The sequence below is a fragment of the Protopterus annectens genome, chromosome 2.part1 (assembly GCF_019279795.1).
Source record: "Protopterus annectens isolate FY-2018-M chromosome 2.part1, PAN1.0, whole genome shotgun sequence".
NCBI classification, from domain to species: Eukaryota; Metazoa; Chordata; order Ceratodontiformes; family Protopteridae; genus Protopterus; species Protopterus annectens.
This window is the reverse complement of record NC_056729.1, coordinates 1,730,577,816-1,730,649,904: the sequence shown is the minus strand read 5'-3', so window position 1 is coordinate 1,730,649,904 and position 72,089 is coordinate 1,730,577,816.

The following is a 72,089-nucleotide window of genomic DNA, read 5'->3' as shown; positions in this document are numbered from 1 at the left end:
TTAATTTTTAATTTTTAAGTTCTATAATTGCTGGAGCTTTTCTCCCCGGGCCTCTACTGAAAATGGAAATATATCCAGTTAGACTAGCCCGGTTAACAAATGTAAAATAAATAAAACAATAAATAAATATTTGATTTTGACTGGCATTCCAGTAATGTATTTAAAAAGTAATTGATTTTTCATGCCTCACAACCTTTTTGTTTCCATCTAGATATTAAGTAAGCTGTCATGTAGCCAATGCATTGAAAGATTGTTTTTCTTCTACAATTCATTTTGTCTTGATTGGACTGTATAATGATGGTTTGGCAGTGGCACCCAGGGCAGCATATTTAAAAGTCCCAGTTTTTGTGGTTTTTAGCATAGCCCCACCCCTTTCTAGTTAGCCCCACCCATTCATCTGTCTCCTGCAGCCCCTCTTTGATTTGAAGTCACCAGCCGCCACTGATGATTATATTAGATCAGATATGTATGACACTATTTCCTGTGGTAAAATATTTATGTAGGATTTTGTGACTTAGGGTGTTCATAAGTTTTACTGATTCTGTTTTGAAAGGAAATCAGGTGATGAATGGAAAATGAACTGAAAGGTACTGTACTTTAAAACTTTGGCTTGTTTATGTATCAAGGAAGGAGCTGATGTGTGAGATGTAACATCTTAGTAGTCCTTGTTGTGTACTTTGCATTTCTTTGTAGGTTTGCCGGCATCCAGTGTACAGATTGTGTTTTCCTGTGATTTTTTTCTTGTTAGCAAAACGTTTTGTTTCTGTATATGCTCTTCAGCGTAGGCAAATGTAGTTGTATTTCATTTTTATTTGCACTGTTAGGGAAGTTATCACCTGTTTATACTTGTTTTCATTTTTTTTAAACCAGTAATCAGAGAGTCGTGTGCTTGACGACACGGAAAACACAGTTAATGAATGTAGTGCCATCAAAGAAGTCAGTCAAGGTAGCGCTATCACTGAAGTCAGCATTTCAAGAGATAACATAGAAGTCAGTCAAGGTAGTACTACATACCTCTCAACCTGGAAACATCAAAAATCTGGACAAGGCCCATGAAAAATAGGTACAAATCTGTACGCTGATTAACATCAAATTTGCATACATAATTACATAACCCTGCCCACTCCAATGGAATTGTGGGCTACCAGCTTTCAAACGCAAGCTTTAGAACAGACAACCAAAATATGGCACCAGACTCCCCCTGCAGCCATTCCAGTGTCCCATTACCTGTCTATTTTGCCCCATTTACCATAAACACTAATGTGCACATACTGCTTTACTTCTATAATGGTTATTGGATTTTATTTTTACATTTTATAGCACAATGCACAAACACTAATACACATATGCTAAACAACAAAGCTGCTAAACAAAGCAATGCAGTCTCACTATGAAAATAGACTTAATTGGCATTAAAACTTCTCTGCCCTTGAAAGTCACATTCATTGAAACAGCATTGAAACCCACACCACATACAAAGAAAGTGCATCTCGCCAGTGGTGGATAATGATTACATTCAAGAGATTATTGCTTCCATATTTGTGAAAGGTGAAGGAACTAAAATTCTAAATAATAAATGGACAATATATAAGGAAAATGTAAATGGGAGAAAATAAAGTTTAAAAATGATCTAACAAAAAGAAGAAAGGAAAGCAGAATATGTTAAGACTGCATCTCCTTACTGCTTGCTACCCACTTTGTCTTTACTCCTTCATTGTCATTTTTAAATTGAGTTCTTTTAAGTTTCTTTTTCATACAATATACTTAGAATCAAATTATAAACTTGTATCCTATAAATGCATGTCTGTGATTGCATTCAGCCTTCAGTCTTCTACCAGCTTCTGTAACATGCAAATACTGTATATGACATACATCTTCTATTTTTATCTTTATATGGCAATCAAATCTCCTGAATTTATCTGCAAATAGGCCCCCTGACAAGTTCATTGTGACACCACTTCCCATAGAAATAAATAGATGGTAAAATAATGCACCAATAAGGGACTTTTGTATAAAGTGTGCTTATCTGTATACACCAGCAGCAGCAGCTGCGTAAACTGACAACACCAGACAACCTTACTCTGATTTTATATAAATAAGAAGCAATAGTCATCTTGCATACAAACGCATGGCTAGGCCATTATTGTGGATTTTTCCACTGTCTAAATGATTGCATTTCCTTTAAATAACAGAATAAATAATGTTATTGTCTATATGCTAGAAATTATTGTTATTTAAATAGTGAAAAGTAACTTTTTACAGAATGAATGCATGCATGCACACTCCTTTAAGAAAACACATGGTTGTTTTTTGCCAAGATCTTTTCTTATCTTCAAGAAGTGTCAGGTTTGACAGAGAAGTTGGGTACAGCCCCTATACACAGTCAACTTATTTTACTATCTTTCTTCCTGGGTTTAAAATTAAAGATTTGTGGCCTTCCCATGTTCAATATCAATATAATACATTTTTTTTTCAAAACGTGCATTAGTAAAAGTATCATAAATGTAGCATTTTGATAAATTTCCCACTATACTCTGCCTTCTCACATTTCAGTAAAGAGTGGGATGCAGGTAGACACATTTGGCTTACATTTGCAGCACTATACTGCTACAATTCTGAATTAAAATAATCTCAACACTTAAAAACGCAAGCCTGTGACTCTTTACTAAGACTTGAACTCTTGTTTGTAAGATGTTGAGATGTAGAGTTGTGTATTCCCATTCTGGTGCCTGAGCCACAGCAGACTGCACCGTAAGCAGATCTAGCCCAGAACCCTCACTATCAGAGGCTGTTAATCAAACATGCAATAGGCTGCAGAATGATGTATTGTCCAAGTGCACAAACCATCATTCTGGATGAAATGTCACTTTCACTAATTGACAAGTAACCACCGCCGAATGCATCACTGAAACAGGAAATAACACCTAAAAGCTTCCCAAACAGAAATAGTAAACATGTTACTACTGCTACTGTTCAATGTCTGCTATTTAGAACTGCATACTGCAAAATGTACAGAGCAGCATGCTTTACTTTTTATTTAGTTACTCTTTGTTGACCAGGTTTGTCCCACTAACCTCTTTACTTGGTGTGTTTGTTGTACATCTGTAAACGAACGTGGCCAAACATTCTGAAGTGTGGGCACACATGCATCCTTGAGAAGTATATCTCCTAACGACCTCCTTGGATGGTGCAGTGGTGCAGTGGTAGTGTTGTCACCTCACAGCAAGAGGTTTTCTGGTTCGATTCTCAGCTGGGGTGTCTTCTGTGCGGAGTCTGCATGTCCTCCCTGCATTCGTGTGGGTTTCCTCCCACATTACAAAGACATGCATCTGAAGAATTTCTCCCTGGGCCTCTGCTGAAAATTGGCTTTGTTCCAAGTCGGACTTTCCCGGTTAACAAATGTTAAATAAAAAAATAAATAAAACCAATTTAGGCAAGGTCTTGTGCCGGACCCATCTCCAGCAGACAGCGTGACAAAATTACTGACTTTTATCAACCCAAGCAATCTGTCACCACCAGTATTACTTCTGATATTTGTGCATCTGTCTTGTTTGTACATTAGCCATCATCATGGGAAACAGACATGGCCACAGCACAGGCATACTAATAACTGGCCACTGGATTCTGCTTCTACTGTACTCTGTGCGGACACAAGGAGCAAGCATGCCAAACTGAAAGAAATCAACATTAAAAAAACTTTCAAAACTGCAGCCACCCTTAACGGATATAATAGTCTACTTTACCTAGTCATTTCAGCTCAACATCATCTTCTCCATGGACTTAGCAAGTGTTCAGGACACAAGGCTAACACCCCCTCCCAAATAACTGTTTACAAATCCCTTGGAGAAGAAGCAACAGCAGTTAGTCCTTTAACGGAATACTAAATGGGAAACAAAGTCAGCACCGCACACACATATGTACACTAACAAAGTTAGCCGTCGTGCCACCTTCTTCTAACATTCTTACTGTCCAGGCCCCCGCTCTATGATGGCAATGCATGGTGTTTACTAACAGCTAAACTGAACAAGAAATAGCACTCATTGTGAAAAGCAGGGGATACAAAAGCACCTCAGAGCCAAGCTGAGCAAAAATATAAAGTTCTCACGGAGGAAGAAGACGCAGGAATACATGCGATCCAAGCAGAGTTTTATTCCACATGATATTTCATCCGTGGGTACTGTATATATAAAAATGTGTTTTATAGCTATAGATTACCCTGCCATACAAAGGGGGTACGATATATATAAAAATGTGTTTTATAGCGATAGATTACCCTGCCTTACAAAGGGGGTACGGTATATATAAAAATGTTTTATAGCTATAGATTACCCTGCCATACAAAGGGGGTACGGTATATATAAAAATGTGTTTTATAGCGATAGATTACCCTGCCATACAAAGGGGGTATGGTATATATAAAAATGCGTTTTATAGCTATAGATTACCCTGCCATACAAAGGGGGTACGGTATATATAAAAATGTTTTATAGCTATAGATTACCCTGCCATACAAAGGGGGTACGGTGTATATAAAAATGTGTTTTATAGCTATAGATTACCCTGCCATACAAAGGGAGTACGGTATATATAGAAATGTGTTTTATAGCTATAGATTACCCTGCCATACAAAGGGGGTATGGTATATATAAAAATGTGTTTTATAGCGATAGATTACCCTGTCATACAAAGGGGGTACAATATATATAAAAATGTGTTTTATAGCGATAGAGTACCCTGCCATACAAAGGGGGTACGGTATATATAAAAATGTGTTTTATAGCTATAGATTACCTTACCATACAAAGGGGGTAAGGTATATATATAAAATGTGTTTTATAGCTATAGATTACCTTACCATACAAAGGGGGTACGGTATATATAAAAATGTGTTTTATAGCTATAGATTACCCTACCATATAAAGGGGGTACGGTATATATAAAAATGTTAACCAAATAATGAAAAAAACCAAGCGGAGTGAATGCTCTACTTGAACAACAATAGAATCAGTCACTGTTAAAATCTAGGAGGCTCAAGATTTATGAATGAATTGCCTTCTATTAAGTTCTGCTTTAGATGTTTGTATAGTTACATATGTTTCAATGTTGTCCAGTGTCAGTTGTTTTTAGGTTCATAGGTTCATAGGTTCATAGGTTCATACTAGGCTATCTGCCCGAGGGCATTTACAAGCCTAGCCCATCGTTTTGTGGCTTATGCCACCCCTTTAGTATGGGGAACTATACCCATTATTTTGCTGTGCCTCTGTCGAGCAGTGACACTGAGGTAATCCCTGGGGTATATCTGCGATCTCCCATCCATTGGTCAAGATTTCTCTTGAACAAGGCCAGCGAGGTGCTCTGCCTCACATGTACCGGGATTTTGTTCCACAGCATAGGGAGTCTTTGGGTGATGAATCTATCCCTCCAGCACGTCCTATTAATAGCCGTGTCAAGGTTTAAGTCTCCCGCCCTTGTGGCTCTGATGGATCTAGATTTTTGAGGTGAAGCATATTCATCAAATCTGGGTTTGACATGGCCTTGTATGTTAGGCAAAGGTCACCTCTGAGCAAGCGGTGCGACTGAATAGAGCTGGAGTTCTTTCAGTCGGGCAGCATAGGACAGATTTTTGAGACCCTTTATCCTTTTGGTGAGGAACTTTGTGGCCTCTCCAGCTGCTGCAAGTGTCGGGTCAGATACATTCCGAATGGGGCATTGTACTCAATCATTGGTCTGATGAGTGATGAGTAAAAGGAGACTATGACCTCCCTTGATCTAGATGAGAATCCCTTCATGATAAGGTGGGCAATGTAGAAGGTCTTCCTAACTACTTTAGCTACATGGGTGTCGAATGACAGACTACTATCAACCTGGGTCCCCAGGTCCCTGATAACTTCTTCTGTGCTCAGTGGATTGCCACCTATTTGGTAGCTAGGGGTAACCTTGTTTTTCCCGAAGGGTATGACTATGCATTTTTGGCATTTAACTTTAGGCCGTGGCTCTGGCACCAGTTATCCGCTTCTGTGAGACCCTTCTGAAGGATATCTGTGTCAGATGTGTTTTCTACTATGGCGCCCAGTTTGCAGTCATCTGCAAACTTTGTCAGCCATAACCCTCCTGTGTTTGCTTGTACTTCGGAAAAGTAGATGCCAAACAAGAGTGGGCCCAGGACTGAGCCCTGTGGGACACCACTTGTGACAGGCTTTGAGTCTGACATGGCGCCAGCAACTCTGACCCTGTGGGTTCTGTCACTCAGCCAGTTTGCAACCCATCTTGTGATGTATGGGTTGACATTTAAGCTGATGAGTTTTTCAATGATACCCGAGTGGGGTATTGTATCAAGGCCTTAGCCAGATCGAGGTAGGCTGTATGGACTGCCTTTCCTCATCAATGGCTTTGGTGACTGTTTCAAAAGTCAACCAAGTTTAAAAGGCATGATCTGCCTTTGACAAAGCCAAACTGGGTTGGATCCAAAGTCTGCAAATTCCCTATGTCTTTATTTATGAGGTCCATTATGATCCTCTCCATGGCTTTGCAGATAAGGCTTGTCAAGCTAATGGGCCGGTAATTTCCAGGGTCGGTGGAGGCACCGCCTTTGTGAAGTGGTACCACAGTTGCAGTGCGCCACTCCTGGGTACGTATCCAGAGGTAAGACTTTGATTAAACAGCTGTCCTAGCTGTGGGTTTAATTCCTCATTGAGTTCATGGAGCACACAGCGGGGACACCATCAGGTCCCATGGATGCTGTGTTTTTTGCTTTGGAGAGAGCAGTTCTCACTTGGGCGCTGGAGATGTTTGGGGGCTGCAATCATTTGGTATAGATATCTCTCCTTTTGGGGGGGGGGAGTTTGCACTGAACCTGTCAGCCAGTATGTTGGCAATGTCTGTAGGATCAGTAATCTTCACATCATTTTGAACTAGCTCTGAGCATATCTGGGAGTTTCCTCCCAGGTTTCTAACATAGCTAAAGAAGGCCTTATGATTGTCTTTTGAGTCTTTAGCTATTTTTCTCTCGAAATTTGCTTTGGATGATTTTATGAGAGCTCTTAGTTTTTACTTATAGTGATCAAGGGTGTCTTACCTTTTAAGGATTTTGCTCTATCTTGTAGTAGCTTCCTCCTTTTGTTGTAGAGTTTGTTTATGGCTGGGGTCCACCAGACTGGACGCTTGCCTTTGGTACAAAAAGTCTTTGTTTTGCTTGGGATTGCCTTATCCATGCAGTCCTGCAGGTGCTGGTAGAAGGCATTTGTAAGTGATTCAGCGGCTTGAGTACTGTTTTCCGCTGGCTCGGCGGCCTTAAAGGAGACCACACTTGTCTTTAGCAGTGTGTAGTCGGCTTTTGAGAAGTTCTTTACTGTGGTCTTTTTATTTCAGGTGGGGGTGGGATGAGGACCTCCAGCGAGATTAGTTTGTGGTCTGATCTCACCAGTGAGGGGTACACCTCCGGTGTTGAACATTGTGCTCCCATGTTCGTGATGATGAGATCAAGTATGTTATCTCCTCTTGTGGCGATGGTGACTAGTTGTTCCATGGCATTTGAGTTTATGAATTCCAGGAACTTTTGGGCTAGGGTGTTTGGGCTTGAGTAGTGTTCCCAGTCTATATTAGGGTAATTGAAGTCATCTAGTATGATGGTGTTTGGTGATACATTTATCCCCTCTAGTGTTTTCAGGAAGGCCATGTGAGGTTCCTGAGTTTGTGAGGGTGGCCTGTAACATGCTACAATTTGCAGAGCAGTCTTGCCTATGGTTAATTGCACCTGGATGGTCTCCGATGCATCGTGCGTTGCCACCAGTCTTGAGGTGTGGGTGTCCTTGATGAATATGGATACCCCCCTCCTTTCTTGGTATTGTCCGGATTTTGGGGCCGGAACGCATGATATGAGGTAAAACCTGATAGTGCTGGGGTGCTCTCAGGAGCCTTGAACCAGGTTTCTGTCACAGCACAGACATCGATGTTCTCCATACTGAGAAGGGCCGAAAGTGCGTGCATTTTGAGAGTTAGACTTCTGGCATTGAGCAGCATTACCCTTAGTTTTTTCCTTTTTGTGTTCTAGGGTGGTAGGTTTAGAATTTGAGCCTTGCCTAAAAAGGCACTATGGGGTGGCAAGAGCCTTTGCCAATATCCGGAATCCCAGGGTGACAGGTGCAAGCCGTCCCTTGCGGCAGCGTGGCTTGTCCAGCATGTCATCCCAGGCAGACAGACACTGGATCCCCTTTGAATGACACCAGTGTTTAAGCCAATTGTTAAAGCTGATCATCTTATCTCTGTATTGTGGCATCATTCTTGGTGAAGGTAGGATACTGCTCAAGGTCAGGGTCATACCTGCCTGGGCTACATAATCAGAGAGCTCCTCAATGTCTCTTTTCATGTAGTCCAAGGAGGTGCGTCTCAGGTCGTTTACACCAGCGTGGACAATGACTGAGTCATATTTGTACCTGCTGTTGAGAGACCTGAGTGCTTGCGTTATGTGGCGGATTCTAGCGCCCGACAGGCAGCTTACTGTGACCTTCTCCTTACTCAGTCTGGTGAGCGGACGTCAGTGTGTCTGACTATGGAGTCACCAATGACTAGTGTGTCTGGCATTGTGTTTGGCCTTAAGGGCTGTGACTGTTTGACACTCTGACTGTGAGGTCTATGTGTTGCAGGTGTTGTGTTCTGAGGTGGTGGTTGTTTGGGTGTCTGCTTTGGTGGCCTCTGCTGTTTTGGTAGATTTTTGATCAGAGCCTCCGAGTATGTCTTTGTGTGTTTATGTGTATGATTTGAGGTTGTAATGGTACTATGTGAGACTGGGTCTATAGTGTGTGTGGTAACCTTCTCCTCCTGACTGGTCATGCCAGTCCTATGTTGAGAGAGCTCAGCCTCCAGTTTGGCTGTATAGTTGCATCTCTCGCATGTATTTGTGTTTTGTGGGAGGAGGAGAGGATTGTCTGTGTACATGAGGCAATTGTAACATTGCCTCAATATTCCCAGGTTCACCAGCTGAGCAGGAGAGGACACTAGCAACTGATCCCTCGACATGCTAGAAGGAATAGACAAAAAAAACTTTAAAAAAGATTCCGGGGGACGTGGGTGACCAAGAAATGGGGGGTTGCCTTTTTTGGGGAATATTCCTTTAAGTTGAGCCATGTTTGGCGCCTTTTTTAATATATAAACTGTTTGCCTCATTGAATGAATTGTAATCTGGTCTGATGAAGCTATTTTAGTGAAAGCGCTCACCACGTTCTATCTGAATAAACCTGTTTTTTTACCATACAGAAGATTTTGGATTTTTGACTCGTTTGCCGTTTGGTCAGTGTTTACCTTGGGATTATTGGTACCCCTCCATTGTTTTGCTCTACGAACTCTTATTGTTTTATATATAAAAATGTGTTTTATAGCTATAGATTACCCTGCCATACAAAGGGGGTACGGTATATATATAAAAATGTGTTTTATAGCTATAGATTACCCTGCCATACAAAGGGGGTACGGTATATATACAAATGTGTTTTATAGCTATAGATTATCCTGCCATACAAAGGGGGTACGGTATCTATAAAAATGTGTTTTATAGCTATAGATTACCCTGCCATACAAAGGGGGTATGTTATATATAAAAATGTGTTTTATAGCTATAGATTACCCTGCCATACAAAGGGGGGTACGGTATATATAAAAATGTGTTTTATAGCTATAGATTACCCTGCCATACAAAGGGGGTACGGTATATATAAAAATGTGTTTTATAGCTATAGATTACCCTGCCATACAAAGGAGGTACGGTATATATAAAAATGTGTTTTATAGCGATAGATTACCTTGCCATACAAAGGGGTTACGGTGTATATATAAAAATGTGTTTTATAGCGATAGATTACCTTGCCATACAAAGGGGGTACAGTATATATAAAAATGTGTTTTATAGCGATAGATTACCTTACCATACAAAGGGGGTACGGTATATATAAAAATGTGTTTTATAGTGATAGATTACCTTGCCATACAAAGGGGATACGGTATATATAAAAATGTGTTTTATAGCGATAGATTACCCTGCCATACAAAGGGGGTACGGTATACATAAAAATGTGTTTTATAGTGATAGATTACCCTGCCATACAAAGGGAAGGAGCTGAAGGTGACACCATGCGCCGAGTGCAATAAGCAAAGAAGTACACGATTGACTGCGCCAGCTGGATCCATATAACTGTTTCCCCACTCCCGTGAATCCTTTCAAAGTCCGGAAATGGCACAATGGCGTAAATGTGTGAACTGAGCCCTTGAGCTCGATTCCGACAGGCTGGTAGCCCTGAAGGAGCAGACATCATCTTGCATGTGATGATGTCAGCTCAAAACTGGGAAAAAATGAAAAATAAGAAAAGACGCTGGGGAAAAAGTCGGAAATGAAAGGGGGCCACTCGGGCATTGTGGCACCCCATTATTTGGACCCCAAAACTCGGTAAAAAATGAGTAATTCAATACGGTTGGCAGGTATGTAGTACTATCACTAAAGTCAGTAGCTCAAGAGATAACCTAGAAAGTGAGAGAAGTACCGTAAGTGTAGTCAGTTATGTCAGTAAGAAGTCTTCTTCTTTTCCTGGTTAGGGGTCGCCACAGCAGATCCCCTGTCCACTCATGATTGGCAGTGGAGTTTTACAGTGTCAAGTTGCCAGACCAGCACTCAACCTTCCACTGAAGACACACACACACACACACACACACACACACACACACACACACACACACTCACACCTACGGCCAATTTGGAGTGTCCAATCCACCTACAGCATGTCTTTGGGATGTGGGAGGAAACCGGAGCACCCGGAGGAAACCCACGCGACCACAGGGAGGACATGCAGACTCCGCACAGAAGGCACCCCAGCCGAGGATCAAACCAGAGAACCTCTTGCTGTGAGGTGACAATGCTAACCACTGAACCACCGTGGCCGCGTGGCACTATCTGTTCACTGACAGATATTAGGGAGTACATCGCCTGTACTAATACTACAGATAAGGAGAAAGTCATTGTCATAAATCATCACAAACCATGTGACAGTTTCCATTTTCCACTCAAAGCCTTCACAGACAAAAGAAGATAATCAGGAAGTTCCCTTTGCCAATGTCAACTCTCGCGGCTAGATCAGTTTAATTTTCTGGTATATTTAGTGAAACAGGATGGGCTGTATTGTTTAGCCTGCATGTTATTTCCAACATCAGCACAGACAGAATGGGAAAAGTTATTCATTGAGCAGCCATACTGCAATTGGAAGCATGCTAAAGCTGATATTCAGCGACACTTGTAATTAGAGTACCACAAGAAATCTAAGGGAAAATTACATGCTTTCCGAATCACAAGTGACAATCCAAGTCAAAGAGTGGACTTTGCAATTTCAAATGCTACACAGCTGCAGGTGGCCAAAAACAGAGCTCTACTAACCTCTATTATAAAGTGTCTGGAGTACTGTGGAAGGCAAGGGATAGCACTTCATGGACATAGAGATGACTGCACATCTAACTGTACTACCAACAACAAGGGAAACTTCAGATCTCTAATTGATTTCTGAATTGACACTGGTGACAGAGACTTACAGACCCACTTGCAGACATGTCAAAAGAATGCAACATATATTTCAAAAACAATGCAGAATTAATTGCTAGAGTGTAGTAAAGAATACATTCAACAGCAGATAATAAAGGATATTAAACAACAGCCTCTTGGACTCTTTTATTCCATCCAGGCAGATGAAATTGCAGATATAAGCAACTGGGAACAACTTGGAGTTGTACTGTGATATGTGAAGAATGGCCATCCTGTGGAGAGATTCATAGAGTTTATTGTCTGTGAATCTATGACTGTAGAGGAGATCTGCAATAATTTGGTTGCATGCCTGACAAAGTTAACATTGAATCTTGACCACTGCAGAGCTCAAAGGTACAATGGCATTGGAAACATGGCTGGAGTACAGAAAGGCTGTGCAACTTTGTTTTAAGAAAAAGTACCACATGCTATTTTTTCCATTGTGCTAGTCACCAGCTGAACTTTGTACTTTCAAAGGCTTGCCAAGTTCCAGAAGTATGAATTATGTTAAATGAAATGAAGGAAGTTGGTTTGTTTTTCAAGTACTCCCAAAAAAGACAAAGATGCATAGTGGAATCAGTGCAGTGCATGAATTTACAGAGAAAGGCAAGTGGCCAAAACCTTATCGAGAAACAGAAGCTTAAGTTGCTTTGTGAGACTAGATGTGTAGAGAGACATATAGCCTTTGATGACTTCTATCATCTCTATGAAGCACTTTTTCACTGTTTAGACAATATTATGAATAACAGAGGATCACATTGGGATGGAAAAACTTTGACAGTTGCCAGTGGACGCGTCTATATCATATTATCGTACGATGTAAATAGCGAACACTATTTCATCGTACTGATAATATCGAAACAACAAAATATCGTACAAACGGAACAGTGAATTTCCCAGTGGAAAAATGTGCTACTCCGTAAAAAAAAAAAAAAAACTTAAACACAAATTTAAGTGGGTGGCATCGCCCCCCACACCACCCCATGTAAGGGGGCTGTGCATTTGCTATTTAGTCCATTTGATACTGTCATATAGACCCCCAGTGGACTTTACAGTTCAGTTACTAAGTCATGATGTATTGTTTCCTTCCAGTCAGCAAGGTTCTTGTTTGGCTTTACTAACCCCTTAGCAAACCTTTGCAAGGATTGTCACAAGACATACTCTGTGCATATGAGTAAGTCAGCTGTGTGCTTGCTGAGCTGCAGGCTATTCATGCAAACATTGAGCATGAGTTTAGGAATATCATAGAAGTTAGAGTACTACCATCACAGACGTCATCTACTCCACAGGCACCATACAAAGTAAGAGAAGCACCAGTAGTCAGTCAGAGCAGTACTATAATAGAAGTTGTATACAGCACAAGCAACATAGAAAGCCCTAGAAGTACCATCAGAAAACTCAGTCAGACTACTGCCATCACAGAAGTCATCTCCTCCACAGGCAACACAGAAAGTAATAGAAGTGCTAGTAGTCAGAGCACTGCCATCACAGAAGCCATATACTCCACAGGCAACATAGAAAGTCCTACAAGTACCATCACAGAGCACTACCATCACATAAGTCATCTACTCCACAGGCAACACAGAAAGTCCTACAAGTACCATCACAGAGCACTACCAGCACAGAGGTCATCTACTCCACAGGCAACATAGAAAGTCCTACAAGTACCATCACAGAGCACTACCAGCACAGAGGTCATCTACTCCCCAGGCAACATAGAAAGTCCTACAAGTACCATCACAGAGCACTACCAGCACAGAGGTCATCTACTCCACAGGCAACATAGAAAGTCCTACAAGTACCATCACAGAGCACTACCAGCACAGAGGTCATCTACTCCACAGGCAACATAGAAAGTCCTACAAGTACCATCACAGAGCACTACCATCACATAAGTCATCTACTCCACAGGCAACACAGAAAGTCCTACAAGTACCATCACAGAGCACTACCAGCACAGAGGTCATCTACTCCACAGGCAACATAGAAAGTCCTACAAGTACCATCACAGAGCACTACCAGCACAGAGGTCATCTACTCCCCAGGCAACATAGAAAGTCCTACAAGTACCATCACAGAGCACTACCAGCACAGAGGTCATCTACTCCACAGGCAACATAGAAAGTCCTACAAGTACCATCACAGAGCACTACCAGCACAGAGGTCATCTACTCCACAGGCAACATAGAAAGTCCTACAAGTACCATCACAGAGCACTACCATCACATAAGTCATCTACTCCACAGGCAACATAGAAAGTCCTACAAGTACCATCACAGAGCACTACCAGCACAGAGGTCATCTACTCCACAGGCAACATAGAAAGTCCTACAAGTACCATCACAGAGCACTACCATCACAGAAGTCATCTACTCCACAGGCAACATAGAAAGTAAAAGAAGTGCCAGTAGTCAGAGCACTACCATCACAGAAGTCATCTGCTCCACAGGCAACATAGAAAGTTCTAGAAGTGCCATCAGAGAAGCCAGTCAGAGTACTACCATCACAGAAGTCATCTCCTTCACAGGCAACATAGAAAGTAAAAGAAGTGCCAGTAGTCAGAGCACTATCATCACAGAAGTCATCTACTTCACAGGCAACATAGAAAGAAATAGAAGTACTAGTAGTCAGAGCACTACCATCACAGAATTCATCTAGTCGACAGGCAACATAGAATGTCCTAAAAGTACCATCAGAGAAGTCAGAGTACTACCATCACAAGAAGTCATCCACCCCACAGGCAACATAGAAAGAAAGAGAAGCACCAGTAGTCAGTCAGAGCACTACCATCATAGAGGTCATCTACTCCATAAGCAACATAGAAAGTCCTAGAAGTACCATCGGAGAAGGCAGAGTACCACCATCACAAGAATTCATCTACTCCACAGGCAACATAGAAAGAAAGAGAAGCACCAGTAGTCAGTCAGAGCACTACCATCACAGAAGTCATCTACTTCACAAGTAACATAGAAAGTCCTAGAAGTACCATCAGAGAAGGCAGAGTACCACCATCACAAGAATTCATCTACTCCACAGGCAACATAGAAAGAAAGAGAAGCACCAGTAGTCAGTCAGGGCACTACCATCACAGAAGTCATCTACTTCACAAGTAACATAGAAAGTCCTAGAAGTACCATCACAGAAGTCAGTCAGAGCACTACCATCACAAAACACGTATACTCCACAGGCAACATAGAAAGTAAGAGAAGTGCCAGAAGTCAGTCAGGGCAGTATCATCACAGAAATTGTATACACCGCACGCAATATAGAAAGTTCTAGAAGTATCATCAGGGAAGTCAGTGAGAGTACTACCATCACAGATGTACTCTCCTCCACAGGCAACATAGAAAGTAAGAGAAGTTCCAGTAGTCAGTCAGAGCACTACCATCACAGAAGTCAAGTAGTCCACAGGCAACATAGAAAGTCCTACAAGTACCATCACGGAGTACTATCATCACAGAAGTCATCCAGTCCACGGGCAACATAGAATGTCCTAGAAGTACCATCAGAGAAGTCAGACAGTGTACTGCCATCAGAGTACTCATCTACTCCACAGGCAACATAGACAGCCAGAGAAGTACTGTTAGTGAAGTCAGTCATGGCAGTTCAGTCAGTATAAAGCATGCAATTGAAATCACTGAAGCTAATTGTTCATTGAAGGATATTAGTGAATAAATCACATTTACCAGTATTACAGACAAGTATAAAGTTGTCATACATCATTGAAAACCAAACAGTTTCTATTTTCACACAAAGTGTTTACAGAAAAGTTAAGTGAATCTGAAAGTTCCCTATGACAATGTCAGCACTTATTGGTAGACCAGTTGAATTTTGTGGTATACTATCTCGAAGAGGATGGATAGCCTGTATGGTTTAGACGATGTGTTGTTTGTAACACCACCAAAAGAATGGACAAACTCAGATGCATCCACCTTTTGGGGGGGGGGGGACAGAAGATATTGCATTCGCTGTAGGTCACTGAAATGCTGGAATACCAGGCAGGTTTGGCAATGGTATATAAAATGAAGTAGACGTAAGACTGTTTTACTGCCAAGGTAATTCAGAAGTCACAGCAAACAGTATCTTGTAATAACCTAAGAGATGGCTTTACATTGGGATATCATCAGATAGACATTACAATAAGATCAACAATATTCTCGTCAATCAGAAATGAAAGAATTCTATACAGTCAGCAAAATTAAGATCCAGAGTTAACTGTGGCAGAGACGTTCCAAGTCTTACTGTAAAGTTTAAACTTACAGAAAACTAGAAAAATGACTAGGCCAGTCAAGTTTCAGTTGAGCAATACTGCAAATAAACTACTACTGCAGATGGAGAGTAGATATAAGGGATTAGGCATGATGGACAGAGTACATGAACTATGGACATACATTTGAAATATTAACCAGGAAGTGGCAAAAAGACTGCAAAATGGAAGATTAATATGGCAAAATGACTGTCTGTGAAGGCTTTATAAATGGCTGAGGAAAGAAGAATATCTAAAGACAATGAGGAGCAAACATCCTGAAGAGTGAAGTTAAATGGACACTAGAAAGCTTTGCTAATATGGCTGAACCATCACTGAATTGTTTAAAATCCTGCAAAATGACAGTGTAACAGTGCTGGATTTAAGTTGCCAGCAGCCGTGGAAAACAAGACAGCAGCAATTGTATTGGAACATGTCAGTTTATATTCAAGTCTCCAAAATGGTCATTGCTACAGAAACTGTTCCAATTCTAAATCACACTTGTAGAAAGTACTGCATTCCCCAAATTAGAATAACTATTTCCCCAGTGCTGTAGCTAGGGTGACTGCAATCCAAGCTGGATGAAAGTTCGACATGACATAAGTTCAGTGTCAAAGAAGACATGTGTTGGAAGAGAAAATGACTCAAATTCAGATGACCATGAACTTGGAAAACATTGAAGTCAAAGAAAAAAAAATTCAATGGACTTTGACTGGAGAAAGAAGACAAACAACATTGTATTTTTGAACTCCTGGAAACCAGCATTGCCTCCCCCTCCCACACCCACTCTAGAATTTGTTGAAAGGGGAGAAAAGGTACAGTAGGACTTTTGTTATGAAAACACTAATAAAAGATAATTAATTGTGCTTAAAACCATAGAAAGAACAGTAAACAATGCAAAAACTGTATGGCCTGCTTAGGAAAGTTTTATGAGTTTAGTTATTTGGTACATCCATTGAATGAAGCTTTTACTAATTTATCCAAATATCTGTGCCTGCGGTATATATTTTATGTCACATAACAATAAAATACATTTCACTGTAGTTATTTGTACCTTCAGAGGGTTTATTTCCAAGTTTATAACAGTGCATATGCCTGGTATGACATGGAAGGAGAATGATGTGACTTGGTATGGGCAATCAATCATCTTTTCCAGGCATGCATTGAAAATACTTGTACTATCTGTACATGTGCTGTGTGCTGCACAGGCATTATCTATTTCTACTATCATATCCACAACAAAAGCATGTGCAATTGAATTTAAATTGATGTCTTTCCACAAGTAATATCAGAGCTTCTTAAGGTAATCTTTTCAGAACCACCAAACCCAGTGTCCTACTTTCCTGCTTTCACCCAGTAGTCAACTGACCAGACTGCACCCCCCCCCCACTTTTGCAAATTCCTGGATCTGCCACTGTTTAATTATATTTGAAAATCCTTTTTTATTAGGGTCTGTGTTCCTACTGGCATTGTAACTGTTTATGAGTCTTTTTCTACATTGCTCTAGTTTCTGCTTGCTTCTGGTATTTCACGAATTTGTGTCTCTTAGTATGTAGGGCACTATAACCACTGGGAAATTTGTTTTAAAGGCTAATGATGCTTCATCCTTTTTTCATTGACTACAATGCCTGGTTTTCCTGCTTGTGTTTTTATAATTGTTGTTGTTGGCTAATGTAGTGCATTATGATTCGTGTTTCCAATGCATCTCCACTACTTGTATGTTGTAGTGTTTGCACAATCCCTGAAGAAACAGTCTTGTTACATTGTTCAGTATATGGAGCCTCAGCCATGAGTATATCGTAACAAGCAACAAGCAACAAGATGCACAGCTGCTTTCAGTTCTGTATTACAGAACTGTGTTTGTCTGTTTCTCCCACTTGTTCTATTGGCTTTTTAGAGTAACATTTACATACCCACTGTCTTGGGCAGCCATTATAAGGCTTTCATCTTTTGGTTTGACTTCACCTCTCCATCCCCATTAATGAATTGTGTCATTATAAATAAGTGGTTGCTTTTTCAGAAGTTCTCTAAAGATGACATTATGACTGCGAGCTTTCTCCTATTTTCTTTCATATTCTAATGTTTCTTTTTGTTTTTTTGCTTATTCTTTTGTTGTTCTTGTTGTTGTTTTTGGCACTTTTGTTTGCTGCCTGATTCTTATCTAATTCTGATTTAATATCCGTTGCTGCTCTTTTCCAAAATGCTTCCACTATATTAAGCAAATATGCCATCTTGGACTTTTTTTAATCTGTGTTCTAGAACCTTCACCATGTTTGAATTTGATGATATCAACAGATGAGTAATGAGTTAAAGATTCAACTATTTGCAGACGATATTTTGTTGACTATAAAAGATAATAACACACTAAAAGAACTATGGAAAGCAACAAAACAGTTTAAGAAGATTTCTGGACTATCATTTAATGAAAATAAAACCAATATGTTACTAATAAATATGAACAAAGAAGCATTACATAAAAAATATCATAAATATATATCTTGAAATGATACAATCAAATACTTAGGAGTGAAAATTACAAATGACATGGATACAACAGTGCAATTAAACTATAAAGTGATTTTGGATAATATCAAAGGACTCGTACAAAAATGGAATAAGCGGTTTTACCATTGAGGAAAGACTATGGGCTGGATTCACGAAGGCTTGCATGGAGTGTGAGTGTAAGAATAGTATAAGACGGCAGACAGGCAATATGTCTGCCGAGCGATTCAGCAATAGCCGGCAGGGGTGTGCACAGGGCCGGCCTTAGCTGAAATGGCGCCCTAGGCGAAGTAGTGCTTTGGCGCTCCTTGAGCCACACCCACTCCATACTCATGTTACACCCCTATTTGTGCCACACCCACAGATATATCACTCCCCATAAAAGCCACTTCAGTTATTTCCTTCAATTTTTTTAAATGTATGAAAATGTTTCTACTGTAATGGGTTTTTCATTACCAAGCATTTTCCGAAAGTTACGAAGTCAAAAATTAATACCAGAGTTCATCTGACAAGTAATAACATCAAAAATCAGAACCAGCTGAGACAGACACACACACACACACACACACACATACACACACACACAATGCAGTCCCAGCAGGTGCTCAAAGCTGTGCCATCAGCTGGCAGGTACCATTCACCCAGGCATATGAAGCTTTGTCCTTCTGATTACAGGACATTTATTGAAGAATGTTTTGATAGTTACATTTCACAGGCCCCCTGCCTTGAACATAACTTTTGGTCTGTCTGTGTCAGGACTGGAATGACAAAAAACAAAGGGAGACCCGCTTCCATTTTTCTACTCACTTTGCATGCTATTTCTTTAAATTAATCACTAGTTTTTCTGCAAAACACTTATGCTTCTATCTACCTGTTTATGCTTCTTGATTGTATTGCCTTAATAATTTATTAAATGTAAGTTGCCAGTTTTAGGAGGGATTAAGAGGGACAGAGCAAAATTTGGAGTCAAAATAAGACAGTTGAGAAAGAGGTAAACTGCCACAACCAAAGATCTGCAAGCAGCACTGTCATGATCACATCACCCATTTATAACTAAACCTGGTGAGAGGACAAATGAAACATTCACAGATAACAGCCGAACAAGACACAGGTACATTCACTGAACGCAAGAGAAGTAAACACTCCAGATGCTATCTTCTCTGCAACCTTTGTACCACCACAAGTGCACAGGACTGGACAGTTTTTGCTGTCCTTACTATTCTATACTGCTGTTTAAATCCAAAAGCACTACCAACAGAAACTAACCCTACACACAGCTGTGCCACATTTCACAGAAGACACACAAACATTTTTTCCAGTAAGCAATGAAACAAACTATATGAACCAGTGGCAAAACCGTCCAAATCAGAACATTTCAACCATAAAGGCCACTCAACCTTGTGTCATTACAATCCACCAATACCAGTCAATATGCGCAATCTCTGCAGAAGTAAAAGTCATCTGAATAATTCCACATTAAAGAGATCTGTAGCTAATGAAAAGGTTGCTGCAAGCAAACAACTTTATATTTCAGTGTTTCATCTACCAATTCAATGTCTACTGTCACAGAAGAATAAATTGCCTATTTACATTAAAAAATGGTAAGCTGGTAATATTGCACTAGGGAATGGATGGCAAACTGAAAACAGGTTCATAGTTACTAGGCATCTCATCCAAAGGAGTGCATACTCAGGATTGCAGCACCCCACCCCCTTAAAATACAACACAGTATCAAGGATGAACAGAATTACCTCTTGCCTCAATGTATGGACGAAATTTAAAGAACTGCTTGACAAGCAAAAATACACAAAAAAAATTCTGGAATTGAACAGGCATGCAACAACAGGAATGACTAGAAGGCAGATAGACACTCTTGTAAATAGTTATTTATTTGTTTCTGTATTAAGGTTCTTAGGTTCTTAGGATCATAGGATGATACTAGGCTATTGGCCTGGAGGCCCTTATAAGCCTAGCCAAGAATTTCACCCATGTTCCCTATAAGATTAGTTTTTTTCTTACTTTTAAATATGTATATACATTTCTGATTACAAATTTTGTACTGATTATGTTTTATAAAATTTTAATAAAAACATTTTCAAAAAAAAAGAAATTCTGATCAGTTATTAATTTTTTTATGAAGGTAAGAATAAAGAACATACTGGGACAAAATAGACTGTCTCCAAATGATTGTCTCACTCTATTACCATTTGTTACATCCAACAGAATTATGCAATTCCATGCAGGGACAATGTTCACTCTACCAGGACATTGGCCTCATCTGTGGCTTTTTAGAAAGGGATGGATTCTAGAAGTAATCAGCAACTTGGTCATCAGTACATACGTTTACAAGACACTGAAACTCAACTGCTTCTATAGGTTTAGATCAGACTTGCTCAGACCATTCTCCAGCGGCATCTGCGCCCTCATCCTTCCTCCACCCAGTTAGTATATACTATGGTAAACGACCCTTACAGCTAAGGCTACTATAGCAGTGATCCAATGATGGACAGAGTACATTTATTTAAGTAAACTTAATTTAACAGTACCTGTTTGAATGATCATTGCTGCAGTAGCCACTCTGATTATTTATTTATTTATTTACATTTGTTGACCGGGAGTGTCCGACTGGACATAGGTCCATTTTCAGCGGAGGCCCAGGGAGAAAAGCTCCACAGTTAAAATAAACAGACAGTAGTTACATTGGATTACATAGCGATTAACAATTTAACATAGCAATTAATTACAAACATATTTACAGATGAAGAACATAGTACATCAGTAGACAACTAGAATCTTTATCTGCGAAGTACATAACAGACATTAACAAATGTTACAAAAAGAAGTTCCTGCTGTATAAGTACTAGGCTTATGAGCATCTGAGCTTGCTATAATCAAGGTATAGTTATTGACTATTGTTACAGTTTATGTACGGTAAATCTGTCATGAAAACTTTGTGGGTTTGTTTCCTTTGAAGTGTTATTTGCTCTGTTATATTGCAATCAGCCTGCACATATGAGAAATGCTTCTGATTATGTTCTTATGAAGTTTGCACTATAACATGTACATTGTCTCCAATAGACATTACAGTGTGTTGGCATGTTGACTGCAGTGCTACATTGACTCACTTTGAGAAAAACACATCTTCTATCCCTACTCACCTTATGGGATATTATGAGTGCATGGCTCACACTCCATTTCTGTTAGGTATGTACATCTTGTTACGTCACAAGTTTAATGGCATATCCCTCATCTCTCATGCACGCAGTTCTCACCCGTTATGATTTTCATAGTTTATCCACTTTATGCATTATAAAAAGATATATTCTTTTCTATCTGAAATTTCTGATTGTTGAACATATCCTTGAGGGTTGCAGGCACTAATGACAGAATTTTCTGTCTAATAATTTATACCTTTAAGGACATGCATGTTATATTGCCCCTTTAATTACTCAAAAATCTTTGAAATACAATGGTGCTAGTATTTTTGGAATTAACACTTGTGCATGTTTACATATGACCAATAATGTAAAGAAAGCCAACATACACTGCATTGTGCATTGGATCAAATCCTCCTTTTCAGCAGTACTATTTCTTTGCATATCACACACGAATAGCCTTTGGTACATTGCCTCTTCAATTAGTGGCCGCGGTGCTAAAGTGGTTAGCATCGTTGCTTCATAACGAGACTTTGTTTGGTTTGATTCTCAGCTAGAGTGCCTTCTGTGCAGAGTCTGCATGTCCTCCCTGCAAATGGGTGAGTTTTAAAGATATGCAGGTATGTGTGTGTGTGTTTGCATGTGCCTTCTGTGAAGGCCGGGTGCTGGGCTGGCAACTCAACACCATAAAAACACCACTACCAATCAATCTCTGGACTGGTGATTTGCTGTGGTGACCCCTAACCGGGAAAAGCTGAAAGATGTTTCTTTTTATATTGCCTCTTAAATTACACCTGAAGATTGCAGAGTAGCTCAGTGTAAGACTTTTCAGAATCCCTCCCACAGTAACCTACTTGCCTCATGTTTATTTATCATGCAGTTTTACTAAATCTTAAGTTATGTGTGATTGCAAGGAGCAAGTCTTTTAGCATTTGAACAGCAGCAAACGCTTGATGATTGAAATAGGTTACTTGTAAAATCCTTTGTGTCCATGCACACAAAACACAATTTGTATTAAACATAGAAATTATTAATAATGCACTACCACTAAATTACTTCTTTGCAATAATAAGTTAATTGGGCATGCTAAGCTTCAGTGTTATGGTAATACAGGTACCTCCTACCCTTATAAAGGCATGTATAAATCTAACAATATTATACATTGTTTGAAGACAGAGACAGAATTTCAAATTTTGTCTTAAGTTCTTGCTTAAGTTAAAATACTATTTTGTGCAGGACAAAGTTAAAGTTTTGTTTTGACCTAAGCAAAGAAACTATGCTAATAGTTAATATTAGTCCTGCTTATTTAGGCGAATAATAATAATACAAACCATGATCAGTACTAGAATACAGCATATGCCAGGCACAGTCATGAAAATGTAGATAAAACAATCATAGACTGAAAAAAGGCATGTTAATTGTAGGGAAATGTGAACATTCTCATCTTGAAACAACTTCCCCCATGTAACTGATCAAAAATCAGTGAAAATCATTATTGCTTACCAAGGACAAAACTATCTACAAGGATGGGGAAAGGCAGCTTTAAGGCTGTAGTCCTTTTTATTATAGTTCTTCATTTAATCAGTGAAAGTGAGCTGTCTTTATGTGCAGATATTTTGTAAGCAGTCATTCTGAAAATAGTAAAGAATTAAGCTTGACAAAAATGTGCATTACATTTATAGAATAACATGTAGAGTGAAAACCATTAACACTGAATGAAATATAAACAGCAGCAAGTAGTGGTCCACATTTGTAAAAGGAAAAATAATTGCAGACAAGTATTCCTTCAAAAGTACTGATGAAATGCTATTAACTTTCATTTTAGAAATGCTGCTAACTGCATTACCTTACCTATGATAAATACTTTTTCAAGGGATGAGAATCATTTCATCTAATCACAACAGATGAAAACAGTGCTGGGTTTGCTGACCCCACTCAATACCATTTCCTGGCAGGCTCCTTACCTCTCACTTGTCCATTCTTGCTCCAGTACGCAACGTCTTCTGCAATTCAAATCCCGCGCCCCCAAAACAAAGACGTACATAATCTGTCGCACAGGTATATCCGGTGTTTGCGACCTATTTTCATCTGCGGCCATAAAAGGAGGGCGTTCTTAAAGAACAAAAAAAAAAAAAAAAAAAAATCATTTAAATAAATAACTAAAATTGCGCCCTTTATGTGATCAGGCTGTACGGCGCCCTAGGCGGTTGCCTAGTTCGCCTATGCCTAAGGCCGGCCGTGGGTGTGCATGAGAGCTTCTAAAGCTACTCTTGCACGGACAGTGTTATGGTATGCAAATTACCTCATTTGCTGCTGAAAGCTATGCAAATGAGGTAAATTTGCAATCCAGGAAACACTAACCTGTCCGTGTAAGAGTAGTGTTATCTGCAGAAATGTACTCCGTTGGTAACGGAGTACCGTTCTGCAAATAGCTAAATGGAGCTATGACAGCTATAAATAAAGGATGCATCTAGTTGAGGAAGCATGCCAATGGCCAAATATAAGGCCATTGGCATTTGCAAATTTTGTAAATCTGTAAAATCCCATTTTAATTTTTTTTTCCGTGATCGCCGATGTTTAAGCGTAGTGCAGCAGCGCGCAAACGTGCTGCGCTTTAAATAAAATGAAAATAAGTGAAAAATAGCCACAAATGTGCATTTTTATTAAAAACCTTGTTCTACCATGCAGGTGAATGGCAGGCTGAAAATCACATGGCCACTGAGTAGTGGTTGCTAAGGGGGGGAAGCTCAGTGTGAGAGATGTAACCAAGCATTAGTAGGCAATCCTATGTAAATGAGGATAAGGATAGTGAATCCTGTTTTTTCCCGGCATGTGAGCCATGTCAATAGAGTGTAAGTGTAGGAGTAGGGTAGTAGTAGAGTAGAAGATAGGTGACATCATGAGGGGGTATGTCTGAAAGACTGAAATGTGATTGGAGCACAGTGGCTTGTGTTTGCCCTGAGTTGTTCAGGATTGCAAGAGGCGTGTGTACAGTGCTACTAGCTGAAAGCAAGAAACCAAAGGTGTACGCCGTGGATATATCTGAAAGTACTTGCAAATGGGCACACAGCGTGTGTGCACGCATGTGTGCTGGTGTGCACTTGTTTGCGTGCCGCTGCCCCTTGTGGAAACAGAAAGGGAAAAAGGAAGGAAAAGAAGTAGTAGGAAGTTAACCAAGGAGAACTAGCAGAGCTGCCAGGTGAAATATATCAGAATCAGCCAATTACACTAGCAGTAGACTAGCCCAGCCCAACCAAGCACTTTAAACTCTGCTAACAGCAGTCTACCCTGTTTTTTCACAAGAACTCTGCAACACTGCAGTATACAAAGAGTGAAAACTCAAAAAGCTTAAGGCTGACAAAATGTTAGGGGCTGCTCTAGCTATCATAAACGAACATGTGCAAGGTGCTGAGGGTGGTGATGTTGTGAATGCTGCTGAGCAACCCACAGTGAGGAGACGGAGAAGAGTGTACAGACCCAGGGTAACCTACCAGGGGCTACATGAGCTGGAGATAGTGAAGCACTATAGAGTGGACAGAGACCTCCTGCAGCAAATTATTGAGCTGTGCCGGCCATGCCTCACACACAGAACCAACAGAGGGGAACCCATCCCAGTGGATACCAAGGTATGTGTTGGCCTATGAATACTAGCTACAGGTACCTTCCAGAGACCAACTGGTGATATGATGGGGGTTTCACAGGCATCAGCATCCAGGATACTGCACCAGTTCCTGGATGCCATGTCAGCACATGTCGGTGAGCATGTATATTTCCCTAATTCCAGTGAGGCATTGGCCAGCAATATGCATCTTTTCCACCAAATAGCAGAATACCCTCAGGTGGTGGGTGCAATAGACTGCACGCACATACACATCAATGCACCACCCGGTGAGCGGGGTAGTGTTTACATCAACCACAAGGGCTTCCCCTCCATCAACTGCCAGGTCATGTGCGATGCCCAGGGCATAATAATGAATGTGTGTGCTGGCTGCCCTGGAAGCTATCATGATTCCCACATCTGGCATTTGACGCAGTTGTACTAGAGAGTTGCCAATGGGGACATCCCTGACGGTCACCTAGTGGGGGATGGTGGATACGCACTGGAGCCGTGGCTGATGACACCCATCAGAAATGCACACACACCCAAACAAGAACTCCATAATGAGGCACACGCACAAACAAGAAACATTATTGAGCATGTGTTTGGGATGCTCAAGTCACGGTTCCGGTGCCTGGACACATCTGGTGGAGCCTTCCAGTACTCACCAACTACATGTACCCAAATTATCATTGTATGTGCCATGCTACCCAATATGATCCTGTGAAAACAGCTGCAGCAGGAACAGCATGGGGCAGGGCCAAACAGCCCCCCACCATTGCCAAGGCCTGCACAGGCACAGCTTGACTCGGAGGAGGAACAACCTGAGCCTGCCCCAGTAGGCAGAAGGAGGCGTGCCCAGTATGCCCTGGCCTTGGCAAAGAGGCAACACATAGCACATACACTGACTCAGTAGGAACCCTGGAAATGACACCTCTCTCTGACTCGTACATACAATAAAAGGGATGCCTAACTTGACACTACCTGTTATCAAACATGTATAGGGAGTGTACCATGTGCATCCGACATAAGCAACCTTGCAGTACAACTTAAGGCATGATTGCCCTATTTTAAGCAATATAAAGCAGTACTAAGCACATTTTACCACTATTTAGCATATTTAAGCACAATTGCGTGGAGCTGCACGCCGCGCAAACCAGTTGGGCAATGTTGGGCAAAGTCAAGCAAAGCCGGGTAAACACGCTCACACCTGCTTTACTGTTCCTTAACTAGTCAGGTCTGCCCAGCAGGAAAATAAAAAGCAGTGACAGGGCTCGAACCCAGGATACTGTGCACTATAGTCACAGTACTGAACCACTAAGCCATGACAGCATTTCACTGGCACAGACACAGCAGGGCAATTGTAGACTGACACAAACACAAACAAATGCTGTATCATGCCCACTGAACTTCCCCCCAGGCCTATGCAGACAGATAACAGCAGATCAGGCAGTGTGATGTGGGTTGGGTAGGCTATGAAGTCGCAAACTAATATACGTGAAATGGGAAGCTAAGTTCTGTAGTACAGTAGTATGCCTCAGGCCAGTACGATAGGCAACAGTACAGACTGAAATGGAGTACCTGACATAGCAGTGCAGGCCTAGCAAATGTGTATAAGTGTCAGGTGAACCCCTCATCCTATGTACACTCACAATCAGGTGTGCCCCCTGGGTAGAAATGTACAAATAACAGCTGTCCATCCCCCCTTATGTAGAAATGTTGATAAATCTATGCAAAGCAACTCATGGAAGCCCTGCAGGCACAGCGTGCTTTCTGTCGATGTACAACACAAAGGTGAGCCCTGAAGTAAAAACCAACTTGATGTTTCACACACATATAGTATATATGTCCATACTGGGCATGCTCACATACGTAAATAAATGAAGCAAATGCCAGTCAACAACATACTGAAAGGTTATACTGGGCATGCTCACACACTTAGGCCATGTCTGAGTACAGCAGTGAGCCACACATATCTGGCAGTTGCAGTTCAACACTCAGATCTGCTCTGAGTTACAGCACAATGGCACTGAATATACAGACCCAACAGATATTGCCAACATCCTGGCAGATAGGATCAGTGCTAACTTTACCCCCCCTCTCACCCATGAAAGAGCACATCTCTATAACGAAAGACTGCAAAGTTGCTGTCATCACGGCTGCACAGGTTAAAAACACTCTTCAAAGCCAGGAACACGGCATCCATGGGATCAGATAACATCCCAGGCTGTGTTCTACACAAACTACAGAACGAACAGGCACCACACCTACGTACCATGTTAAGTTATAGCCTCACCTCAGGCTTTGTGCCTGCTGAATGGCGCACAGTGATTGTTATCCCACACCACAAGGGGGGAGCCACCATGGAGCCCAGGAACTAGTGCCCCATTAGCCTGATGAGCCTGCTCTGCAAGGCCATGGAATGTATCATCATATAACTTATAGAAAAAGACATTGGCAATCTCCAAACTCTGGACCACAACCATGTTGGGTTTGTAAAAGGCAGATCATGTCTCCTAAACCTGATAGACATCATTGAAGCAGTCACCAGAACCGTAGACAAGGGTACGGTGGTTCACACAGCCTATGTAGATCTTGCCACGGCTTTCAACACCATCCCCCACTCTAGAATTATAGATAAACCCACTAAACTAGGTATAAATCACTATGTCACAAGATGGGTTGCCAACTGGCTAACTGACAGAACACACACTGTGAAAGTAGCAGACACCAAGTACAACTTTGGACCAGAGACAAGTGTAGTACCACAGGGTTCAGTCCTGGGTCCTGTCCTGTCTGGTATCTACTTCCCTGAAGTAAACTTTAACATGGAAGGCCTGTGGCTAATGAAGTTTCCAGATGACTGCAAACTAGGAGCCATAATCAAAACTACTGAAGATGTGGACATCCTACAAAAGGGCCTCACTGAGACAGATGCCTAGTGTCAAAGCCATGGCCTCAAGCTCAGTGCCAAAAAGTGCATTGTTATCCCCTTTGGTAAAAACTCTGTAGCCATGAACTATGACATAGGCGGTAGTATATTTAACACTGAAAGTGTAATAAGAGACCTTGGGTCACAGGTGGATAGTGGACACACCTGTGATAATCACATCCCCGCAGTAGTCAGGAAATCCTTCTACATGGCACACCTCATCACAAAAGGTGTCTCATGCAGAATAGATGAGGACATTGTTCCCCTCTACTCATCACTCACTAGATCCATAATAGAGTACAACGCCCCTTGTGCTATGTACCTCACAAGACATCTACAACAACTGGAAAGCCTGCAGAAATACCTCACAAATAGCATTAGCAGCCTGAAATACATACCATACACAGACCATCTCAAAATGCTCCAGCTGTATTCTCTCGCATATTGCCTACTCAGAGGTGATCTCTGCCTAACATACAAAGCTATGTCAAACAGAGCTGTTGGACATTCTCCACGTAAAACACTCACATTCCATCTGATCTTCAGCCCCAAAACTCAGAGTGAAATACAAAAGGAAGTGGTGTATCCATTTACCTTATGGATACCCACACCTTCAGGTTAGTGGCACAGCATGAGGCCTTGGAGACCATGCAAGTGCAACTAACATTGGGCAAAGCTGCTTATCAGATTGTAGCCTGCTACAGATCACCTACCATGTCTCAGGAACCTCACTCAGTATTCCTGAGAAAAGTGGAAAATATAAAGGTCCTACCAAACACCATTATATGAGGAGATTACAACTACCAAAACACTGACTGGGAGAATTACTCATGTACAACGTCCTTTGCCCAATGCTTCCTAGAGTTTAAAAACTCAAACGCTCTGGAACAGCTGGTCACCATGCCCATTAGAGGTGACAACATACTGGACCTGATCATCACCAACATGGGGTACCAGTGTTCCACAACAGAGATAAACCCCTCGCTGGTAATATCAGATCATAAAGTAATCACACTGGACATCCACATCACCCCCCCCCCCCCCACAGTCAAGGAAACCACTGTGAAGAAAGTTTCTAAAGCAAACAGCACACTTCTCAAGACCAAAGTGGAAAGTTTCAAAGCACCCTTGCTATAGGATAATGCTATACAATCTGCAGAATCATTTACAAGTGCATTCTATGAGCATCTACAGGGATGCATGGATCGAGACATGCCAAATAAAACCAAGATGGACTCCTCCAAAAATAGGAAACCAATCTGTTGGTCGTCACACATAAATAAGCTATACAACAGAAGGAGGGAACGAACACATGATAGAGCAAACTCCACAAAAGGAAAGGCATCACTGATCATTATTTGGAAGAAACAATGATCGCTCATAAAATAATCCAAGGCCAGTTTCTAAAGGCAAATTGCCAAGGAATGTAAGAATAACAACCACAAAGCCTTCGTTACCTATACCAAACATTTAGGTGGCAACTCTCAAATATGCTGTCAGCTACTGCAAAATGGAAAAAAGATACACTGAACCATCTTACATTGCCCACATCCTGGGGGACAAGTTCAATGCAAACTCCCCACCACCATCCCCAAAAGGGCCTATGTCCATCCCAGAAGAATGCAGAGCACCAGATTTCATGGACATGCATGTCAAAACAGCCCTCTCCAAAGCTAAAAACACAGCATCAATGGGACTGGATGGTGTCCCAGGCTGCGACTTACACCAGCCCCAAAAGGAACTACACCCTCACCTACATTCACTGTCCAGACTCAATCTTACCACAGGCTATGTACCCAAAGAATGGCATACAGCAACAGTCATCCAGCTCCACAAAAGGGGTTCCACAACAGAACCAGGAAACCATTGCCCTGTAGGCCTACTCAGCCTGGTCTGCAAAGCTATGGAGAAAATTATCATGGAACGCATAAACAGAGACATTGGGGACCTCCAAACACTGGACTCTACCCAACTTGGCATTGTTAAAGGTAGATCCTGGCTCCTAAACCTAGTTGACTTATTTGAAACAGTTACCAAGGAAATAGATGGAGGTGAAAGTAGTCCACACAGACCACCTGGACTTCACTAAGGCCTTTCGACACCATTCCCCACTCTGGCATCATGGACAAGCTTACCAGCTTGAACATTAACAGCTATGTCACAGGATGGGTGGCCAACTGGCTCACAGAGCAAACACACATGTTCAGAGTTGCGGGTGCCATGTCCGACTCTAAACCAGTCACAAATGGCATCCCACAGGTATTGGTCCTGGGACCCCACCTGTTCAGTAGATACTGCTCAGAGGTACAGGCAAGCAATGGAGGAGTATGGCTGAACAAGTTTGCAGATGACTGTTAACTGTGGTCCATAATTGACTCCACGGCTGACACAGACATCCTACAGAAGGGTCTTACAGAGACAGATACCTGGTGTCAAAACAATGCCCTCAAGCAGAATGCCAAAGAATGCATAGTCATCCCCTTTGGATAAAACAAAGTGCACACAAATTACCACATAGGTGGTAATCCAGTATGTACAGAGAATGTAATTATGGCCCTGGAGACCCAGGTAGATAGTAATCTCTCCTTTGATGATCACATTGCCAAAGTGTTTACATTTTCCTTCTATGTAGCCCACCTAATGTCACCTAATGTAACCCACTTTGTCTAGTCTGATGATGTCACCATCCTACAAATATACCTGTGGAAAAGAAAACTCCCAGTAATGCGTATAGCGCGTCATGTAAATGCGTGCTGCTCTAGTATCATTAAGTAGATAGGTAGGGGTTTGAATCCTGCACTTGACAACTGTATGAGTGTGTGGGTGTGTGTGTGTGTGTGTGTGTATCTCCTTGTAGAGGAGCAGCCTTTTTGGAAACAACTACAACACCTTAAAAGTGGTATATTTGTCTATGTCAAGTCTGATGATGTCACCATCCTACAAATATACCCGTGGAAAGGAGAACTCCCAGTAATGTGTATAGCGCGTCATGTAAATGCATACTGCTCTAGTATCATAAGGTAGTTAGGTAGGGATTTGAATCCTGCACTTGACAACTGTATGAGTGTGCGTGTGTGTGTATCTCGTTGTAGAGGCACAACCTTTTTGGAGACAACTACAACACCGTAAAAGTGGTATACTTATCTATGTCAAGTCTGATGATGTCACCATCCTACAAATATACCTGTGAAAAGAAGAACACCCAGTAATGCGTATAGCGCGTCATGTAAATGCATACTGCTCTAGTATCATAAGGTAATTAGGTAGGGGTTTGAATCCTGCACTTGACAACTGTGTGTGTGTGTATCTCCTTGTAGAGGAGCAACCTTTTTGGAGACAACTACAGCACCTTAAAAGTGGTATACTTATCTGTGTCAAGTTTGATGATTTCACCATCCTACAAATATACCTGTGGAAAGAGGAACTCCCAGTAATGTGTATAGTGCGTTGTGTAAATGCGTACTGCTCTAGTATCATAAATTAGTTAGGTAGGGGTTTGAATTCTGCAGTTGGTGTGTGTGTGTGTGTGTGCTCTATGTGTGTGACAAAGTTGGTCACTGTGTTGCAGGTTTTGCTTTTACTGCTGTATGACATATCACAATAACAACAGTATGTGCATTGCACGTCAGGTAGCTGTGTGGCAAATACATATACGTACATGTGACCTCAATTATTTCATAGATGGGAACCCTGCTTTCTCCATGGACACATCTGTTATCTTTGCCAGAGTGTGCTGCCTCTTTCCAGACCTTAGGTCACATCTGTATGCTTGTGACAAGCCCAGCCACTGCAGTGATACCTGGCCTAGGTCATCCGTGTCACACACACTCATTACAGTTTCTATTGAATAGTGTGAGTGAGGGTTTATGCCTGAGGTATATTTCAGACCAGTCCAAACGCAGCAAAGTCTGTCAATGATGGCTCTTCATTATAGGTGTACAACAACCTTTGTGGATATATGCATGCAGACCCCTTATTGCTTATGTGATTCACTGAGGGGATTTCAAAATACCTTTGGAAATGTGATTACCAAAGGAGAGATGATGTAACACTTGGCTGTATGTACACATCGGTACCTGTCAACATGTTGGGGGCTACTACCTATGTGGTACTGTGGGGATACTATGTTTTGTAAAGGTGGATGTCTATCCCTTAGTTGGCTCATAGGTTTACAGCATGGGTTTCACAACAGGTATCTGTCTGTATGATACCCTTGTGGAGGATATGTGTGTTATCTAGAGAATGCATTATAGACCACAGTATGCATTCCCAGACGTGGACGGACATATCCCTACTGTGTTTGCTTGTACCTGCGTGAGCTATATGCCAATCAGAAGTGGTCCCAGGAATGGGTGCAGGTGAACACCACTGGTTACTGGCATAGTATAGTTCCTGAAGGATACAAATGTTACTGTGTGTCCTACATCTGTGTGTCAGTTGTCAAGGCATCATCTAACAATTGTTTATGGTCAGGCTGTTGAGGTTAGCTATACTACCAGAATGCAAACCAATGACAGTAACAGTATCACCCACAGCACAGTGTCAAACCATGTCATACACACATGTGTACCCAAGTTCCAAAATGTGTGTAGTACAATGCATACTGGCCACCAATAGAAACTATGGAGTGTTAACATTGTGTAATCCAGGGCATGTCACCCTGCCCATGTGTCCACTATGCAAGTACATGCAGACAGTGCACCTCCACCATGTTCACAAATGTACACCTGCAAACCTGTGCTGCACACTTCCCACACATACTGTCCACTCTCTAACACATGCTGCCAATACTACACACATCAGTCAAGTGGCACTTGGGCAGACAATACACTATTGGGAATAACACTGGTGTAAACAATACTACATTGACAATCATACTTTTAATGCATCATGCCTGCTCAGCTACACCTTCAAGGATATCATTACACTTTACTGCTGACAACATGCTAACATTGCTATACTGCTATAAAGTCACCCTGTGCATCAGCACCATGTTAGCCTGTTCCTGCATCAATGTTACAGATGACAGGAGGTGGCACAGGTTTCATCATATGCACAGGGTGTGTTGTTGGTTTGCCAGAGGCCTACATTGAGCCATACAATCGACATGTATGTGTGTGTGTGTGTGTGTGTGTGTGTGTGTGTGTGTGTGTGTGTGTGTGTGTGTGTGTGTGTGTGTGTGAGGGCCAAGAGTACTGGTATGGGCCAATGTTGATGTAATGTGTGTGGGTATGTGTTAGCCCTAAGTGTCTGGTTTATGTGTGTGTGTGTGTGTGTGTGTGTCTGCATGCACACAGTTCCACCATGTGGCTGCCATATGCAGGGATTTGTGAGACAGCCACAGACTGTATCTGCCAGGCTTAACAGATCACCATCTCTGGCCATGGATACAGTACATGTGCCTGGCAGGGGTGCTACTGACAGTATCAGGTATTAAGCCAGACTGGGTACTATCCTCAGAGGTAGACAGATGTACACTGGACCCAGGTCCCTGCTGGAAATGGCCAGAGTCACGTGCAGGTGGTCTTCTAGGACGGTCTATGGACAGCCCACCCCAACATTGCTGGGGCTGGTACTGGTACTACAGGAGTGGCTGTGACTTGAGGGATGTCCACAGCGACTGGCAGCTGCTGATGTTGCTGGCATACATTCATGTCGGCATCTCAACTGTCCCGCACTGTCCTGACACATGGACATGACATTGCGGAGGACATCTAATGTCTCACCCCAACGTCTATCAGTGACCTCAGTGTATTGATGGATGGCACCTGCTAGGTCACGGATGCTGTCATTTAATTTTTATTTATTTATTTATCATTTGTTGACCGGGAAAGTCCGACTAGGTTCCACAGAGCCTGTTTTCAGCGGAGGCCCGGGGAGAAATGCTCCAGATGCATGTCTTTGGAATTTGGGAGGAAACCGGAGTACCCGGAGGAAACCCACGCAAACACAGGGAGAACATGCAAACTCCACACAGAAGGCACACCAGCCGAGAATCGAACCGGAGAACCTCTTGCTGTGAGGTGACAATGTTAACCACTGCACCACTGTGCCGCCCATTTAAAGCGGTGTTATGTGCCCTCTGTGCCCTTAGTCCCTGTCTGGTGTACCGTTCCATATGTGCCTGTGCCTCCATGACAGCCTGGAACATGTGTGAGGTTGTAAGACCTGTGGCACGTCTGCCAGGGGCATGATGACCAGCAGTGCTCTGACGAGAACCCCTGGACATCTGTCTATGTGGTACCATTCCAGACCTCTGGGTATGGCTGCTGTGTTCGGATGCATGTGCCATAGATACCACACTGTCCTGGCCATTGCCGACTGTACACTGTCCCTCAGCTAAGGGCATTGGTGATGATGGATGTATTGGCAGTATAACTGTGTGCATGGATAGGGTGGACACCTGTGTACTGTCGATTGGTGGCCCAATGACAGACCCTGGCAAACATGCCTGTGCCTCAACACACCTATCCTCATTATCACTATTTGTGTCAGTGACATCAGGTTCCCTGCTGCAGTGAACCAGCCCAACTTCAGCACCTGTGAGAAGAAGATAGGAAACACACTTTACAGCCTGTACATGATGTCAGAACACATGCACACATGCACACATAAACACATGCACACATGCACACACGAACACATGCAGACATGCACACATGCAGACATGCACACATATACACATGCACACATGCACACATGAACACATGCACACATGCACACAAATACACTTCTCACTACAGCAGAGACACACACACACACACCACCAGCAATCCAGAGCATACTCAATAGCAGTTGATGGCGGTGTACAGTATCAGAAGACAAACAGTCATATCACATGTGTCAGCATGCAGGACGTGTGTTGCTCAACAGCATGCAGTGCGAGTGTAGGCAGTTCTTGCTAATAACAGTATACATGGCTTTGATGCATGTGTGTTGTTGTTCAGTGATTGGCCTCATGCTAGAACGCAATGTGTACATGGACACAACATTGCTGTGCAAGTATAACAAGCTCTTCAATGTGCTGTGCACCATCACTCACAGGTATACATACCATGGCTGGATGTTTCTCTGTGTGCCACATAGATATCCATTACTGATTAGAGTGTCTGTGTCTTTAGCAGATAAATGTGGTCAGAGGTTTAGCTCATGCATGCTATGTATACACATAGGATGAGTGGTGCGTGTATACCTGATGGAATACCATTGCTCAACATAGCCATTGTACAGTAGTTATGGTGAGTGTAGAACATATTGTGGACATGCCAGTGCCAGCCATGACATGGCATGCTACAACACAACTGCAACATTAAACATCACACATACCCAATGTGTGTCATGTGACCTATACACTAAATAGCATTACAAGACATATATGTGACACTTTGTGCAAATGGTGATTGCTATGTATATTGTGTATAGGTGCATATTTTTATTTATTTATTTTACATTTGTTGACCTGGCTAGTCCAACTGGATACATATCCATTTTTAGTGGAGGCCCGGGGAGAAAAGTTCCAGTTAAAAAACATAGTAAAAAACATACTAAAAAACATACTAAAAAAACATACAGAAACATCTATTACAAACAATAGAAAATGGCATTAATATGGAATGTTTGCACACACATGACATTGAGGTGTATAGCAATGAATGCTATGTGTAGTACTGTGGTTACTGTAACTGGATGGGGTGTAGTACTATGAGCCATCATCATGCAGCATCATGTGGTCACTCGAGGCTACTAATGTGTGCCAGACCGGCACCTATCATGATGTACCTGAACCGCAGTACCATGGCTACATTCACCATTTCACAGCCAGTTGTTACATGGGTTTGTAAGTTGCCCAATAGGGAGCATTGCCTAACATGAATGTGTTGTGTGTTGAAGAGTGTCGCACTGCCCCATGATAGGCCTCCACCCCTCAGGTATATTATGTGTGCTGTGTGGATGACATTTGGGATACTGCAGTGTGACCTTACAGCGTGTGTCTGAATACGCCATGTGTAGCATATTAACATGTACTGCGTATGACGAAGTTGTGTATGTGTATCAACTGCCTATCCAATGTCCACTACAGTGTAGCCACAATTGTTTGGGATGCTCTGTGTATTACATGTGTTTGAGGCAGCTACTCACATTACTGAGATGTGCATAGTCTCACAGCAAACATGCAGAGCATGCATTTTGCATAGGTGTGTTACATGTGTACATGGCCTACACCTCACCTATGACATGCACATTTTATTTGCAATATTAAATGTAGAACATACTCACCAGCATGGGTCTGCTGCCTTGCTGTCACACCAGAGGGACCTACAAGGATATGAGACAGTTTGTCAGTGGCAACAACTGTGACATTTCTACTGTGGGTTTGCAATCTTACAGTAGTACAATGGTTGACAGTCACAGGCCTACACATTATGTTCCAAACTATCAGTATTGCATAACACCAGGCTCCACATCTCCTAAATACACAGTACACATCTCACATATGCATGATCTAACAATAGAGGTAACAGTAGTCTACAGATATGCCATGTTGCCTGCACACTCCATGTGAACTTACTGGGGGGCTCCGGCCTCCATGATGATACATGTGTGCTGTTGTTGTTGTTGGCCAGGAGCCACCAGGCTAAGGAGCAGCTCCTCCACTCTGGTGAGGAGGGGATGGGTGGTAACCCCACCACCTGTGGCAAGCTGTTGCCTACGGACATCAGACGCATGCTGCCAGACATGTCTAAGTAAATCACTGCAGTGATGGCGTACCTGCTCATATTTCTGGTTATGCATGCCTATGTCATTTATACTACGGACAACATCTTGCCACAGTGCAGTCCACTCATGCTGGTCCTGGCTGGTTCTTGACAATAGCAGGGTGTAGTGTTGGATGAGACTGGTTGTTATGATGTCATCCTCTGCTCGACTATAGGTAGGGTTGCGATGGTGGGCCATGACCCTGGAAGACAATGAAACAATATGTGTGAGCAAATCATGTGGCACACTTAACATTCTACAGTACAGATATCACTGAACTGCCATAAATAGCAAACTATTGTCTCTCAGAGGACACACACTTTCAATACCACATATCAGTGCTCAACCCACAACTGCCTGACAGTGCCTGGCATGCTCTATATATTAAACCATTTTCTGCACAGCAACAAAGAGAAACCACTATGTAACACTATGCAACAGTACATGGCACACTGTATGCAACACAATGCACCACCTAGCCACAGGAGGTATATATCAAGATAATGCATAAAGAAGTATGTCATCCATTGCAATGATTGTAAAGTCCAGTTACAGTATTACCAGTATACCACACTAGTTGTTGATGGAAAACCCCTGCCTAATATTTGTGCACATTCATGAATATAGGTGGCATACTGCTGTACTAGACTATACATGTTGCTAGATCCGCACTTATATCCTGTAACACACATATGACTGAGGGCATGTTACAGGCATACCCACACACACATCAGACATACATACAGAACACAGAGGTATGGCAACCCAGATGAGCTTTACGTGTCTACCATACAGTACTGTGTGTCAGTACTTACAAACCCTTATGCCTGAGGTATGTAATCTGTGAGAACTACAGGGAACACACAAAACAGTGTTTCCAAGCAATGTGGACATACACCATACTGTGCTGTTTAGGCCTACAGCTTCAGGTAGTACTACTGTTCATACCGGATTTGGATTCACCAGCAGTACCAATCAATGAGTATACATGTACTGCTTTAGCCTCCAATGGCACACCCCAGTTAACACCAAGGGACTACGTCAGACCATATGCCATACTGCTTTTTTTGGCTAGCAATAGCATACACATCTTTTGCTGGGATCAGAGCTAGGACACATAATACCATGACAGAAACAGTTTCCCACTAAGCTATCCCACATATACACAACTGTGACACATTCACCATCACACTCAGTCAACCTCACATAGCAATTATTGCAACAAATACATGTGGGTCTGTATTGGTTCATAGGTAGGTAATAGGCTATTGGGTACAGAGTTTTTAGCAAAAGGGATGCCAATGTATTTTCGACATTGAGCTTGAGGCCATGGATTTGTCACCAGGTATCTGTCACACTAAATATGACTCTGTCTCTCTCTCTTTCTCTCTCTATATACATATAAACATCCATTGGTATACATATAGATATACATATAGGCACATATACAGTCCACCTTTTATGGTGGGAATATCAATTATGCAAAGTATGTGAGGTATACAGTTATGTAATGATATTGCACAGTCTTGTGTGAAATGCATTGAAGGTGTTCTCAGCCCATGTGGCTTTAGCAGGCCTCACTGGCTGCAACACTGCAAACCTAACAAATCACACCCACAGCGTTTAACCACCACAGGTCATATACCAGCACTGTATGCTGTCTTGTTTGCCACACACTACTACCTACATACAAATATGCACATAACAACCTCCACCAACATATAGGTTCATAGGTTCATACTAGGCTATCTGCCCTAGGGCATTTATAAGCCTAGCCAGAGTGTGTTTGGCTATCGCCACCCATTTTAAACTAATTTTGCTATGCCCTTTTTCGAGGTTAGTATACTGTGCCTCTGTCTAACAGTGACACAGAAGTGATACCCGGGGTAAACCTACGATCTCCCATCCACTCATCAAGATTCCTCTTGAAGAGAGTCAATGAGGGACTCTGCCTAACCTGGACTGGGATTTTATTCCAGAGTGACAGGAGCCTCTGGGTTATGAATCTGTCCCTCCAGCATGTCCTATTTATTTCAGTGCTGAGGTTCAAGTCTCTCGAGCACGTAGCTCGATGGGATTTGGATTTTCTGAGGTGCAGCATGTCCATTAATTCCGGGTTGGACATGGCTTTATATGTCAGGCACAGATTGCCTCTGAGCAGGCAGTATGCCACTGAGTAGAGCTGGAGTTTCTTTAACCGGCAGCATATGGCATCTGTTTGAGCCCTTTGATCCTCTTGGTGAGGTACTTTTGGGGTCTTTCCAGTTGCTGCAGGTGTCTGGTAAGGTACATCCCAAAAGGGGCATTGTACTCAATTATGGGCCTGATGAGGGATGAGTAAAGAGGCACGATGACCTCCCCTGATCTAGATGTGAATCCCTTCATGATTAGGTGGGCTATATAAAATGTTTTTCTAACCACTTTGGCCACGTGGTTGTCAAATGAGAGATTGCTATCAACTTGGGTCCCCAGGTCCCTAATTACTTCTTCTGTACTTAATGGATTACCACCTATGGTGAAATTTGTGGGCACTTTGTTTTTGCCAAAGGGGATGACTATACACTTTTTGGCATTTAGCTTAAGGCCATGGCTCTGGCACCAGTTGTCTGTTTCTAGGAGGCCATTTTGGAGGATGCTTGTGTCGGCTGGAGAGTCGATAATGGTGCCCAGTTTGCAGTCATCTGCGAACTTTGTCAGCCACAGTCCTTCCATGTTGGCCTGTACCTCCGAGAAATATATACCGAACAAGAGAGGTCCCAGGACTGAGCCTTGTGGGACGCCACTTGTAACTGGTTTGGAGTCTGACATGGCTCCAGCAATTCTAACCATGTGGGTTCTGTCCTTGAGCCAGTTTGCAACCCATCTAGTGACATATGGGTTTATATTTAAGCTGGTGAGCTTATCTATAATGCCCAAGTGGGGTATTGTATTGAAGGCTTTTGCGCAGTCCAGGTAGGCTGTGTGGACCACCTTCCCCTCGTCAATGGCCTTGGTGACTGTTTCAAAGAAATCAACCAGGTTTAAGAGGCAGGATCTGCCCTTAACAAAGCCGAACTGGGTAGGATCCAGTGTCTGTAGGTCCCCAATATCTTTATTTATGAGGTCCATGATGATCCTTTCCATAGCTTTCCAGACCAAGCTAGTCAGGCTTATGGGGTGATAGTTTCCAGGATCTGTTAAGGCACAACTTTTGTGGAGAGGGACCACTGTTGCTGTACGCCACTCTTTGGGTACATATCCTGTAGTAAGGCTGAGATTGAACAGTAGTTTTATGTTTGGGTTTAGCTCTTCTTGGAGTTCATGTAGGATGCAGCCCGGGACACCGTCTGGTCCCACTGATGCTGTGTTCTTTGCTTTGGAGAGGGCGGCTCTTACCTGAGAATCTGAGATGTCAGGGGGGCAGCACTCTGCTGGGATAGATATTTGCCCTTTTGGTGGGGAGGGAGGGGAGAAGTTTGCGCTGAACCTGTCAGCTAGGATGCTGGCAATGTCTGTGGGTTCGGTGTATTTTTTGTCATTTTGGACTAATTCTGAGCATATCTGAGAATTCCCACCCAGGTTCCTAACACAACTAAAGAAAGCCTTGTGATTATCCTTAGTGTCCTGTGCAATTTTTCTCTCGAAGCTGGCCTTAGACGATTTTATGAGTGCCTGTAGTTTTTTGCTAATACTGATCAGAGATGCCTTCCCTTTTTGGGATTTTGCTCTATCATGTAGTAGCTTCCTCCTTCTATTGTATAGTTTGTTTATGGCTGGGGTCCACCAGACAGGACGACTGCCTTTGGAGGATTGGGTCTTGGTTTTATTTGGGATTGCATAATCCATGCATTCCATGCATTCCTGAAGGTGTTCATAGAATGCGTTTATAAAGGATTCTGCGGTCTGGGCTGTATTTTCCACAGGCCCGGGGGCTTTGAAGGATTCCACCTCGGTTTTGAGGAGTGTGAAATTTGCTTTAGAGAAGTTTTTCACTGTGGTTTTCTGGGCAGGGGGTGGGGTAGGAATGTGAATATCCAGTGAGATTAGTTTATGGTCTGATCTTACCAGTGAGGGATACACTTCTGGTCTGGAGCATAGAGCCCTCCCCATGTTGGTGATGATCAGGTCCAGTATGTTTTCCCCTCTTATGGGAGTGGTAACAAGTTGTTCCATAGCATCTGAGTTTATAAATTCTAGGAACCTTTGGGCTAGGGTGTTGGAGCTAGAGTAATGCTCCCAGTCTATGTTTGGGTAGTTGAAGTCGCCCAATATAATGGTGTTTGGAGAGACCTTCATATTTTCCAGTGTTCTCAGGAAGGCCGAGTGGGGTTCCTGGGTTTGGGAGGGTGGTCTGTAGCAGGCTATAAACTGGAAGGCAGTTTTACCCACTGTTAGTTGCACATGGATAGTCTCTGATGCTTTGTGCTGTGCCACCAACCTGGAGGTGTGGGTATCTTTGACGAATATTGATACTCCCCCCTCCTTTTGTGGTTCGGTCCAAGTTTTGGGGCCGAAAAGCATGGCATGAGGTATAACCTGGTAGTGCTAGGGTGCTCTCGGGAGCCTTGAACCAAGTTTCTGTTACTGCACAGATATCAATGTTTTCCATGCTAAGGAGAGTTTTGAGTGCGTGCATCTTGAGGTTTAGACTTCTGGCATTCAGTAGCATTACTCTTAGTTTCTCATCCCTTGTGATACCTATGGAGGTGGGTTTGTCTTTTGAGCCTTGCTTAAAAAAGGCACTATGGGGGTAGCAAGAGCCTTTGCCAATATCCGAAAGCCCAGGGGTGACAGGTGCAAGCCGTCCCTAGTGAAGCATCGTGGCTTGTCAAGCATGTCATCCCAGCTGACAGGCATTGGATCCCCTTTGAATGACACCAATACTTAAGCCAATTGTTGAAATTGATCATCTTGTCTTCATATTGTGGCATCATTCTTGGTGAGGGTAAGATGCTACTCAAGGTCAGGGTCATACCGGCCTGGGCTACATGCTCAGAGAGCTCCTCTATGTCTCTTTTCATGTAGTCCAGGGAGGTACTTCTCAGGTCATTCACACCAGCATGGACAATGACTGAGTCATATTTGTACTTGCCTTGGAGTGACCTGAGTGCTTGTGTTATATGGCGGATCCTAGCGCCCGACAGGCAGCTCACCGTGACCTTCTCCTTTTTCAGCCTGGTGAGCGGGACATCAGTGTGCCTGATGATAGAGTCACCTATTACAAGTGTATCGGGTGTGTTGTTTAGCCTTAAGGGCTGTGACTGTTCGGCACACTGGCTTTGTGGGCTATGTGTTGCACGTGTTTTGTTTTGGGGTAGCGGTTGCTTGGGTGTCAGCTTTGGAGGTCTCAGCTGCTTAGGCAGATTTTTATTTAGAGCCTCTGAGTATGTTTTTGTGTGTTTATGTGTTTGGTTTGCTGTCGTGGTAGGTCTATGTGAGACTGGAATTGTAGTGAGTGTGGTTTCCTTCTCCTCCTGACTGGTTATGCCAGTACTGAGTTGAGAGAGCTTAGCCCCCATTTGGCTATATGGTTGCATCTCTCACATGTGTTGGAATTTGTTGGGAGGAGGAGAGGGTTGTCTGTGTACATGAGGCAATTATAACATTGCCTCAAGATTCCCAGATTCACCAGCTGGACCAGAGAGGAGATTGACAACTGACCTTTGGACATGCTAAAATAGTATTGGGAATTCCTTTATAATTGAAAAAAAGGGCCAATGAGGAACAAGGTACTCAAGGGGAGTTTGTGAGGTTGTAGTGCTTTTAATTTTTTAGTGCTGACTTAGTGAGCAAGTGCCAGGTAACTTAAATGCAGTGTGTTACAGGTAACTTAAATGCAAAAATGACAAACAGTAACTTTCTTTCAAGTGAAACAAGGAAATAAGTACAGTAAGCAATGCCGATATCACTAGGGATCCACAGAATGACCTCCCTTCACAAACAGTTGCAGTATGTCCCTTGCTCTATGCACATGTACAGATGCTAATATATCTGACACAGATATATCTCTCCGTATGTGTGTGCCATACACACACAAGGTCCACACTGTTGGGAGTCCCTAGACCTCACGGCTGACCTGTTGGGCCTTGCTGCAACATGAACAGGTGTCACGTGTGAGCACACAGTAATATTAGAGGGTGTATACATAGCTGCGAATGCTAGATTAGCATACTAGCCTGGTACAGCAGTTGCCAATGCTAAGCTACACGTTGATATGACTATCATGCATGTGTTACTCTGTCATATCCATGTTTATATACATCCATGTTTATATAGCTTTATGCGCTACTCCCCCAAACAGCCATTGTCCACACTACTGTACAGAACACAGATAACATGGATCAGATGTTTGACATTTAATGCTGAGCTACATATATCACAGTTATGTCCCACTGCACACAGCTACACACTGATTTGTCCATGGCAGTAGTTACGCAGGGCATCTGTGCATAGATATGTACTGCTGCCACATATTGATGTTTCAAAGTATGTAGAGTAGTCTTTAAATACATCTACTACAGGCCAGTAAATACATATCTGTTACATACCTTTCCTTTGTATGTGTTGGTAGTATTCACTTCCGTGTCTTTGCCTTTTTTTTTTTCGGCTGGTGTGGGTGGGTGGGTGGGTGGGTGTGTGTGTGTCTCTCTCTCTCTCTGTCTCTGTCTCTCTCTCTCTCTCTCTCAGTATCTGCAATGGAATGATTGCATGTGTGGCCAGCAAGTACAGCCTGCTTTTATAGGTATCTGCACATGTGCATGTGATAGCCTCTGCACCAATTGGTGGCCACCATTTGGTAATTGCATGCAGCTGTGTGGTAATTGCAGTACTCACTGTCATAGCAACCCAGTGCTATAAATTGCTATGTCAGGTAGGCATAGCCCTTTCAGCTTTCCAAAGTGGGGCCCATGCTTGTTTGCTGTGGACACCATTGTGTAAGTCAGAAGGTCGGTATAGTTCTTATATCTGAAGCTAGGGGTGTAGCTAGTGATTTAAATGTTGTACTCAGACCTGAATGTTGCCACTTCCAGTACACAGTTGCCAGTGTAGAATTGTACTCACCCCTACAAATGCTAACACAAGATACATGGGAGTATGTAGTTTCTTTTCTACTTATACAATTAACTGCCATACAAAAGTAGTTATTGAGATGTATTCCATTGGCACATGAACTGTTTGTGAACTGCTATACTCTGAATATTAATGTACTCACTTCTGCACAGTTTATGCTTTTTTATTGTTGACATTAGCACAGGATGCTCAAGAAAACTGGACAATTCCAGTACTGAGTATGCCTGTCTACAACCTTGGTAGACCCTGAACACACAGGTATATTGTACATTTGGGTGAGGATGCAGACATACAGAGAGCATTATGTCTTATTGTGTGAATGTTATCTTGCTGGACGTTAATGGTTGCTGTGTACCTGTTAGTTTAGCAAGGCAGGTAGTCTGTCTGCATAGCTCCCAACTGTGGACCTATCCAGATGATAGCCAGACGTTAGGCTGTTATTCTCTGTCTGTGCAACACACAGGTCTTTGCAGCACTGGAACAATGGCATTGTTACAGTTGGTTGCTACCAGTACATGGCTACATCCTTTGGTATTTCAGTGTTGTACTCCTACATAAGGGTATGCTTCTGGAACTCCTTCCAAAGCTATTTGCACAGTGTGTAACAGCAGAAAAGCTGATATGCCTGTGTGTTTCTGCCTCTGCCAGGCCTCTCAAACACTCAGGTACATATTTGAACAGACTCAGGGAAAGGTAGGTAAGAGCGAGGTACACCTTTACAATATTAGAGACATTAAGTCGAGACTTCGAGAGAACCAGTGCATATGGATTAATACACCTTTTCTGAAGTACAAGCAGTATCTAACTCCTACTTACTGTCATTATTCATTAAGTGTAATTCCCCACCTTTCTGCCTAACGTCAGTACATTTCAGAGGGATTCAGAGGGACACAGCTAAAGCTTGTCTCGAAATCAGTGACATGTCTGAAAATTAGTCACAGTTGGGAAGTATGGCTTCTGTCCTAATCAGATATGCTAGTGTTTGTCCTGCTATGATACTGTGTGGGGTTGTAAAGTGCTGCTGTAACATTATTTCCTGCTAGAATGGCTGGTTCTGTTATCACAGTCATGTAATGCAATTCCACAAGAACTGCTGGTAAAGATCCACAGAACAAGATTTGTGCTATGGCATTCCTATGTTTCCTTTACATTCCTCATTCTGATGCATGATATATTTATTTCAGCACCAATTTGTTGTATGTCTACCATGGCTTAGTGATACTTCATGCAGTCTAGTGTGTACAAATTCGGGGATTCGAGACTGAAAGAGGTGTTTTATTTTGTTGCTGAGCAGAACAGGGGCACTGACATACAGGGTGACTAAGGCACTTTTAAGCAGTTGTAAGCGGGTTTGTGCGGGTTTGTGTGAAGCTTAGTTAAGCTTAGCTAAGCGCATACAGGCGCACACTCGTGCAAACCGGCTAACTACTGCTTAAAAGTGCTTACTCCCGCTAACCCCCGTGCTCATTTCTTTGAAAGAAAAGAAAATGGGGAGATAGGAAAGTGGTGAAAAAGGGGCACAAAGAGGGAAAGACAGTAGGGAAAACAGCTCGGGATGTGCAGGACGGGTGTAGGGAAGGTCCATAGCTGCCCATTTCTTTAACAGCAACAGCTGTGCATATGCAATAAATTTGGAGGGGAATTTGAAACCTTCAACCCCTGTGAGGGGGTGAGGACAACAAAGTGCATTGTATTGCAAATTAAATATCAGTTTATGTGTCCAGCGGACATGTGTGTAAAATGGGCAGCTATGTATGGGGTGTATTTTTTTTTTGTGAGCAGATGGCCCTTTTTTTTCTTTTTTTTCAGGTGAGAGTGGAATGTGGTGTAGGGGAAGTAGGTATATTTGGGGAGGTAGGTTGGGGAGGTAAACAGACAAGACAAACAAGATGCATACAGGGGTGGAATATGACACATGTGGTGGGTGAACACCATTGACAGGGAAGGATGTTTGGAAATTGCAAGCCCATGAGCCCACAGATGGCAACAGTGGAACTGAGATCCCCACCCATGGGCAGTGACCACTGCACCTTCACAGCCCAGAGGGTGGTTGTGCTGGGGGCTGTGTAGGAGGGGCAGGCTCACCCATGAATCGAGCCACTTGTGCCTCAAGCTGGCATAGAGGATCAGCGACAGAACGCTCGATCTCCCTACGCACCACAGCCCAGACCATTTGGAGGGTGATAGGTGGCCCTCCTCTGCCCACGCTTGCACAGGGAGGATGAGCCCCATCCCCTGCAGCACTTCCGCCTGAAGGTGGCACAGGGCCAATGGAGGATGAGGTCCCAGGCAGGGCACCGGACCTGCTGGTGCCAGGTGCCATCGCCAGCTGAGGTGGGACAGGTGGGTCCGCTGGGACCGGCCTTCCCATACGTTCTATGTTTGGGAGGATTTAATGTAAATATGGGTTAGTAACAGTCAACAGCATTCCCAATTAGTTATAACAGCAAGCAGAAGTATTCCCATTAACCCAACACACCAGAGTTCCAACAGTTGAACAGCAAGCATGACACATGCATATATGGAACAACAGTGGACATTACAACAACATGCAGGTTTAATTGATGGCAACAGGCCACCAATATTGTGGCATTTTAACAGGGCACATGCATCGAAATAAATGCAGATATTTATAAACCAATAGGACATATGTCCCAACAAATGTTTTCAGATTAGACATACCCATTAAGGTGTGGAATTGCATTTTTTATGCACATACAGTAGGGTGGAAAATAATAGCTCCATTAACAACTTGTATATCCTTCTAGTTTACACTACATTCCTCTTAACTGCAGTTATATGTCCCCTACATGTATTATTACACTACCCAATTGTCCTTAAATCGTGAAATGGGTTTTGCTAGATCTTTACATACATGGGATGTATCTGACATACAAACTGTCCGGGATGCAGATGTTACTGCTACATATTTTGTGAGTTGCTCAGACACACTACTGCTGAGATGGTACACTGACAGCTCTACTTTCCTATACTTATCTAGATATGTTCAGGTGGAATTATCAGTTATATGTTAACAGCTCCCTACATTTCTGGCAGCACAATGACATTTCTGGGGAACAGAATACCAAGCTACTCATGTGCCAGATTAACCTGTACATGCTGGGCATGAACCAACAGTTGAGGACTTTGAATATGCTTAAAAGCTACTGGTACTCCCTTCATCCACTTTATATGGGCCTACCCAGCTGTGTGTTAACAGCGCTTAATACAACAATACTATTTCTATAATGCAAGAGTACAACAACATATCAAAGAAAATGACACAGGCACACTCCAGGAATTATACCTTTATTAAAGACTTAAAACACTTTTCTAGAGGCTCTCTCATTTATTTTATATAACAGTACATGCAGAATAATTATTAGAGAATTATTATACCTTTATTTATTGTGTTCAAACACTTTTTTCAGGCTCTCTCATTTATTTTACATAACAGTACAAGCAGAATAATTGTTAACCTGCCTGGTGGCGCAGCCTTAGCAGCCTATCTGCATAGGCTTGCTGATTCGCAGCACGGACACCTGCAGCTGTGAAGTAAATTAAGTGATATTGAGATATACCTATCCATAGTATACACTAGAATAGCAATTCTTACATATTTAATTCCATGGCTACTTACTCAGTAGTGGGGCATTTGCCATTTCATGGGCTTCCTGGATCCACTGGTCCAGTTGATCTGCCTTGCATCTCTTCAGGTTTGCGTGGTGGTGTCTGACCTGCTCACCAGTCCGAGGGACACCTGTGGCACTGGTGAGTTCATGAGCTAGACAGTCCCAGGCTTCCACTTTGTATTGGGTGCCCTGGTACTGGCCCTGCAGGAGTCTATCCTCATGATATGAACAAGGAGCCAAACCATTGCTTTTGACTCCTCAATGCCCCAACGCTGCGCTGGAAAACGAGAGCCCTGTCCAGCACCAGCCATTGCTGCCTGCAGATGGGAGCTACAACCAGTTATGGCAAGTATTCCCACCTATGGAGCTTAAATATGCATCATTTCCCACACTTATTTGTGATTGGCCAGTTTTGAAAAAATGCAGCTGAGGGTACACCTGCTTAACAATGGGTAAACTTCCATTGATATGTATGTGTGTGTGTTGAAAGTGCATACTTATGAAAAGCTGTCATGGCTTAGTGGTTCAGTACTGTGATTATGGTGCACAGTATCCCAGGTTCGAGGCCTGTCATTGCTTTTTATTTCAGTACTGGCCAGACCGGCAAGGAGGTGTGGCTATGTTTTACCGACTTTGCTCGACTTTGCCTGACGTTGCTCTACGTTGCTCTACGTTGCCCAATGTTGCTCTACTTTGCTCTACATTGCCAGATGCTGCTCTACGTTGCTCTACATTGCTCGATGTTGCTCTGCGATGCTCTACATTGCCCGACGTTGCACTGGTTAGCACGGTGCACAGCTAAGCGCAAACATGTTCTGTTTGCACTAGTTGGCGCGATTGCCAGCTCTTACACTGGCGTTTCTGTGTAAGATTACTCTAGTCTTACACGGAGGATTCAGGAACAGTTTGTATCCTACAGCTGTGAGACTTATTAATACAGACACCAACCATAATACCTGATACATTGAAGCCTCTTTTTTCATCTAATCTTGCTGCTCTGAGCAATTACCGCGAGCATTACTGTTATGCAATATGATGGCTATACTGAGTCATGTCTAAGGTTAACAAGTGCAATATGGTAACTAAACAGCTACTATTCACTAGTATCTATTTATTCTCTATCTCAACAGTGTAGGGGTTTGGTGGTGGGGATTTATTTATTATTTATCACTGGATAATGGGTATTGGATGTGTTTATGTAATGTGAACTACCTCTTGCATGTTTTACGTGTTATTTCCTTTCTTATGTTATTCTTTGATACCACTGTATCGCTGTTATTTGCACTGCATTTCTCTCATGTGCTGACATTTGTAATTTCATTTAGGCTGCACTTGTGTGGTCCTAAATGACAATAAAGTTTATTTGAATCTTTGAATCTTAGGCGCTGCCTCTGTCCTTTAGTAGTATGCGGGGGGGGGGGGGGATTCCTGGGGTAAATTTTCTGTTTCCCATTCCTAGATCTACATTGTGCTTAAATATGGACAGGGATAAACTTTGCTTTATGTGGATGTGAAGTTTCTTCCAGAGCAGCGGTATCCTCTGTGAGATATACCTGTCCCTGCAAACTGTTCTGTTGATGTTGCAAAAGAGGTTTATATCCCTAGGCCAAGTATTTCTGATGCCATTTGATTTGCTGATGTGTAGTAAATCCATCGGTACCGGGTTTGTAAGAATTCCATAATCCATGAATGTGAGATGCTGTCAAAAGCATGTCATATGTAGGTTCCTTCACTTTCTGCAACTTTCTGTTGTGGCTTTGTTTAAGAATTAATGACCATTTTTTGATATGGTTTATTTTGTACCATTTTGTTCTATTCCCATGATTGATTTTTTTTATAGGCAACTATTTACACTGTCCACATCATTTCCAGTGTATTATTTATATATTGTTGGAAAGCAAGTTATTGGTCTATAGTTCTTCCAGTACATAGTTTGTATATTGTCAGAATGCAAATTATTGGTCTCTCTAGTGGTTAGGGAGATGGTTTTATGTGTGCAGATTACAGGGTTCAATCCCTGACTACAGTGAAATGCAGTCAGTTTCTTTATGATTGGATGGGAGATAGGAAATTCATCCTGGGGATCATGTCAGTCGCCCTGCTAGACAGGGGCCCAGAGAAGTAAATATTGTGGGAAAAAATGTCCAGGGAATTGTTATGACTAGGCTTGTATAGGCCTTAGGGCCGATAGCCTAGTACCAACCTATAAACCTATGAACCTATAATTCTTAGTATAGCTTACTGGCTCACTCTTAAGGAGGAGTATTATTTTCCTGTTGTTAACCAGGCGATGTCTTTTTGTGACATGCATATAAATATTTTTAACCACTGCTAAATCTTTATGAAAAGGTTTTAATACCTTTAGCCAGAAGTTAGTTACTGCATCTGGTCCTGTGGAGTGGGGGTGGGGGTTGGTCCATTTTGTTGACTTTTTTCATTTTGTCTCAGTTTCTCGGTTACTTCCTCCCCTTTCACATTTTCTACATGACAACGTCTTTCTGTTCCTTTGAATTCTTCTTTTCATTTGGCATCTTTGTAAAATGAAGACACTCCTCATAAATCCTTCTCTAAAATGTACTGATTTCTTCATTTTATGTGATGTTGTTATTACTTTTGCTTTGTTTTGGAGTTCTCTATAAATCCCATTTGTGTCTTCAAAGAATTGACTGTCTTGTACTTTTTCACTATATCTGTATGCATACCTTCTAAGTTTTTCTGCTGATATTTTTAGTTTATTAGTTGAGATAGTATGTGAACAATCCTGATACATTTTGATGTTTGCTGCTTTTACCTCATCAAGGTTTCTTAAAATGTTTGATAATCTCTTTATTTTTCTATAGTCTTCTAATCGTGATACTTCTCAGCACAGCTGCTTTATAGAAGTTCACCTTATTCATAGGTTCATACTAAGCTAACTGCCTTTGCGAGCCATTTTAAGCCTAGCCAATTATCCCTTGAGAGACTCAAACCCTGCATCTTGTGTTTCTAAAGCAAGCACTGTAACCATTAGGCCACCCTCCCTTTCTGTATTTGATGTTTTCATAGAGATGTTCTACGTGTTCCTTCCCCTTCCTTCGTTACTCTGCATTTGTGTGGTAATACTTCATTTGTTACTAATTTAGCTGCACAGTGATGTATTTTGTTTATTTCTGTTACACCACAAAAATCTCTCTCAGTAGTCCCAATCACTGTGTTTACCTGCTTTTTCCAGTCTTGTAACATTTTCGGTTTTACTCACTTTCTGTAGTTTCTTTCTCTCTCTCTTATTATTTCTGCCAGTTCCTGCTAAATGCAGCAGGTCTTCCTTTACGTCATTCTCATCTGGAATAAGCGCCCCCTCTGTCCTCTATTTGTGCTCTTTCCTTTGCTGCGGACTTCTGAATGGACTTCATGTGAGTCTCCTGCAGACGTTTCCAGTATTTCACTCCATGGCATGTCCCCCATACAAGCGTCCTGCCCTATCTGTTGCACCATCTCGCGGTGATTTGTTTCCTCATCATGTTGTGACGTTACCTGCAATGGTATCTCCACAGTAAACCCTTCACTTCTCATTCGGTCTAGCACTTTCATTTCTGTTTGTTGTTTTTCTGTCTCACTAAGTTTTACTTTTCAATGTATCCCATTTGTAACGTGTCGTATCTGGAGGTCTCTGTATATATTTTCAGTATCTTAGGAGCTGCAGTGGTCTTATTGATTAGTATAGCTTTCTTTTTTTCTGTGTAAATATTGCAGAATATCATAGCTTTCTTTTGTTTTCCCAAATCCATATTTATTTATTATTTATTTTACATTTGTTGACGAGGCTAGTCTAACTGGATATATGTCCATTTTCAGTAGAGGCCTGGGGAGAAAAGCTCCAAGCATCTGCAGTGAGTAAACAATACAATATATAGTAGTAGTCAAATGAATTACAGCACATTGTTTAAATTGAAGGTAAGATAGAGTCCTTTAGTAGGTTTAAGCTAAGATCAAATACAGAGAGCAAACATTTGAGAGATAACAATAAAAATAAAAATAATAATATATATATATTTTTTTTATTACAGGTAGGCAACATAGAGCAGTGGAGTAGAGAGAGCAAGAAGGGGAATGAGATATCAGTGAGGGTTAGAGCAGGGACAAAGCCAGTGAGTTTTAAGATATTCTTTAAGATGCTTTTTATAAAGAAGACTGGAAGCAAGGGTGGAAAGTTCACTAGGAAGCTGGTCCCAGCTTTTTCCCACTGTGTTGGTGCAAAGTGAGTCCCCAGATTTGTTGCTGGATTTAATAGTGGAAACTAGAAGCTTATTAGCTGAGCGTAGTGTTGCAAGATTTTTGTAGGGGGTAATCAGATTAGTGAGGATCGGGGTATTATTAGGGTGGTAAAGGATCTTATGGGTGATAAGTTGTTGACAAAGTAGTTGGTTCTGCAGTTCTAACCATCCCAGTTGTTTGAGGTTGTGACAGTGGTTAGTTCTAAAGGGGGTACCAGTGGCAAATCTGGCTATGTTATTGTAACTGGTGGAAAGTTTGGTGAGATTGTTTTTAGATAGATTGGTATATATTGCAGAAGCATAGAACAGGGTAGAGATCAGGTGGGTCTGGGAAATAGTGGTTCTGGCTAAAGGGGTAAGGAAAGATTTGATTCTGTAAAGGGTGCCTAGTTTTTTGTTGACAGACTTTATTGTAGAATTAATATGGTCATCATAGCTAAGGTTGTCATCAGTTGTTACTCCCAGTAGACGGGTTGTAGTGTCGGGATATGTTAGTTCCATTGTTAGAGGTTATTGTGAAGTGCAGTTGAGGTGACTTATGAGTAGGAGCAAAGAGCAATAATTTTGTTTTTTTGGGGTTCAGAAGGAGGCAGTGTTGCATGAACCAATTTTCAACACTGTTAAATACTGTTTGGGTGAGGGACTGGAGAGAGGTTATGGACTTGGCTGAACAAATTAAAGTAGAGTCATCTGCATATTGTATGCAGGTGGCTTGAGGAATTTTGGTATGTAGATCATTAATAAACAATTAAAAGAGAAGAGGTCCTAAAATAGAGCCTTGGGGTACTCCAATGTTCACAGGGAGGGATGTAGAAAGATTATCATCCCAAAGCACTGCTTGCTGTCTGTTTTCCAGATAGGATTTAAACCATTGTAATGCTTGGGGATCAAGTGATTGGGCTTTTTGTATATCAATAAGCATGTTAAGGTTCACCATATCAAAGGCTTTTGAAAGGTCAATAAATAGTGCAGAGGAAAGAGTGTTATTGTTACGGTTTTTGTTTATGGAGTTAGAAAAGGATAGCAGGGTAGTTGTTGTGCTATGGAACGGCCTGAAGCCATGCTGGTAGTTGGCACGTAGATTATTTTGGAGAAGGTGGTCAAGTAGTTGTCTGTGGATGCATTTTTCCATTATTTTAGCTATTGGAGAGAGTAAGGCAATAGGCCGAAAGTTTGAAAGCTCAGTAGATGACCCCCCTTTATGTAGAGGGATGATGTGGGAGACTTTCCATATGGCAGGGATTTTGCTTTCTAAAATAGTTCTATTTATAAGGATGGAGATGGGATAGGCAATGGCTTTTGCTGCAATTTGCAGGTATTCAGCTGGCAGACAGTCAGCAGAAGGGGTGCAAGGTTTAAGTTTTTGAAGGAGGTTGCACATGAGGGATGTAGGTACAGGTTGTATATGAAAGGTCGGAGCCGGACTATTAGTATTTAATGGGGGAGTGGTAATAGGTGGTAGGGTATTAGCTAGGGTTAGAAAGGCTTCAGTAAAATAGTTATTAAAGGCATCAGGAATCTGGTTAGAGTTATTATGGTTGAATCCTGAAGGGGCAGGAGTTTTAGAGTGCCCTGGCTGAAGTAGTTTGTTAATGCCTGACCAGAATTTTTGTGGTTTTTGTTGGTGGCTTTGTTGGAGGTGAAGGTAATAGTCTTTTTTGTCTCGAAGAATGTCTTTTTTGGTGGCATTTCTTAACTGTTTAAAGTAAAGGTGATCTGATGGACTTTTGGAGGCTCTCCATTTGGCCCAAATTTTATTTCTGAGGAGGATCTTTTGCCTAGTTTGTTTTGTGAGCCAAGGGGCAATTTTGGTCCTTATTCAGGAAGAGCGATAGGGGGCATGGTAATCTTGGATTTGAAGGAATCTAGTATCAAAGTAGGTCACTGCTTCATCAAGTTGAAGATGAAACATTGGTGACCAGTCACATGCTTTCAGTTCCATGTTTCTTTTTTATGCATTTTTATAGTGTGTGGGTTTTGCTCTTGACTAACATTGTAAGCCTTCAAACCTAAAGTTCATGGGTAATATTATCACAGTACACTCTGGCTGCAGCAGCAGATAGCAGAGCTGCAAGAAAGCCATTTCAGCTTTCAGAAACAGAAAGTGAAGCAGACATTGCTGATTTTGCAGAATGTCCTTGATTTGGTCTTACCCTGTCCCTTGTACAAGTTATGACTTTCTGGTACATCTCAGAAGATTACAGTATGCCAATAATGCCAAGCATTATAGTTCAATACTTCTTAAAGTTCAAACAATTCATATCCCTGATTTTAATCCCCCACACAATTGCTTTAGGTTTGTCCAGATTTTGCTTACTAACTTGAGATAGGGGTTGGGAGGGTGGACTAATGGTTAAGGTGTTTGCCTTACGAACACAAGGGGCAGGGTTTGAATCTCACAAGGGATAATTTGCTAGGCTTAAAATGGCTTGCAATGGCAGTTTGCTTAGTACTAATCTATGAGTCTATGAGAGAGTGAGGCGATAATAAAACACCTACAGTATGCCATGGAGGTCTGTAGGTTTAATTCTTGTTTGTAAAGCTGCACAATAAAAATGTATACGTAAACCAACCAGCCTCCATGCCATTACCTAACACAAAAAATGACAGCCATCCTACTTCTGCAGAAAAAGCCAAAATGTTTTTCTTGCACGGTGAATATCTGCAGCTGTGGCAAGAGAGTGCTATGGCAATTCTGCCCACAATCTTTAGTTCCCCAGACTTACAACAGTATTCCTTTTTGCTTTTTTCCTTGTAGCGCTTGATCAATCTCATCTTTTTCCAGACAATCTAATGCTTCTTTATATAAATCTTTTGATCTGATTTTTTTCTTTTCAAGAGTTTACATCTTTATTTGTGGTTTTAAGTTTAATCGATGCACTTATTTTTATAACATTCAACTTCTTTTCTGCTCTCACTAAATAGCCTCTGAACAGAAATTCTTCATTTGTTATATTATTGAAACAATATCCGAATGATATACATTATTGTCCCTTTGCCTCTTGCTTGACCTGTCAGTTCTTTTTTTTTTGTTTTTGGAGGACTGTGTATGCCTAGCCCCATGTTGCAGATGTTTCCGTGTTCTGAGGACTCTATACAAATTTGCTTCCAGTTGTGGCACCAGTGCATACACCAGAAGTGGGCTTTTTTATGCTAGGACATGAACACCCAGTCTTCTTCTTCTTCTTCTTCTTCTTCTTCTTCTTCTTCTTCTTCTTCTTCTTCTTCTTCTTCTTCTTCTTCTTCTTCTTCTTCTCCTTCTTCTTCTTCTTCTTCTTCTTCTTCTTCTTCTCCTTCTTCTCCTTCTTCTCCTTGTTCTTCTTTTTTCTTTGACCAAATTTTCTTTATAATTTGTAAAAACTGTCATCTTGGTGAGATTTTACAAAAACATGGTCCACTACATGAAGGATGAATTGATTTCCAACAATACTAGTATCACTATCTTGTGAGTCCATCTCTCCATTGAGACGCCTTTTAGGAGTCACACTAGAGACAAAGCCTATGAGTTCCACCTGTGGATGTCCAGTAAGAGAAACTGTATGTTGATTTACCTTGTGTATATTTTTATTGATTTACCTTGTGTATATTTTATTGATTTACCTTGTGTATATTTTTACTGATTTACCTTGTGTATATTTTATTGATTTATCTTGTGTATATTTTTATTGATTTACCTTGTGTATATTTTTATTGATTTAGCTTGTGTATATTTTATTGATTTAGCTTGTGTATATTTTTATTGATTTAGCTTGTGTATATTTTATTGATTTAGCTTGTGTATATTTTTATTGATTTAGCTTGTGTATATTTTATTGATTTACCTTGTGCATATTTTTATTGATTTACCTTGTGTATATTTTATTGATTTAGCTTGTGTATATTTTTATTGATTTACCTTGTGTATATTTTATTGATTTAGCTTGTGTATATTTTTATTGTTTTGCTTGTGTATATTTTTATTGATTTAGTTTGTGTATATTTTATTGATTTACCTTGTGTATATTTTTATTGATTTACCTTGTGTATATTTTATTGATTTACCTTGTGTATATTTTTATTGATTTACCTTGTGTATATTTTATTGATTTACCTTGTGTATATTTTGATTGATTTACCTTGTGTATATTTTATTGATTTACCTTGTGTATATTTTTATTGATTTACCTTGTGTATATTTTTATTGATTTACCTTGTGTATATTTTTATTGATTTAGCTTGTGTATATTTTATTGATTTAGCTTGTGTATATTTTTATTGATTTAGCTTGTGTATATTTTATTGATTTACCTTGTGCATATTTTTATTGATTTACCTTGTGTATATTTTATTGATTTAGCTTGTGTATATTTTTATTGATTTACCTTGTGTATATTTTATTGATTTAGCTTGTGTATATTTTTATTGATTTACCTTGTGTATATTTTTATTGATTTAGCTTGTGTATATTTTTATTGATTTACCTTGTGTATATTTTTATTGATTTAGCTTGTGTATAGTTTATTGATTTACCTTGTGTATATTTTTATTGATTTACCTTGTGTATATTTTATTGATTTACCTTGTGTATATTTTTATTGATTTACCTTGTGTATATTTTATTGATTTACCTTGTGTATATTTTTATTGATTTAGCTTGTGTATATTTTATTGATTTACCTTGTGTATATTTTATTGATTTACCTTGTGTATATTTTTATTGATTTACCTTGTGTATATTTTATTGATTTACCTTGTATATATTTTTATCATTATTAGTCCTCAGGGTGAGGCCTGGTAAAATGGTGTTAATCTGTTTCAGTTTATGTTTCAGTCTGATAGTCGGGATGATACCTAACAGAAGAGTCTTGTAACCGTATGATCATGACCACTTGTCAGTGTGAGTCCTGGAGAGGCAGCAAAAAGGCATATTTAACTGTTGATTCTCTTGATGAAGTTTAAAGTCAGGCGCAAGCTTGGATTTAGCTGAACTAGCCACTGTGTGGTGCATGTGTTATCTGATGTTGTAAAGTATAGCAGAAATTACTTCAAATCACCATATGTTTTAAGTACAACCTGTCACTATTATTTCAGTTTCTGTTAACAAAGACTTTACAATTTTGTGTTCACTGCAATAACGTGCTGACTTTAATGGAAGACTGTTATGTCTGCTGCCTCTACTTATCAAAATTGGTCAATACAGAGTCTCTAAACTACTAGTTATTGATTCGGCCTGTAACTACCTCAAAAACAAATGGTAATTCTGCACAGCTAATGAAACAGTAATCTGTTGGTGTGTTTGCCCTATGTGAAGTGATCATAAAGCTGAATAATGACCACCACAGAGCAGCTGCTGCAATCCATTATTACTGCCACGGGGGGGGGGGTGGGTGACAGCTAAATCCATCACTTAGCTAAGACCTACATCTCACTCAAAGCTTCTCAGCTAGGATGGAGACCTTGAGGCATGGCCTCATAACCTTTGAGAAGACTGTCACTCAAGAAGGATGGGTACAATCTTCCTGGGTCGATCCATGTGGGCTTGCATTTAGCACTACATTTCACAGACTGACATTTTAAGTGCAATGTGTATGGTAACACTGATACGGTTAGGCAAAGCTTAGGGTCACTTCAGAGACCCAGACACAAGTTTCACAAGCGGCCCTTTTCTAGATCCCAAACAGGAACGTTTTGGTCAGATCCTGCAGGGCTCAATACTAAAGGAAACACGTTGAAAATCCTGGTGATGTACAAACCGAAGAAGGCATTTCCAGCTGTTGTCAAAAGCTTTTAATGTCAAGCTGAACCCGCAACATGCAGATAGTTTTGCAATATTGGTAGAAAAAGTGTCACTTTATGTCTTGTAAAACATCTAGGAAATTGCCTAAAAAAGCTGGAGCCAGACAAAAGCGACCCTGTCATCCATCCAGTGTTTTAAGTGTGAGAGACGGGGGCACTTTGTAAAGTACTTTGGGAGGGTAAGTTAGAAACCTTCATTCAATTAACCAAGGACAAAGGAGGAGAGGTTGTGGAATGTGACATGGCTACTTCTAGGCTTGTGCAGAGTGAATTCTTGTTACTGTGCCACAACAAATTGAATGAAATTTACAATAAGAGTGGATAGGCATGAAGTCCAGGGGCTCTTACATTATTACAGCATAATTACCTTGGTAAAAACTAAGAACTTGTGGAAGCAAAAGGTTCACTGTTCAAGCCCAATAGATGTGATGTGCACACTCAGTTACAAAGGTGGAAATTCAAAGCCAGAATGGAAAGTCCTTCCACCTGGTGTCTGTGGTGCCTTATATCACTGATATGAAGAAAGCCTCTGCATGTACGGCAACTGCAAGGTCCCAAAGCAAACACAATCCAAAGTAAAATTAGACCAGCAGACTATGGCAAAAACCAATGTATTTATTATTATGTGCTACAGAGACATAATGTTACAGAAAAAAGAAACAGACAGATAAATCACATAGTGTGTAAAAACATCAAAAACTCACTCCTTATATAGTCAAATAATGACAACATGTGACCAATTAAAGGTGCTCATTTAATCCAGGTGCAAACAAACCACCTAGCTTAACAATCCATTTTTTCTCTTTTTTGTTCAGCATCTCATTCCACCCTGACTTATTGGATCTCATGCCCAAAATCTTATCAATAATTATAAAATTAAAGGAAACATTTTTATGTATTATGGTGTGTTTATACATAGCATTTGTAATTCTTTGGTGTTTGATATCACAAAGGTGCTCTGAAATCCTAAATTTCACCGGCTGAGATGTTTGTCCAATGTAGAAAGCTGAACAATTGCAGGTAGCCAAGTATATCACCCAATCTGTATGGCAATTGGCAAAAAAAGAAATATTATATACCTGGCTAGTGTTTTTACTACTGAAACACCTAGTCTTCATGACCTTCGGACAGTAAAAGCAATGACCGCAGAGAAAAAACCCCGAGACTGCAGTCCCCAAAAGTGTAGTTTGAGGACACTCCTTCTTATGATTGGGCCCATGTTTATAATGATTAAAGTAGGAGGCCAAATTCTTACCCTAACTAAAAGAAAAATAGCATCTGTTCTCCAGCAATACAGAAAATCTGGTATCTGCCAACAGGATGTTCCAATGACACTGGACACTATCCATCAATGCCCCAGTGTTCCTACCAAATGTGATAACAAAACATATGATGGATCCACCATCATCAGCCTTATTTTTGTATTTTAGAAGACTTTCCCTGTCAGTGGTATCTACCTTGTTTTTGGCTTGGAGAACATATCCTGCCTTACACCCCCTGTTCTTGAATCTAGATGTCAGGTCATCCCTGAAATGTTGATACGTACCGGTGTCCAAGCATATATGTTTAACTCTCATAAATTGAGACTTAGCTATATTTTTACAAATATGTGAAGGATGATAGCTGGCGGCATGGAGAAGGGAGTTATATTCAGGGAACGTATGGTAAACCTCAGAGATCAAGGTATTATCAGGACCTCTGATTACCAAAACATCCAAAAATGTTATTCGATCCATATCATAGTTTACCGTAAAATGTATGCCCCATTTGTTTTCATTCAGACAACTAACAAAATCCTGTAAATAATCAACATCCAATCTCCATACCATCCAGTAATCATCCAAATATCTTTTCCAAATGTCAATTTCTTCCATGAACAAATTGTGTGAATTATCATAAATTATTTGCTCCTCGATATAAGCCATGAATAAATCGGCATAAATGGGGGCAAGTGACCCTGTCATCCATCCAGTGTTTTAAGTGTGAGAGACAGGGGTACTTTGTAAAGTACTTTGGGGAGGGTAAGTTAGAAACCTTCATTCAATTAACCAAGGACATAGGAGGAGAGGTTGTGGAATGTGACATGGCTACTTCGAGGCTTGTGCAGAGTGAATTTTTGTTACTGTGCCACAACAAATTGAATGAAATTTACAATAAGAATGGATAGGCATGAACTCCAGGGGCTCTTACATTATTACAGCATAATTACCTTGGTAAAAACTAAGAACTTGTGGAAGCAAAAGGTTCACTATCCAAGGCCAATAGATGTGATGGGCACATTCAGTTACCCAAGTGGAAGTTCAAAGCTAGAATGGAAAGACCTTCCACCTGGTGTCTGTGGAGCCTTATATTACCAGTAACATGATGATCAGGAAGGAATTTCCAATTAAGAAGTGTATTATCACACTTTCCTTAGCAAATGTAAATAACTAAACTTTAATGATGAGAGTAATCTTTTTTTTGTAACACCTTCAGCTCTCGCATCTCAGCTAAAAACAAAATCATTTCTGTAGTTACACCTATTTGCTCTCCCAATATTTCTGACAGAGTACTCTACAGGGAATTTTTGAAGTTTGCCAACTCATTACATTCCTACAACATATGCACCCAGTTATTGCTTTGTTCCCCATTTCACCTCCAACATTTGCTATCTACCTGAGGAAAAATTCTTTGGGGTCTGTTTGAGATATAAATATAAATATGCAAACACTTCAAAGACTTTGTTACATACTTGGGAGCCATGCATATGTCCTTCTATTGTTTCTTTGTGACTTGCTTATCCAGTCTCTCTTCCTAATCTTTTTTAATCTTTGATTGATTCCTAGAGTTATCATGCATTGTTTTATATGCCCTACTAATTATCCCTTTTTAGCAGCAGCTTCTATTATAGATACAACTAAGAACTCTACCAAGGCAGGTCTTCTTCTTAGGATCCCCCTATTGCTTTTTCTTTGCTTATACTCTGATACCAATCCCTGAGAGGGAAGGCAGTCTCTAGCCTGCAGTCCAAATGTCTGCTTGGCTTCCCCCATTCTCTTACCTTTCCCCCTCTAGTTATTTCCTCCCAATACCATGCTTTCTTTGCCACTTTCATCAAATAAATTCCATCCCTCTCTTGCATACTCTGTGTTTCCATAATTGCAGTCATCCGTATCAGAAAAATCTCCTTTCTCCATTTTTGTATTGGCTTAGTTCATAGAATACTTTCTGCTACTTTATGAATATAATATTTTGCATGGCTGTTGTTTTTCTCCTTAAGGATATGCATCGACAATCCCAGTCTCTCCTTATTTCTTGAATTTTCCCCATTTCATTATCATCCCTTTTGCACTTTGAAGTAAAGCTTTCTGTTTGTGTTATGTATATGCGACTTAACTGTGTAGCTCTAAAATATCCCTTCAGATCAGGTAATGCTAAACCCAGCTTATTCTGTTGGAAGGATCAACGTATCCCACATTACTCTTGTCTTCTTCCTCTCCCAGATTCAACTCTTTATTATTGTCCACAACTTCAGTAGTTGATAATAATATGCCTGACCTGTACATAAAACTAAAGGAACTAAAACCATTTTCACTGCTTGTATCCTGCTAGCCATATCCATAAACATCTTTTGTTTAGCCTCTTCTGACATATCCTTAGCTCCCATAACAGAATAATTTTTAACACATGCTCCTAAACACTTCATTTATCATGTCTCTATAAGTATGGGTATTGTTGGACCAATTCATGTGTGGGTACAGAGTTTACAGCTATAGTGTTTATTTAATCTTCATTAATTTTATGTCCTGAAAAGATATGAAACTGTCTCATGATGTTCTTCAACACTGAGATGTCATTTTCTGGTTTTATCAATTGCAAGATAATATTGTCTGCAAATAAAACCAATGTTTTATGATTACCATACATGTTGTATCCTTGAATTTCTGATTCCATTATATTCTTTGCCAATGGTTCTAAATATTAAGCAAATAACAAAAGGGAAAGAGGACACTCCTGCCTGGTTCCCCTGTTCAGACACAACTAGTCAAGGAGGAACCCTCCCACTTATTTTTCCTTCGATCCCTCATATAGCTGCCTAATTCACCTTATTATTGTAATAGGAAATGCAAGTGCTTCCCTTGCCCAACTCATAAAATAACATCTTACTCTGCTGAATGCTTTCTCTGCATCAATACCCACCACCAACAGTGGTATTTTCTTACATTCTGTTCCCTCTGGATCATCAGTGTTCTGGTAATGTTGTCAAATGTTGGCCTCCCCTTCCCAAAACCACACTGATCCATATCTATCAATTTTGGCATCACATTTGCCATTCTTTTAGCCATTATAGACATAAACACTTTATAATCATGGTTTAGTATTGAAATGGGCCTGTATGAAGCTGGATCGGATCGGGCTTTACCATCTTTAGGTATTACAGCCACCGCAGTTTTCTTCCAGGGTGCTGGTGCTTCCTCTCCTTTTAAAATACTGTTAAACAAAACCTTACAGATCTTTATTAGTTTTTTCCTTCCTAGCTTCCAAACATCCACAGGAATACCATCTATTCTTGGTTACTTTCCTGTACATTGGTTATACATCACGATTTTCATCTCATCTCCTCCTATCCTGTTAGTTATTGAGCCTCCTCTATCTCTAACCTTGGTGTGTAAAAGTGATTATAATATATGTAGAGCTGAAATGCTTTCTCTTACTTTTGCATAGGTGAATGTCTAGATTAAGACCGTTGGCTTAATTTAATAACACTTTTTTGTGAATACTTAAGTCTTCCATAATTATTTCCGTTTGTGTTCTTTCTTGATTTCCACATTTCTCTGATTTATACAAATTTTCGTAAAATTTCTGAAATATCTCTAATACTGCTACAGGATCTCTGGTTATTTTTCTTGTTTTACGCTCCCTAACTTTGGTGACAGTCCTTTCTATTTTTTGCTACTTAAGACATTGTGCTAAAACTTTCTGTGCTCTGCAGTATTTGTACAAAAGCAGTTGCTTAACAGCAGTTTTTCTAAACTCAAGCATATTATCCAGATGCTCCCCTATTCTACTATACTGTTAATTCTTAAGCATATCTACCTTTCTTCTATTTCTAACCTAATTTTAAACTTCACTTTCATTTTATCCTACTCACTAGCTACAACTTTTGAAGAAATTTCTATCTTCCCTAATAACTCTTGATTAATTCCCACTACCCATTCGTTCAATTCATCTCTTTTTAACAGGTAGGTGGGGAAGCACCAGTGTCTCATTTTTACTTCATTACCCTACATTATTGTCTCCGTCATTATTGCTGCATGATCTGAAATAGTTATTGGACGTGTGTCAAAGTTTTCAATCAAATACGGGAGCATGTGTGAAATATAATTTCTGTTTAGTCTAGCCCAGTTATTGTACCTTGGATTAATATGTAAATTCCTTCTGAGTTCCTACTGCTGAATTCATGTCTTCCATACCAAATATTTCCATAAATTTCTTCAAAAATCTACCCTCCTTTGTTATATTTTCCCTTCTAGGTCCCCAGATATCTCCTGACTGTTTCAAATCAAATTTCAGTTCCCATCTATAAGTAATATTCCCTGTGGAAAGCTAATTAAATCTCCAAAATCTTCTTAGGCTCATTAATAGCAGTTTTCAGTGGACTATAAATCCTCTTCCCTTACTGCTTAACACTACAAATCTACTATTGCTATCTTTTTCTCCCCCTCTTGTAGCACTATTGGAGCTTGTCTAACAATTAGTATAAGTACTCCCATTTTTATTTGTCCCTGATACTCCACTGAATTTCCATCTTGAAATTCTTTATCAAATTTACATGCTCACTTCTTTCTAAATGTGTCTCCTGTAACATTGCTATCTGCACTCTGCATTTCTTAATATAATTCAGTAGTCTTTCTTTTTGACTATGGATAGAGTAGCCATTATGTTAAGAAGTTATTATTCCCACCTATTATATATGATACGTTTTAAAAACGTCTATTTCCAGCTTTTGTGTTACATGCACCCACTAACTTTTGGCGGATTGAGCTTTATACAGTTGTTTCTTGTCATCTCCATTTGAACCAATTTAAACCTATGTCACATTTTATAAGGCTTTTTATTTTAATGAAAATCTTCAAACAGAAAAATGAAACACTCCTCCACAATACCCTGTAACTATTAACTTAAAACAAACACACAAATCTATGTACATCTTCAAATAATAAACTTTAACTCTCCTGATAGAAATATGCAACCATAGGCATGACCTAACCTAAAATTAAAGTTATCCCTGCTAAGATGCATGTTACACCTGTGCTCCAACTTCTACTAATTGCTGTCTGTTCTTGTTTTATCTTTGTTTCCTTCCCAGATGCAAAAAAGCCTGTATGCTTTCAGAAAACATTAACTTTTACCCTTAAAAAGTGCTCTGGCTTTTATTGCCTTACCTTGTAGTCACCTTGTCTCCATGGAAACAAAAGAACATAATATACAGATCCCCTCAGCTACAGCCTTCTTAATTCATACTTAACATTTATTTACTAAAGGAAAACTTTTCATTACATTCAGTGGGTTCCCTATAGAAATGTCAACACTTAAAACGCTGAATGCTGAAAAGCTGTAAAAAAGACTGATAACACAGGAGAAGAGAAAAATCTCAAAAAGAACTCTTCTCCTTAAAACTTCTTTTTGCAGTGGGAAAGCCCCTCCTGCACCCCTTAGGTGTGTGTGTGTGTGTGGGGGGGCAAGTTCTCAGGACTCCCAAATTTATACCAACTCTGATATCACCATACCTTGGAGAAAAGTGAATAATCCAAGTAATGGCATCTCAGACTTAGCATATGTAAATCCGATCTTTCGGTCATTCAATCTCCATATTTCAGGACTCACCGTAGCAAGCCCTGACAGTTTAAATGGTTACCCATTCAGTGTTGACTTATTTACTTGCTTACAAAAAAAAAAAACGTGTTATTAGATTAAGCTAAGGGCCCTAATCCAGACATTCACCTATGCAAAGCAAGAGACAACATATCAACTGTACATGTATTATAATATGTGCACTTTTTCACCCCATCTTCTACCACACCAACCCAGAATTACAACATACATCAATATCTGAAAATGCTTTGCTATATAACATAGGTTCATAGGTTTTTATTATGTTACTAGGCTATTGACCCAAGGGTCTTTAGAAGCCTAGCCATTAAATCCCAATAAAATACTAGATGACAGATATCATCAATGCCCAAAATTTTTCTAGCAAGGACTGCCTATGTCCAGGAGAGAAGCAAGAGCAATCCCCGGCAGAAATTTATTATTTCCTATCCAGTCATTCAGGTCGCACTTAAACAGGGTCATGGAGGTGCTCTGCTTGACATGGATTGGAAGCCATTTCCAGAGGAGTGACAATCTCTGAGAGATGTATCTGTTTATCCAGCAGTGGAACAGGTGATTCTAGTCCCATTTAACTTAAAGATCTGCAGCATTTTCATAAGATTTGGGTCAGAGATAGCCCTGTAAGTCAGACATAAGTCATATCTAAGTAGTCTATACTGCTGAATACAGTGAGAGTGACTTCAGTCTGTCCATCAAATACATGTGCTGGAGACCCACATTTTTTTAGTTAAAAATCTCTGAGGTCTCTCAGGTAGCTGCAGGTGTCTGGTGAGGGACAAGTACAGTGGAGTTATAACATCTTACGCTCTTGAGGCAATGCCTTTGCTAATCAGATGAGTGATGTAAAATGCCTTCTTTACCACAGTAGACACATGGTGGTCAAAGATGAGGTTACAGTCAACTTGTGTTCCCAGGTCTCTCACTACAGAATAGGTACTTAGGGTACTATTACTTATTTTATATTCAGCAGGGACATTGTTTTTATCAAAGGGGATGATGATGCATTTTTAGCATTTAGTTTAAGACTATGGCTTTGGCACCAATCATTGGTCTGTGTAAGCCCCTTTTGAAGAATGCTGACATTGCTAAGGGATTCAGTGATAGCACCTAATTTGCAGTCATCCGCAAACCTGATTAACAACAGCCCCTCCATTTTGGGCTGGACTTCTGAGAAGTATATGCCAAAGAAGAGGGGGCCCAGCACTGACCCTTGTGGGACCCCACTTGTGACAAGTCTGCTGGTAGAGGTGAAGTCTCCTACTTTGACTGAGTGTTGTCAATATGTGAGCCAGTTTGCAACCCACCTGACAACATAGGATTTGATATTTAACTATGTTAGTTTGTCAACCTGAATGTGGAATGGTGTCAATGGACTTGGCCAAGTCAAGATAGGCTCTCTGCAGTGCTTTGCCTTCGTCTATGGCTCTGGTCACATTCTCGAAGAAGTCCATCAGGTTTAGCAGGAATGACCTACCCTTGACAAAACCAAACTGAGACAGATCTAGGGTTTGGAGGTCACCAATATCCTTATTTATGAGATTTATGATAATTTGTTCCATTGCCTTACAAATAAAGCTGGTTAAACTTATGGGTCTATAGTTACCAGGGTCTGTTGCTGAGCTGCAGTAGTGGAGGGGATAGCAGACACTGTTTTCCATGCACTGGGGACAAAGCCAGTACTCAGACTGTGGTTGAATAGGGTGCCTAGTGGAGTAGCTAGCTATTGTTTAAGAACATCCTCCTCCTCCTGCTCTCATCCCTCTTAACTTCTATTTACTTGACTCCTCTACTTCCTCAACTTTTCTCTCACAAATTTCAACCTCGCACTAGCTATGCTCTTTTTCTGCCTTCACTTTTATTTCTTATAATATTAACTCCCATTATGTCTTAGATACTGTAGGCATTTGCATGCCATGTACTACAAAATTGCTTTGTTATCTTATGTTCCACAGATTGCTTTTGTTATGGCATACTCCTCAAATGCTTTTGTTATTATTACTATGTCAATATGGTTCTGTTACTTTTTTTAAATTGTGTAATATTTTTGTTAATTTTGTACATTTTTGCTATTATAATACTGTATATGGAGCTTTTCTCCCCAGACCTCCATTGAAAAAGGGATAATTTTGGCCCAATGGATTTTCCCAGTTAACAAACTGCAACTAAATAAAATAAATACATAAAATAACATTAAGAATGTAGCCATCTGTTTCCATGGAGGCTATGTTCTTAGTCTTGGAGAGAGCATTGATGACTTGCTCTTTGGAGATGCTGGGAGGAGGTGATGTTGAAGACATGATTTGTGGTATGCTGGTGCCTGTCTGCTAACATGTTTGCAATTTTTGCAGGGTCAGTGTGTGCAATACCATCCACAATTAGTTCAGCACACATCTGAATCTTGCCTTTAGGTTGCAGACATGAAATTTATATCATGAAATGTTTTATACAAAAGAACAAAAAATATTTTACTTACAGTTACAGTTAACATTTTTATTCCCTTCCCCTCACTGTCCATCCAAACATTAATGATATGAAGTGGGGTATATACTTTTCAGTCCTCCACAAATTTAACAAAGTCAGCAAACCTCTAGTCTTTCCACTTTTTCTTGTAAAGCCATATTTCAGAAATGTGATTGATGCTTTATAATCTCACATTTATTCACTAATATCAGTGTTGCTGGTCTTCTTTCTGTTCATCTTCATCTCCCAACACCAGAATCTGGTTCAAGTCCAAGGTTCTCCCAATTCTTCTAGTTAACTTGTGTGCTTATTTCTGTCTCTCAAGCATTTTCCTTTGGAACATTGGAAAAGGTTTCACCGGCAAAGTCCATCTATGAGCTTTATTATCAGAGGAATGAGAAGCAGAGTCCCCTTCTGTTTGATGGCTCACTTTTTGTTGGACAAAATTTTGTATTTCATCCTTATCCTGTTCTGCAACAAAAAATGACTTTGATCCTCTAAGAAAATAAATATTCTGAAGACAAATGGATACAATAGCTTAAAATCTAACACCTGCGTCTTGACATGCTGATTGCCTGGATAAATTTTGTTCCTTTCTGCCTGGTGTATATAGAATAATCATTTTTCATCAACACTACTGTCTTCAATTTTTATTACTTTGCCGCTCTGCCACAGTTTTGCTCTTTCCACTGGTATGATTGCATTTTACTAATACAGGTCTTGGCTGTTTTTTCATGGCCAGTTTTGGAGCAAAAACACAATGTGTCCTTTCATTTAACAAATCTGTTGTGAAATACCAGTCCATTTTCTTATTTGTGCTTTCATAAAATTAATACAGTCTGTTCTTTCCAATTTTCTCTGGTAGAGCAGAAGATTTCAGTTTTTTTCTACATGCTCTGTCCTATACCTCTACCATTTTTTGAAACAGCTCTTCTTGAGTAGTCTCATAGCCACATTTTTCTTAATTTCAAACTTTGATTTTTGCAGTTTTATCAGTTCATCTGAGTAGCTGTCTAAAACTTATTCAATTTTTCTAGCCTTTTGTTATTTGAGTAGATATATTCCTTCGGTGTTTCCTTTATTTTAATCAGCTCTGAGCACATTTGATTTATTTTTTCCTCTAGATTACCGGAAGCCACATCTTGCACCAAAGCTGGTGCTTGAAGTGCATTTTTGCTGAACAGCTGCAGAATTCATCCCAGTCAGTGTTTTCTGTTCACTTCTTCTCGTTGATTTCCTTACAAGCTTTCTGAGTTTCTTTTTTGCTGGCATCCATGCAGTGTAGTTACTAGCCAGTAACTGAATGTCACAATTAATTTCATTTATAAGCACCTCCCCTTGAAAAATTTCTTGAAACTGCAAATGCCTGACATGACATCATGAAAGACTTCCCATAATCCATCACTTCCTGCATTAATGTATAAGCTGCCATTTTTCAATAATAACTGCACCTATAAGTGAGTCTAATATCCTAGTAAGACAATTTTGTCAGCCATTTCTCACAGTGGAACACTCATCCTTGAAAAGTTAGCACATATGATGCTCTGTTCTTATAAACCATAATGTAAATAAGGACTTGTTCCTCTGAAGATGCATGGTGCTTCTAATTATCAAAAATGTACTGTGTGTGTCTGTGTAAGTTATTGCCAGTATCTTACCTGACATAATTTTGGAGGTGTGTTGATAAAGGAAAACATAAAAAAAATGTTGCGTTCTTTGTCTTGTTTTCAAACCTCTTGCTAACATCAGGAGTCTAGCCTGAAATTAAATTAACTGTAAAACACAGGTGTATGCGAAGTACAACAATATACATTAAGCACATGTGTAGAAGGTGAGAGGGGGACAAACTTAAAGGACTTGGTACTGTCCCCTCTGCAGAGGAAGGAATGAGATACTCCATAGCTTTACAAACAATCCAGAGGAAAAATTTACTAGGCAATGTATACAATGAATGGCCTTACAGGGCACATGCTCCAGAGGAAAAACTAAATAGGAAATATGTATAATCATATATGGATCCCCTTCAGAAGCTTGATGTTTCAAAACTTTGAACTTCAAACAGCCAAGACCATAAGATCAAAGTTTTGAAACTTGTAACATTTTGAATGGAGATCGCCATACAGCTTGGAATGGGATGTTTATAGCACAAACCCTAAAACATCAAGACCACAACCTCAGAATGGTAAAATTCCAAAAGTTTAAAACATTGAACCATGAAATAATGAATCCCAGAACATTGAAAGTAGCGCTATTTAAGGAAATTAATGCAGCACTACTGTGATCAGTGGAATACGCTGATGTTATCACACACATCATGACTGCCAACATTCTCGGTTGCTTAGGAAATACATACAAACTTCCCGCTTGCTTAGGAAAAAAATAGGATAGAGAAGATGTGGTTAAGATTGAGCACAGATTGTGCTGCTTCCCATAACAAGCTTAAGCTACAGGCTAGACATGGGCACTTTGTGACATTTTAGGACAGAGAGAGTAGCATTCACCATAGGATGGGAGGTTGGTGAAATGGTTAAGGTGCTTACCTTGCAGACACAAGGTGCAGGGTTTGATTCTCACATGGGGTAATTGTCTAGGCTTAAAATGGCCCACAAGGGCAGTTAGCCTAGTACTAACCTATGAACCTATGAATTTGTCACACCTGTTACTATATTACTAAGGATGTGCGTCTACATCGTGTATTGGTGATCCAACATGTTGGTCGCTATTCATATGTATATTCCCTTGTGGTTACTTTGCAGTCTGATTATATGGTTTGCTTAAGTTATTGCAGTTGTTTGATTTTCTAAATGAACTATTTTTTCAGCATTACTGTAGTTTCATTGGTGGATTTACGCGGTGACATGGGAGAGGATTGTGTACTGATCTACTCTGGCTGCTGTTTATGTCTATATGTCTCACATATTTGTATTCTGCATTCTTTAATTTAGCTATTCTGGAATTCATTATATTCTGGTTTGATCTTTTAGTCTTTCATGATTTTAACATTTTGAGGTTGTATGTTTTAAGATTTGTATTTTGGCATTTTGTTATTTTGACACAGACCCATATATATATATATATATATATATATATATATATATATATATATATATAAATATATATATAAATATATATATGGCTCTACTTCATAAGATCGACAGACCATTTCATCGACATTCATTTGGTCGACGGACCATTTGATCGACAACCAGTATTTTCTTGTATTTCCATTTAAAACATGAAAATACAACAAAAACTACACATTTTAAATGAAAATAGGTGGGGGGCTTCAACCCCTACACCCCCTAATGTGGGGGGCTGTACCCCCCACATCCCCCCAAACTATATATATCAACTCCAGGGTCACACAACATTGGGGAGAGGGGCAATTCCCAGGTTTTTGCCTTGAATACTGATTGTCGACCAAATGGTCTGTCGACCAAATGAATGTCGATCAAATGGTCTGTCGATCTTATGAAGGCGACCCATATATATATAAGTGTGCCTATACACACAATCCACAGTTACTGTAAGAGGCCAAAGGAAAGTGAAAGTGTGGATAAACCTACCCAGAGAGACCGAGAACCTCAATAAACAGATGGAGGCAGATAAGAAAAGACGACTAGAGGAGACACAATTCTAGAAATCCAGGGTCTGGGAAACTGCCCAAAACAGCCAAATGAATGCCAGGACAAAGTCTGAGAGATAAGAATAAGACTGTCTGATGTTAAATGGAGAAAGTTTCTGAGTTAAAGGAGAATAGAGGAATCTTTGGAGTTTTTGAGTCAGCTACCTTTCTTTGGAGTAAATAGGAGAACAGATACCCTGGTGACTGTCTTAGTGAGAGAAGAATATGAGCCTCCGCCTCTTAATGTACAACTGACAAATTGAGACCCTGGCTGTATGAGCTCCCAGTAAGTAAACAGGCCATTAAAAGAGTGAAGTGGGAGGAAAAAACCCTATGTCAGGCCTACAGAAAAGACCCTATGTCAGGCCTAAGAAAACATATATAGAGTAGCGGAGGAAGATTCATCCATGGGTTCACCACTAGCATACCCATACTTTGAAGTTTAGAATATAGGGTAGCTGAAGAAAAGGAAGAAGCCACACAACGGTTGCAGGTATCCAAGTCCTTCAGAAAAAACATAATGAAAAATGTCCACAGTCAGGTGTTAGGAGGCCACTTAGGCATGGACAAGATGAAAGCAAGGGTCTGGAGGGTCTGGGCTTGGTTCTGTTGGACTGGTATAATGAAAGAAATAGAAAACATTCATAACAGGTGTCCTGCATGTTAAAACACAGCAATAAACCTGGGATTTAAACATCCACTAGTAATAATTCCAATAATTATAGTGCCTTTTGAAAGAATCGCTGTGGACATTTTAGGTTCATTAATGAGTTCCAGTAATGCCACCCAATTTCCTGAGGCTATTCTCCTCAGAGAAGCTAACTCCACGACTACTGCTGAAAAGAAAAGTGTTATTATTTTCACAGGCAGGCACACCTAAGTATATTAAGACCGAGCAAGTAACCACATTTATTTTAAGGATTATGTGGTCTCTGACAGAGTTTTCAGATAAAACTACTTAGAATATTTATCTACCATTCTCAAAGACAGAAGGTTTTGTGGAAACATTCAGTAGAGCCATGAAGTCCATGCTAAGGAAGATTGTAGAGGCCAGTGGAAAAAGTTCTCTAATGTTTTCTTTTAGAGATGCACCTGAAGTCTCCACAGGATTCAGGCCATTTGAGCTATTGTGTGGTAGATGTTCTAGGCGGGAGTTATTGGGCATTATGAAGGGGGACTAGAGAGAGGAGGGAACCCCGTTAAGGGCTGTACTTGAACTTTATGTAAATTTCGAGGAGAAGATAATGCCTATTGTTCTGGAACATCTCGAAAGAGCTCAAGCTAGTAGGCAAGGGGTACATAACAGGAATGCCTGGAATAGAGTTCCGAGTAGGCAACTGGGTCTTATTGTTGTTCGCACTAGTTATAAAATGTTCCTGGCCAAATGGCAGGTATCCTATGAAATTGGTGAGGAAACATAATGAGGTAAACTATAGGGTAAGGCAAACAGTGAAAGGATGCTCTCAACAGAACTATCAGATAAATATGCTAAAACCCTGGAAAGAATCTTATGACAATGTGGTTGGTGCAGGGTCTAAGGTCACTGATCAGGAATAAAAGAAACAGTTGTTGTGTGCTCCCCAGATAGTACCACATAACACTCCTTCTAATCCGCATAAGCAAGAGTTTGACAATTTCTTTTAAGAAACAGGGAACATAATTGCTGAGGTACTGGGA